Source organism: Narcine bancroftii, chromosome 8 (assembly GCF_036971445.1).
Source record: "Narcine bancroftii isolate sNarBan1 chromosome 8, sNarBan1.hap1, whole genome shotgun sequence".
NCBI classification, from domain to species: Eukaryota; Metazoa; Chordata; class Chondrichthyes; order Torpediniformes; family Narcinidae; genus Narcine; species Narcine bancroftii.
Window position 1 is genome coordinate 111,550,964 of NC_091476.1, and position 71,830 is coordinate 111,622,793.

Consider the following 71,830-nt stretch of genomic DNA (forward strand, 5'->3'; position numbering starts at 1 on the left):
GAATCAGAGGCGGGGAATCAGAGCTGGCGAATCAGAGGCGGGGAATCAGAGGTGGGCAATCAGAGCCGGGGAATCAGATATGGGGAATCAGAGGCGGGGAATCAGAGGCGGGGAAACAGAGGCGGGGAATGAGATATGGGGAATCAGAGGTGGGGAATCAGAGGTTGTAAATCAGAGATGGGGAATCAAGGCGGGGAATCAGAGGCAGGGAATCAGACGCGGGGAATCAGAGGCGGGGATTCAGAGCTGGGGAATCAGAGGCGGGGAATCAGAGTTGGGGAATCAGAGGCAGGGAATCAGATATGGGGAATCAGAGGCGGGGAATCAGAGGCGGGGAAACAGAGGCGGGGAATCAGATATGGGGAATCAGAAGGGGGAATCAGGGGCAGGGAATCAGTGGCAGGGAATCAGAGGCGGGGAATCAGAGGCGGGGAATCAGAGGCAGGGAATCAGACACGGGGAATCAGAGGCGGGGAATCAGAGATGGGGAATCAGAGGCGGGGAATCAGAGGCAGGGAATCGGACGCCAGGAATCAGAGGCGGGGAATCAGAGCTGGGGAATCAGAGGCGGGGAATCAGAGTTGGGGAATCAGAGGTGGGGAATCAGATATGGGGAAGTAGAGGCGGGGAATCAGATATGGGGAATGAAAGGTGTGGAATCAGAGGTTGGGAATCAGAGGCAGGGAATCAGAGGCGGGGAAACAGAGGCGGGGAATCAGATATGGGGAATCAGAGGTGGCGAATCAAAGGCTGTGAAACAGAGATGGGGAATCAGGGCAGGGAATCAGAGGCAGGGAATCAGAGCTGGGGAAACAGAGGCGGGGAATCAGATATGGGGAATCAGAGGTGGGGAATCAGGGGCGGGGAATCAGTGGCAGGGAATCAGATCTGGGGAATCAGAGGTGGGGAATCAGAGCTGGGGAAACAGAGGCGGGGAATCAGATATGGGGAATCAGAGGTGGGGAATCAGGGGCGGGGAATCAGTGGCAGGGAATCAGAGGCCGGGAATAAAAGGCGGGGAATCAGAGCTGTGGAATCAGAGGCCGGGAATCAGAGGCAGGGAAACAGAGGCGGGGAATCAGATATGGGGAATCAGAGGTGGGGAATTAGAGGTTGCGAATCAGAGGCAGGGAATCAGAGGCGGGGAATCAGGAGCGGGGAATCAGAGGCAGGGAATCGGATGTGCGGAATCAGAGATGGGGAATCAGAGGTGGGGATTCAGAGGTGGTGAATCAGAGAAGGGGAATCAGAGGCAGGGAATCAGACGCAGGGAATCAGAGGCGGGGAATCATAGCTGGCGAATTAGAGGAGGGGAATCAAAGTTGGGGAATCAGAGGCGGGGAATCAGATATGGGGAAACAGAGGCGGGGAATCAGAGTCGGGGAAACAGAGGCGGGGAATCATAGGCGGGGAATCAGAGATGGGGAATGAGAGGCGGGGAATCAGAGGCAGGGAATCGGATGCCGGAAATCAGAGGCGGGAAATCAGAGCTGGGGAATCAGAGGCGGGGAATCAGAGTTGGGGAATCAGAGGCGGCAAAGCAGATATGGGGAAAATGAGGCGGGGAATCAGATATGGGGAATCAGAGGCGGGGAATCAGATATGGGGAATCAGAGGCTGGGAATCAGAGCGGGGGAAACAGAGGCGGGGAATAAGATATGGGGAATTAGAGGTGGGGAATCAGTGGTGGGGAATCAGTGGCAGGGAATCAGAGGCGGGGAATCAGAGGCGGGGATTCAGAGGCAGGGAATCAGACACGGGGAATCAGAGGTGGGGAATCAGAGATGGGGAATCAGAGGCGGGGAATCAGAGGCAGGGAATCAGACGCGGGGAATCAGAGGCGGGGAATCAGAGCTGGGGAATCAGAGGTGGGGAATCAGCGTCGGGGAATCAGAGGCAGGGAATCGGATGTGCGGAATCAGAGATGGGGAATCAGAGGTGGGGAATCAGAGGCGGTGAATCAGAGATGGGGAATCAGAGGCGGGGAATCAGAGGCAGGAAATCAGACACGGGGATTCAGAGGCTGGGAATCAGACGGGGGGAATCAAAGGCGGGGAATCAGAGCTGGTGAATCAGAGGCAGGGAATCAGAGTTGGGGATTCAGAGGCGGGGAATCAGATATGGGGAAACAGAGGCGGGGAATCAGAGGCGGGCAAACAGAGGCGGGGAATTAGATATGGGGAATCAGAGGTGGGGAATCAGAGGTGGTGAATCAGAGATGGGGAATCACAGGCGGGGAATCAGAGGCAGGGAATAGAACGCGGGGAATCAGAGGCAGGGAATCAGAGCTGGGGAATCAGAGGCGGGGAATCAGATATGGGGAAACAGAGGCGGGGAATCAGAGGCGGGGAAAAAGAGCAGGGAATCAGACGCGTGGAATCAGAGCCCGGGATTCAGAGCTGGGGAATCAGAGGCGGGGAATCAGAGTTGGGGAATCAGAGGCGGGGAATCAGATATGGGGAATCAGAGGCAGGGAATCAGAGGCGGGAAAACAGAGGCGGGGAATCAGATATGGGGAATCAGAGGTGGGGAATCAGGGGCAGGGAATCAGTGGCAGGGAATCAGACGCGGGGAATCAGAGGCGGGGAATCAGAGGCAGGGAATCAGACACGGGGAATCAGAGGCGGGGAATCAGAGATGGGGAATCAGAGGCGGGGAATCAGAGGCAGGGAATCGGATGCCGGGAATCAGAGGCGGGAAATCAGAGCTGGGGAATCAGAGGCGGGGAATCAGAGTTGGGGAATCAGAGGCGGCGAAGCAGATATGGGGAAATAGAGGCGGGGAATCAGATATGGGGAATCAGAGGCAGGGAATCAGATATGGGGAATCAGAGGCTGGGAATCAGAGGGGGGGAAACAGAGGCGGGGAATAAGATATGGGGAATCAGAGGTGGGGAATCAGGGGCGGGGAATCAGTGGCAGGGAATCAGAGGCGGGGAATCAGAGGCGGGGAATCAGAGGCAGGGAATCAGACACGGGGAATCAGAGGTGGGGAATCAGAGATGGGGAATCAGAGGCGGGGAATCAGAGGCAGGGAATCAGACACGGGGAATCAGAGGCGGGGAATAAGAGCTGGGGAATCAGAGGTGGGGAATCAGAGTCGGGGAATCAGAGGCAGGGAATCGGATGTGCGGAATCAGAAATGGGGAATCAGAGGTGGGGAATCAGAGGCGGTGAATCAGAGATGGGGAATCAGAGGCGTGGAATCAGAGGCAGGAATTCAGACACGGGGATTCAGAGGCTGGGAATCAGACGGGGGGAATCAAAGGCGGGGAATCAGAGCTGGTGAATCAGAGGCAGGGAATCAGAGTTGGGGATTCAGAGGCGGGGAATCAGATATGGGGAAACAGAGGCGGGGAATCAGAGGCGGGCAAACAGAGGCGGGGAATTAGATATGGGGAATCAGAGGTGGGGAATCAGAGGTGGTGAATCAGAGATGGGGAATCACAGGCGGGGAATCAGAGGCAGGGAATGGAATGCGGGGAATCAGAGGCAGGGAATCAGAGCTGGGGAATCAGAGGCGGGGAATCAGATATGGGGAAACAGAGGCGGGGAATCAGAGGCGGGGAAACAGAGGCGGGGAATCAGACATGGGGAATCGGATGCAGGGAATCAGAGGTGGGGAATCAGAGCTGGGGAATCAGAGGCGGGGAATCAGAGTTGGGGCATCAGAGGTGGGGAATTAGATATGGGGAAACAGAGGCGGGGAATCAGAGGCGGGGAAACAGAGGCGGGGAATCAGATATGGGGAATCAGAGGTGGGGAATCAGAGGCAGGGAATCAGATGTGCGGAATCAGAGATGGGGAATCAGAGGCAGGGAATCAGAATCAGAAGCGGGGAATCAGATGCCGGGAATCAGAGGCCGGGAATCAAATGCTGGGAATAAGAGGCCGGGAATCAGAGGTGGGGAATCAGAGTCCGGGAATCAGAGATGGGGAATCAGAGGTGGCGAATCAAAGGCGGTGAATCAGAGATGGGGAATCAGAGGCGGGGAATCAGAGGCAGGGAATCAGATGCGGGGAATCAGAGGCGGGGAATCAGAGCTGGCGAATCAGAGGCGGGGAATCAGAGGTGGGCAATCAGAGCCGGGGAATCAGATATGGGGAATCAGAGGCGGGGAATCAGAGGCTGGGAAACAGAGGCGGGGAATCAGATATGGGGAATCAGAGGTGGGGAATCAGAGGTTGTAAATCAGAGATGGGGAATCAAAGCGGGGAATCAGAGGCAGGGAATCAGACGCGGGGAATCAGAGGCGGGGATTCAGAGCTGGGGAATCAGAGGTGGGGAATCAGAGTTGGGGAATCAGAGGCAGGGAATCAGATATGGGGAATCAGAGGCGGGGAATCAGAGGCGGGGAAACAGAGGCGGGGAATCAGATATGGGGAATCAGAAGTGGGGAATCAGGGGCAGGGAATCAGTGGCAGGGAATCAGAGGCGGGGAATCAGAGGCGGGGAATCAGAGGCAGGGAATCAGACACGGGGAATCAGAGGCGGGGAATCAGAGATGGGGAATCAGAGGCGGGGAATCAGAGGCAGGGAATCGGACGCCGGGAATCAGAGGCGGGGAATCAGAGCTGGGGAATCAGAGGCGGGGAATCAGAGTTGGGGAATCAGAGGCGGGGAATCAGATATGGGGAAATAGAGGCGGGGAATCAGATATGGGGAATGAGAGGTGTGGAATCAGATATGGGGAATCAGAGGTGGCGAATCAAAGGCGGTGAAACAGAGATGGGGAATCAGGGCAGGGAATCAGAGGAAGGGAATCAGAGCTGGGGAAACAGAGGCAGGGAATCAGATATGGGGAATCAGATGTGGGGAATCAGGGGCGGGGAATCAGTGGCAGGGAATCAGAGCTGGGGAATCAGAGGTGGGGAATCAGAGCTGGGGAAACAGAGGCGGGGAATTAGATATGGGGTATCAGAGGTGGGGAATCAGGGGCGGGGAATCAGTGGCAGGGAATCAGAGGCCGGGAATAAAAGGCGGGGAATCAGAGCTGGGGAATCAGAGGCCGGGAATCAGAGGCAGGGAAACAGAGGCGGGGAATCAGATATGGGGAATCAGAGGTGGGGAATTAGAGGTTGCGAATCAGAGGCAGGGAATCAGAGGCGGGGAATCAGAGGCAGGGAATCGGATGTGCGGAATCAGAGATGGGGAATCAGAGGTGGGGATTCAGAGGTGGTGAATCAGAGAAGGGGAATCAGAGGAAGGGAATCAGAAGCAGGGAATCAGAGGCGGGGAATCATAGCTGGCGAATTAGAGGAGGGGAATCAAAGTTGGGGAATCAGAGGCGGGGAATCAGATATGGGGAAACAGAGGCGGGGAATCAGAGGCGGGGAAACAGAGGCGGGGAATCATAGGCGGGGAATCAGAGATGGGGAATCAGAGGCGGGGAATCAGAGGCAGGGAATCGGATGCTGGAAATCAGAGGCGGGAAATCAGAGCTGGGGAATCAGAGGCGGGGAATCAGAGTTGGGGAAACAGAGGCGGCGAAGCAGATATGCGGAAAATGAGGCGGGGAATCAGATATGGGGAATCAGAGGCGGGGAATCAGATATGGGGAATCAGAGGCTGGGAATCAGAGCGGGGGAAACAGAGGCGGGGAATAAGATATGGGGAATCAGAGGTGGGGAATCAGTGGTGGGGAATCAGTGGCAGGGAATCAGAGGCGGGGAATCAGAGGCGGGGATTCAGAGGCAGGGAATCAGACACGGGGAATCAGAGGTTGGGAATCAGAGATGGGGAATCAGAGGCGGGGAATCAGAGGCAGGGAATCAGACGCGGGGAATCAGAGGCGGGGAATCAGAGCTGGGGAATCAGAGGTGGGGAATCAGAGTCGGGGAATCAGAGGCAGGGAATCGGATGTGCGGAATCACAGATGGGTAATCAGAGGTGGGGAATCAGAGGCGGTGAATCAGAGATGGGGAATCAGAGGCGGGGAATCAGAGGCAGGAAATCAGACACGGGGATTCAGAGGCTGGGAATCAGACGGGGGGAATCAAAGGCGGGGAATCAGAGCTGGTGAATCAGAGGCAGGGAATCAGAGTTGGGGATTCAGAGGCGGGGAATCAGATATGGGGAAACAGAGGCGGGGAATCAGAGGCGGGCAAACAGAGGCGGGGAATTAGATATGGGGAATCAGAGGTGGGGAATCAGAGGTGGTGAATCAGAGATGGGGAATCACAGGCGGGGAATCAGAGGCAGGGAATAGAACGCGGGGAATCAGAGGCAGGGAATCAGAGCTGGGGAATCAGAGGCGGGGAATCAGATATGGGGAAAGAGAGGCGGGGAATCAGAGGCGGGGAAACAGAGGCAGGGAATCAGACATGGGGAATCGGATGCGGGGAATCAGAGGTGGGGAATCAGAGGCAGGGAATCAGATGTGCGGAATCAGAGATTGGGAATCAGAGGCAGGGAATCAGAATCAGAAGCGGGGAATTAGAGGCCGGGAATCAGAGGCCGGGAATCAGATGCTGGGAATAAGAGGCCAGGAATCAGAGGTGGGGAATTAGAGGTTGCGAATCAGAGGCGGGGAATCAGAGGCGGGGAATCAGAGGCAGGGAATCGGATGTGCGGAATCAGAGATGGGGAATCAGAGGTGGGGAATCAGAGATGGGGAATCAGAGGCGGGGAATCAGAGGCAGGGAATCGGACGCCGGGAATCAGAGGCGGGGAATCAGAGCTGGGGAATCAGAGGCGGGGAATCAGAGTTGGGGAATCAGAGGCGGGGAATCAGATATGGGGAAATAGAGGCGGGGAATCAGATATGGGGAATGAGAGGTGTGGAATCAGATATGGGGAATCAGAGGTGGCGAATCAAAGGCGGTGAAACAGAGATGGGGAATCAGGGCAGGGAATCAGAGGAAGGGAATCAGAGCTGGGGAAACAGAGGCAGGGAATCAGATATGGGGAATCAGATGTGGGGAATCAGGGGCGGGGAATCAGTGGCAGGGAATCAGAGCTGGGGAATCAGAGGTGGGGAATCAGAGCTGGGGAAACAGAGGCGGGGAATTAGATATGGGGTATCAGAGGTGGGGAATCAGGGGCGGGGAATCAGTGGCAGGGAATCAGAGGCCGGGAATAAAAGGCGGGGAATCAGAGCTGGGGAATCAGAGGCCGGGAATCAGAGGCAAGGAAACAGAGGCGGGGAATCAGATATGGGGAATCAGAGGTGGGGAATTAGAGGTTGCGAATCAGAGGCAGGGAATCAGAGGCGGGGAATCAGAGGCAGGGAATCGGATGTGCGGAATCAGAGATGGGGAATCAGAGGTGGGGATTCAGAGGTGGTGAATCAGAGAAGGGGAATCAGAGGAAGGGAATCAGAAGCAGGGAATCAGAGGCGGGGAATCATAGCTGGCGAATTAGAGGAGGGGAATCAAAGTTGGGGAATCAGAGGCGGGGAATCAGATATGGGGAAACAGAGGCGGGGAATCAGAGGCGGGGAAACAGAGGCGGGGAATCATAGGCGGGGAATCAGAGATGGGGAATCAGAGGCGGGGAATCAGAGGCAGGGAATCGGATGCCGGAAATCAGAGGCGGGAAATCAGAGCTGGGGAATCAGAGGCGGGGAATCAGAGTTGGGGAATCAGAGGCGGCGAAGCAGATATGCGGAAAATGAGGCGGGGAATCAGATATGGGGAATCAGAGGCGGGGAATCAGATATGGGGAATCAGAGGCTGGGAATCAGAGCGGGGGAAACAGAGGCGGGGAATAAGATATGGGGAATCAGAGGTGGGGAATCAGTGGTGGGGAATCAGTGGCAGGGAATCAGAGGCGGGGAATCAGAGGCGGGGATTCAGAGGCAGGGAATCAGACACGGGGAATCAGAGGTTGGGAATCAGAGATGGGGAATCAGAGGCGGGGAATCAGAGGCAGGGAATCAGACGCGGGGAATCAGAGGCGGGGAATCAGAGCTGGGGAATCAGAGGTGGGGAATCAGAGTCGGGGAATCAGAGGCAGGGAATCGGATGTGCGGAATCACAGATGGGGAATCAGAGGTGGGGAATCAGAGGCGGTGAATCAGAGATGGGGAATCAGAGGCGGGGAATCAGAGGCAGGAAATCAGACACGGGGATTCAGAGGCTGGGAATCAGACGGGGGGAATCAAAGGCGGGGAATCAGAGCTGGTGAATCAGAGGCAGGGAATCAGAGTTGGGGATTCAGAGGCGGGGAATCAGATATGGGGAAACAGAGGCGGGGAATCAGAGGCGGGCAAACAGAGGCGGGGAATTAGATATGGGGAATCAGAGGTGGGGAATCAGAGGTGGTGAATCAGAGATGGGGAATCACAGGCGGGGAATCAGAGGCAGGGAATAGAACGCGGGGAATCAGAGGCAGGGAATCAGAGCTGGGGAATCAGAGGCGGGGAATCAGATATGGGGAAACAGAGGCGGGGAATCAGAGGCGGGGAAAAAGAGCAGGGAATCAGACGCGTGGAATCAGAGCCCGGGATTCAGAGCTGGGGAATCAGAGGCGGGGAATCAGAGTTGGGGAATCAGAGGCGGGGAATCAGATATGGGGAATCAGAGGCAGGGAATCAGAGGCGGGAAAACAGAGGCGGGGAATCAGATATGGGGAATCAGAGGTGGGGAATCAGGGGCAGGGAATCAGTGGCAGGGAATCAGACGCGGGGAATCAGAGGCGGGGAATCAGAGGCAGGGAATCAGACACGGGGAATCAGAGGCGGGGAATCAGAGATGGGGAATCAGAGGCGGGGAATCAGAGGCAGGGAATCGGATGCCGGGAATCAGAGGCGGGAAATCAGAGCTGGGGAATCAGAGGCGGGGAATCAGAGTTGGGGAATCAGAGGCGGCGAAGCAGATATGGGGAAATAGAGGCGGGGAATCAGATATGGGGAATCAGAGGCAGGGAATCAGATATGGGGAATCAGAGGCTGGGAATCAGAGGGGGGGAAACAGAGGCGGGGAATAAGATATGGGGAATCAGAGGTGGGGAATCAGGGGCGGGGAATCAGTGGCAGGGAATCAGAGGCGGGGAATCAGAGGCGGGGAATCAGAGGCAGGGAATCAGACACGGGGAATCAGAGGTGGGGAATCAGAGATGGGGAATCAGAGGCGGGGAATCAGAGGCAGGGAATCAGACACGGGGAATCAGAGGCGGGGAATAAGAGCTGGGGAATCAGAGGTGGGGAATCAGAGTCGGGGAATCAGAGGCAGGGAATCGGATGTGCGGAATCAGAAATGGGGAATCAGAGGTGGGGAATCAGAGGCGGTGAATCAGAGATGGGGAATCAGAGGCGTGGAATCAGAGGCAGGAATTCAGACACGGGGATTCAGAGGCTGGGAATCAGACGGGGGGAATCAAAGGCGGGGAATCAGAGCTGGTGAATCAGAGGCAGGGAATCAGAGTTGGGGATTCAGAGGCGGGGAATCAGATATGGGGAAACAGAGGCGGGGAATCAGAGGCGGGCAAACAGAGGCGGGGAATTAGATATGGGGAATCAGAGGTGGGGAATCAGAGGTGGTGAATCAGAGATGGGGAATCACAGGCGGGGAATCAGAGGCAGGGAATGGAATGCGGGGAATCAGAGGCAGGGAATCAGAGGCAGGGAATCAGACACGGGGAATCAGAGGTGGGGAATCAGAGATGGGGAATCAGAGGCGGGGAATCAGAGGCAGGGAATCAGACACGGGGAATCAGAGGCGGGGAATAAGAGCTGGGGAATCAGAGGTGGGGAATCAGAGTCGGGGAATCAGAGGCAGGGAATCGGATGTGCGGAATCAGAAATGGGGAATCAGAGGTGGGGAATCAGAGGCGGTGAATCAGAGATGGGGAATCAGAGGCGTGGAATCAGAGGCAGGAATTCAGACACGGGGATTCAGAGGCTGGGAATCAGACGGGGGGAATCAAAGGCGGGGAATCAGAGCTGGTGAATCAGAGGCAGGGAATCAGAGTTGGGGATTCAGAGGCGGGGAATCAGATATGGGGAAACAGAGGCGGGGAATCAGAGGCGGGCAAACAGAGGCGGGGAATTAGATATGGGGAATCAGAGGTGGGGAATCAGAGGTGGTGAATCAGAGATGGGGAATCACAGGCGGGGAATCAGAGGCAGGGAATGGAATGCGGGGAATCAGAGGCTGGGAATCAGAGCTGGGGAATCAGAGGCGGGGAATCAGATATGGGGAAACAGAGGCGGGGAATCAGAGGCGGGGAAACAGAGGCGGGGAATCAGACATGGGGAATCGGATGCAGGGAATCAGAGGTGGGGAATCAGAGCTGGGGAATCAGAGGCGGGGAATCAGAGTTGGGGCATCAGAGGTGGGGAATTAGATATGGGGAAACAGAGGCGGGGAATCAGAGGCGGGGAAACAGAGGCGGGGAATCAGATATGGGGAATCAGAGGTGGGGAATCAGAGGCAGGGAATCAGATGTGCGGAATCAGAGATGGGGAATCAGAGGCAGGGAATCAGAATCAGAAGCGGGGAATCAGATGCCGGGAATCAGAGGCCGGGAATCAAATGCTGGGAATAAGAGGCCGGGAATCAGAGGTGGGGAATCAGAGTCCGGGAATCAGAGATGGGGAATCAGAGGTGGCGAATCAAAGGCGGTGAATCAGAGATGGGGAATCAGAGGCGGGGAATCAGAGGCAGGGAATCAGATGCGGGGAATCAGAGGCGGGGAATCAGAGCTGGCGAATCAGAGGCGGGGAATCAGAGGTGGGCAATCAGAGCCGGGGAATCAGATATGGGGAATCAGAGGCGGGGAATCAGAGGCTGGGAAACAGAGGCGGGGAATCAGATATGGGGAATCAGAGGTGGGGAATCAGAGGTTGTAAATCAGAGATGGGGAATCAAAGCGGGGAATCAGAGGCAGGGAATCAGACGCGGGGAATCAGAGGCGGGGATTCAGAGCTGGGGAATCAGAGGTGGGGAATCAGAGTTGGGGAATCAGAGGCAGGGAATCAGATATGGGGAATCAGAGGCGGGGAATCAGAGGCGGGGAAACAGAGGCGGGGAATCAGATATGGGGAATCAGAAGTGGGGAATCAGGGGCAGGGAATCAGTGGCAGGGAATCAGAGGCGGGGAATCAGAGGCGGGGAATCAGAGGCAGGGAATCAGACACGGGGAATCAGAGGCGGGGAATCAGAGATGGGGAATCAGAGGCGGGGAATCAGAGGCAGGGAATCGGACGCCGGGAATCAGAGGCGGGGAATCAGAGCTGGGGAATCAGAGGCGGGGAATCAGAGTTGGGGAATCAGAGGCGGGGAATCAGATATGGGGAAATAGAGGCGGGGAATCAGATATGGGGAATGAGAGGTGTGGAATCAGATATGGGGAATCAGAGGTGGCGAATCAAAGGCGGTGAAACAGAGATGGGGAATCAGGGCAGGGAATCAGAGGAAGGGAATCAGAGCTGGGGAAACAGAGGCAGGGAATCAGATATGGGGAATCAGATGTGGGGAATCAGGGGCGGGGAATCAGTGGCAGGGAATCAGAGCTGGGGAATCAGAGGTGGGGAATCAGAGCTGGGGAAACAGAGGCGGGGAATTAGATATGGGGTATCAGAGGTGGGGAATCAGGGGCGGGGAATCAGTGGCAGGGAATCAGAGGCCGGGAATAAAAGGCGGGGAATCAGAGCTGGGGAATCAGAGGCCGGGAATCAGAGGCAGGGAAACAGAGGCGGGGAATCAGATATGGGGAATCAGAGGTGGGGAATTAGAGGTTGCGAATCAGAGGCAGGGAATCAGAGGCGGGGAATCAGAGGCAGGGAATCGGATGTGCGGAATCAGAGATGGGGAATCAGAGGTGGGGATTCAGAGGTGGTGAATCAGAGAAGGGGAATCAGAGGAAGGGAATCAGAAGCAGGGAATCAGAGGCGGGGAATCATAGCTGGCGAATTAGAGGAGGGGAATCAAAGTTGGGGAATCAGAGGCGGGGAATCAGATATGGGGAAACAGAGGCGGGGAATCAGAGGCGGGGAAACAGAGGCGGGGAATCATAGGCGGGGAATCAGAGATGGGGAATCAGAGGCGGGGAATCAGAGGCAGGGAATCGGATGCTGGAAATCAGAGGCGGGAAATCAGAGCTGGGGAATCAGAGGCGGGGAATCAGAGTTGGGGAAACAGAGGCGGCGAAGCAGATATGCGGAAAATGAGGCGGGGAATCAGATATGGGGAATCAGAGGCGGGGAATCAGATATGGGGAATCAGAGGCTGGGAATCAGAGCGGGGGAAACAGAGGCGGGGAATAAGATATGGGGAATCAGAGGTGGGGAATCAGTGGTGGGGAATCAGTGGCAGGGAATCAGAGGCGGGGAATCAGAGGCGGGGATTCAGAGGCAGGGAATCAGACACGGGGAATCAGAGGTTGGGAATCAGAGATGGGGAATCAGAGGCGGGGAATCAGAGGCAGGGAATCAGACGCGGGGAATCAGAGGCGGGGAATCAGAGCTGGGGAATCAGAGGTGGGGAATCAGAGTCGGGGAATCAGAGGCAGGGAATCGGAAGTGCGGAATCACAGATGGGTAATCAGAGGTGGGGAATCAGAGGCGGTGAATCAGAGATGGGGAATCAGAGGCGGGGAATCAGAGGCAGGAAATCAGACACGGGGATTCAGAGGCTGGGAATCAGACGGGGGGAATCAAAGGCGGGGAATCAGAGCTGGTGAATCAGAGGCAGGGAATCAGAGTTGGGGATTCAGAGGCGGGGAATCAGATATGGGGAAACAGAGGCGGGGAATCAGAGGCGGGCAAACAGAGGCGGGGAATTAGATATGGGGAATCAGAGGTGGGGAATCAGAGGTGGTGAATCAGAGATGGGGAATCACAGGCGGGGAATCAGAGGCAGGGAATAGAACGCGGGGAATCAGAGGCAGGGAATCAGAGCTGGGGAATCAGAGGCGGGGAATCAGATATGGGGAAAGAGAGGCGGGGAATCAGAGGCGGGGAAACAGAGGCAGGGAATCAGACATGGGGAATCGGATGCGGGGAATCAGAGGTGGGGAATCAGAGGCAGGGAATCAGATGTGCGGAATCAGAGATTGGGAATCAGAGGCAGGGAATCAGAATCAGAAGCGGGGAATTAGAGGCCGGGAATCAGAGGCCGGGAATCAGATGCTGGGAATAAGAGGCCAGGAATCAGAGGTGGGGAATTAGAGGTTGCGAATCAGAGGCGGGGAATCAGAGGCGGGGAATCAGAGGCAGGGAATCGGATGTGCGGAATCAGAGATGGGGAATCAGAGGTGGGGAATCAGAGATGGGGAATCAGAGGCGGGGAATCAGAGGCAGGGAATCGGACGCCGGGAATCAGAGGCGGGGAATCAGAGCTGGGGAATCAGAGGCGGGGAATCAGAGTTGGGGAATCAGAGGCGGGGAATCAGATATGGGGAAATAGAGGCGGGGAATCAGATATGGGGAATGAGAGGTGTGGAATCAGATATGGGGAATCAGAGGTGGCGAATCAAAGGCGGTGAAACAGAGATGGGGAATCAGGGCAGGGAATCAGAGGAAGGGAATCAGAGCTGGGGAAACAGAGGCAGGGAATCAGATATGGGGAATCAGATGTGGGGAATCAGGGGCGGGGAATCAGTGGCAGGGAATCAGAGCTGGGGAATCAGAGGTGGGGAATCAGAGCTGGGGAAACAGAGGCGGGGAATTAGATATGGGGTATCAGAGGTGGGGAATCAGGGGCGGGGAATCAGTGGCAGGGAATCAGAGGCCGGGAATAAAAGGCGGGGAATCAGAGCTGGGGAATCAGAGGCCGGGAATCAGAGGCAGGGAAACAGAGGCGGGGAATCAGATATGGGGAATCAGAGGTGGGGAATTAGAGGTTGCGAATCAGAGGCAGGGAATCAGAGGCGGGGAATCAGAGGCAGGGAATCGGATGTGCGGAATCAGAGATGGGGAATCAGAGGTGGGGATTCAGAGGTGGTGAATCAGAGAAGGGGAATCAGAGGAAGGGAATCAGAAGCAGGGAATCAGAGGCGGGGAATCATAGCTGGCGAATTAGAGGAGGGGAATCAAAGTTGGGGAATCAGAGGCGGGGAATCAGATATGGGGAAACAGAGGCGGGGAATCAGAGGCGGGGAAACAGAGGCGGGGAATCATAGGCGGGGAATCAGAGATGGGGAATCAGAGGCGGGGAATCAGAGGCAGGGAATCGGATGCCGGAAATCAGAGGCGGGAAATCAGAGCTGGGGAATCAGAGGCGGGGAATCAGAGTTGGGGAATCAGAGGCGGCGAAGCAGATATGCGGAAAATGAGGCGGGGAATCAGATATGGGGAATCAGAGGCGGGGAATCAGATATGGGGAATCAGAGGCTGGGAATCAGAGCGGGGGAAACAGAGGCGGGGAATAAGATATGGGGAATCAGAGGTGGGGAATCAGTGGTGGGGAATCAGTGGCAGGGAATCAGAGGCGGGGAATCAGAGGCGGGGATTCAGAGGCAGGGAATCAGACACGGGGAATCAGAGGTTGGGAATCAGAGATGGGGAATCAGAGGCGGGGAATCAGAGGCAGGGAATCAGACGCGGGGAATCAGAGGCGGGGAATCAGAGCTGGGGAATCAGAGGTGGGGAATCAGAGTCGGGGAATCAGAGGCAGGGAATCGGATGTGCGGAATCACAGATGGGGAATCAGAGGTGGGGAATCAGAGGCGGTGAATCAGAGATGGGGAAACAGAGGCGGGGAATCAGAGGCGGGCAAACAGAGGCGGGGAATTAGATATGGGGAATCAGAGGTGGGGAATCAGAGGTGGTGAATCAGAGATGGGGAATCACAGGCGGGGAATCAGAGGCAGGGAATAGAACGCGGGGAATCAGAGGCAGGGAATCAGAGCTGGGGAATCAGAGGCGGGGAATCAGATATGGGGAAACAGAGGCGGGGAATCAGAGGCGGGGAAAAAGAGCAGGGAATCAGACGCGTGGAATCAGAGCCCGGGATTCAGAGCTGGGGAATCAGAGGCGGGGAATCAGAGTTGGGGAATCAGAGGCGGGGAATCAGATATGGGGAATCAGAGGCAGGGAATCAGAGGCGGGAAAACAGAGGCGGGGAATCAGATATGGGGAATCAGAGGTGGGGAATCAGGGGCAGGGAATCAGTGGCAGGGAATCAGACGCGGGGAATCAGAGGCGGGGAATCAGAGGCAGGGAATCAGACACGGGGAATCAGAGGCGGGGAATCAGAGATGGGGAATCAGAGACGGGGAATCAGAGGCAGGGAATCGGATGCCGGGAATCAGAGGCGGGAAATCAGAGCTGGGGAATCAGAGGCGGGGAATCAGAGTTGGGGAATCAGAGGCGGCGAAGCAGATATGGGGAAATAGAGGCGGGGAATCAGATATGGGGAATCAGAGGCAGGGAATCAGATATGGGGAATCAGAGGCTGGGAATCAGAGGGGGGGAAACAGAGGCGGGGAATAAGATATGGGGAATCAGAGGTGGGGAATCAGGGGCGGGGAATCAGTGGCAGGGAATCAGAGGCGGGGAATCAGAGGCGGGGAATCAGAGGCAGGGAATCAGACACGGGGAATCAGAGGTGGGGAATCAGAGATGGGGAATCAGAGGCGGGGAATCAGAGGCAGGGAATCAGACACGGGGAATCAGAGGCGGGGAATAAGAGCTGGGGAATCAGAGGTGGGGAATCAGAGTCGGGGAATCAGAGGCAGGGAATCGGATGTGCGGAATCAGAAATGGGGAATCAGAGGTGGGGAATCAGAGGCGGTGAATCAGAGATGGGGAATCAGAGGCGTGGAATCAGAGGCAGGAATTCAGACACGGGGATTCAGAGGCTGGGAATCAGACGGGGGGAATCAAAGGCGGGGAATCAGAGCTGGTGAATCAGAGGCAGGGAATCAGAGTTGGGGATTCAGAGGCGGGGAATCAGATATGGGGAAACAGAGGCGGGGAATCAGAGGCGGGCAAACAGAGGCGGGGAATTAGATATGGGGAATCAGAGGTGGGGAATCAGAGGTGGTGAATCAGAGATGGGGAATCACAGGCGGGGAATCAGAGGCAGGGAATGGAATGCGGGGAATCAGAGGCAGGGAATCAGAGCTGGGGAATCAGAGGCGGGGAATCAGATATGGGGAAACAGAGGCGGGGAATCAGAGGCGGGGAAACAGAGGCGGGGAATCAGACATGGGGAATCGGATGCAGGGAATCAGAGGTGGGGAATCAGAGCTGGGGAATCAGAGGCGGGGAATCAGAGTTGGGGCATCAGAGGTGGGGAATTAGATATGGGGAAACAGAGGCGGGGAATCAGAGGCGGGGAAACAGAGGCGGGGAATCAGATATGGGGAATCAGAGGTGGGGAATCAGAGGCAGGGAATCAGATGTGCGGAATCAGAGATGGGGAATCAGAGGCAGGGAATCAGAATCAGAAGCGGGGAATCAGATGCCGGGAATCAGAGGCCGGGAATCAAATGCTGGGAATAAGAGGCCGGGAATCAGAGGTGGGGAATCAGAGTCCGGGAATCAGAGATGGGGAATCAGAGGTGGCGAATCAAAGGCGGTGAATCAGAGATGGGGAATCAGAGGCGGGGAATCAGAGGCAGGGAATCAGATGCGGGGAATCAGAGGCGGGGAATCAGAGCTGGCGAATCAGAGGCGGGGAATCAGAGGTGGGCAATCAGAGCCGGGGAATCAGATATGGGGAATCAGAGGCGGGGAATCAGAGGCTGGGAAACAGAGGCGGGGAATCAGATATGGGGAATCAGAGGTGGGGAATCAGAGGTTGTAAATCAGAGATGGGGAATCAAAGCGGGGAATCAGAGGCAGGGAATCAGACGCGGGGAATCAGAGGCGGGGATTCAGAGCTGGGGAATCAGAGGTGGGGAATCAGAGTTGGGGAATCAGAGGCAGGGAATCAGATATGGGGAATCAGAGGCGGGGAATCAGAGGCGGGGAAACAGAGGCGGGGAATCAGATATGGGGAATCAGAAGTGGGGAATCTGGGGCAGGGAATCAGAGGCGGGAAAACAGAGGCGGGGAATCAGATATGGGGAATCAGAGGTGGGGAATCAGGGGCAGGGAATCAGTGGCAGGGAATCAGACGCGGGGAATCAGAGGCGGGGAATCAGAGGCAGGGAATCAGACACGGGGAATCAGAGGCGGGGAATCAGAGATGGGGAATCAGAGGCGGGGAATCAGAGGCAGGGAATCGGATGCCGGGAATCAGAGGCGGGAAATCAGAGCTGGGGAATCAGAGGCGGGGAATCAGAGTTGGGGAATCAGAGGCGGCGAAGCAGATATGGGGAAATAGAGGCGGGGAATCAGATATGGGGAATCAGAGGCAGGGAATCAGATATGGGGAATCAGAGGCTGGGAATCAGAGGGGGGGAAACAGAGGCGGGGAATAAGATATGGGGAATCAGAGGTGGGGAATCAGGGGCGGGGAATCAGTGGCAGGGAATCAGAGGCGGGGAATCAGAGGCGGGGAATCAGAGGCAGGGAATCAGACACGGGGAATCAGAGGTGGGGAATCAGAGATGGGGAATCAGAGGCGGGGAATCAGAGGCAGGGAATCAGACACGGGGAATCAGAGGCGGGGAATAAGAGCTGGGGAATCAGAGGTGGGGAATCAGAGTCGGGGAATCAGAGGCAGGGAATCGGATGTGCGGAATCAGAAATGGGGAATCAGAGGTGGGGAATCAGAGGCGGTGAATCAGAGATGGGGAATCAGAGGCGTGGAATCAGAGGCAGGAATTCAGACACGGGGATTCAGAGGCTGGGAATCAGACGGGGGGAATCAAAGGCGGGGAATCAGAGCTGGTGAATCAGAGGCAGGGAATCAGAGTTGGGGATTCAGAGGCGGGGAATCAGATATGGGGAAACAGAGGCGGGGAATCAGAGGCGGGCAAACAGAGGCGGGGAATCAGAGGCGGGCAAACAGAGGCGGGGAATTAGATATGGGGAATCAGAGGTGGGGAATCAGAGGTGGTGAATCAGAGATGGGGAATCAAAGGCGGGGAATCAGAGGCAGGGAATGGAATGCGGGGAATCAGAGGCAGGGAATCAGAGCTGGGGAATCAGAGGCGGGGAATCAGATATGGGGAAACAGAGGCGGGGAATCAGAGGCGGGGAAACAGAGGCGGGGAATCAGACATGGGGAATCGGATGCAGGGAATCAGAGGTGGGGAATCAGAGCTGGGGAATCAGAGGCGGGGAATCAGAGTTGGGGCATCAGAGGTGGGGAATTAGATATGGGGAAACAGAGGCGGGGAATCAGAGGCGGGGAAACAGAGGCGGGGAATCAGATATGGGGAATCAGAGGTGGGGAATCAGAGGCAGGGAATCAGATGTGCGGAATCAGAGATGGGGAATCAGAGGCAGGGAATCAGAATCAGAAGCGGGGAATCAGATGCCGGGAATCAGAGGCCGGGAATCAAATGCTGGGAATAAGAGGCCGGGAATCAGAGGTGGGGAATCAGAGTCCGGGAATCAGAGATGGGGAATCAGAGGTGGCGAATCAAAGGCGGTGAATCAGAGATGGGGAATCAGAGGCGGGGAATCAGAGGCAGGGAATCAGATGCGGCTAATCAGAGGCGGGGAATCAGAGCTGGCGAATCAGAGGCGGGGAATCAGAGGTGGGCAATCAGAGCCGGGGAATCAGATATGGGGAATCAGAGGCGGGGAATCAGAGGCTGGGAAACAGAGGCGGGGAATCAGATATGGGGAATCAGAGGTGGGGAATCAGAGGTTGTAAATCAGAGATGGGGAATCAAAGCGGGGAATCAGAGGCAGGGAATCAGACGCGGGGAATCAGAGGCGGGGATTCAGAGCTGGGGAATCAGAGGTGGGGAATCAGAGTTGGGGAATCAGAGGCAGGGAATCAGATATGGGGAATCAGAGGCGGGGAATCAGAGGCGGGGAAACAGAGGCGGGGAATCAGATATGGGGAATCAGAAGTGGGGAATCAGGGGCAGGGAATCAGTGGCAGGGAATCAGAGGCGGGGAATCAGAGGCGGGGAATCAGAGGCAGGGAATCAGACACGGGGAATCAGAGGCGGGGAATCAGAGATGGGGAATCAGAGGCGGGGAATCAGAGGCAGGGAATCGGACGCCGGGAATCAGAGGCGGGGAATCAGAGCTGGGGAATCAGAGGCGGGGAATCAGAGTTGGGGAATCAGAGGCGGGGAATCAGATATGGGGAAATAGAGGCGGGGAATCAGATATGGGGAATGAGAGGTGTGGAATCAGATATGGGGAATCAGAGGTGGCGAATCAAAGGCGGTGAAACAGAGATGGGGAATAAGGGCAGGGAATCAGAGGAAGGGAATCAGAGCTGGGGAAACAGAGGCAGGGAATCAGATATGGGGAATCAGATGTGGGGAATCAGGGGCGGGGAATCAGTGGCAGGGAATCAGAGCTGGGGAATCAGAGGTGGGGAATCAGAGCTGGGGAAACAGAGGCGGGGAATTAGATATGGGGTATCAGAGGTGGGGAATCAGGGGCGGGGAATCAGTGGCAGGGAATCAGAGGCCGGGAATAAAAGGCGGGGAATCAGAGCTGGGGAATCAGAGGCCGGGAATCAGAGGCAGGGAAACAGAGGCGGGGAATCAGATATGGGGAATCAGAGGTGGGGAATTAGAGGTTGCGAATCAGAGGCAGGGAATCAGAGGCGGGGAATCAGAGGCAGGGAATCGGATGTGCGGAATCAGAGATGGGGAATCAGAGGTGGGGATTCAGAGGTGGTGAATCAGAGAAGGGGAATCAGAGGAAGGGAATCAGAAGCAGGGAATCAGAGGCGGGGAATCATAGCTGGCGAATTAGAGGAGGGGAATCAAAGTTGGGGAATCAGAGGCGGGGAATCAGATATGGGGAAACAGAGGCGGGGAATCAGAGGCGGGGAAACAGAGGCGGGGAATCATAGGCGGGGAATCAGAGATGGGGAATCAGAGGCGGGGAATCAGAGGCAGGGAATCGGATGCTGGAAATCAGAGGCGGGAAATCAGAGCTGGGGAATCAGAGGCGGGGAATCAGAGTTGGGGAAACAGAGGCGGCGAAGCAGATATGCGGAAAATGAGGCGGGGAATCAGATATGGGGAATCAGAGGCGGGGAATCAGATATGGGGAATCAGAGGCTGGGAATCAGAGCGGGGGAAACAGAGGCGGGGAATAAGATATGGGGAATCAGAGGTGGGGAATCAGTGGTGGGGAATCAGTGGCAGGGAATCAGAGGCGGGGAATCAGAGGCGGGGATTCAGAGGCAGGGAATCAGACACGGGGAATCAGAGGTTGGGAATCAGAGATGGGGAATCAGAGGCGGGGAATCAGAGGCAGGGAATCAGACGCGGGGAATCAGAGGCGGGGAATCAGAGCTGGGGAATCAGAGGTGGGGAATCAGAGTCGGGGAATCAGAGGCAGGGAATCGGATGTGCGGAATCACAGATGGGGAATCAGAGGTGGGGAATCAGAGGCGGTGAATCAGAGATGGGGAATCAGAGGCGGGGAATCAGAGGCAGGAAATCAGACACGGGGATTCAGAGGCTGGGAATCAGACGGGGGGAATCAAAGGCGGGGAATCAGAGCTGGTGAATCAGAGGCAGGGAATCAGAGTTGGGGATTCAGAGGCGGGGAATCAGATATGGGGAAACAGAGGCGGGGAATCAGAGGCGGGCAAACAGAGGCGGGGAATTAGATATGGGGAATCAGAGGTGGGGAATCAGAGGTGGTGAATCAGAGATGGGGAATCACAGGCGGGGAATCAGAGGCAGGGAATAGAACGCGGGGAATCAGAGGCAGGGAATCAGAGCTGGGGAATCAGAGGCGGGGAATCAGATATGGGGAAAGAGAGGCGGGGAATCAGAGGCGGGGAAACAGAGGCAGGGAATCAGACATGGGGAATCGGATGCGGGGAATCAGAGGTGGGGAATCAGAGGCAGGGAATCAGATGTGCGGAATCAGAGATTGGGAATCAGAGGCAGGGAATCAGAATCAGAAGCGGGGAATTAGAGGCCGGGAATCAGAGGCCGGGAATCAGATGCTGGGAATAAGAGGCCAGGAATCAGAGGTGGGGAATTAGAGGTTGCGAATCAGAGGCGGGGAATCAGAGGCGGGGAATCAGAGGCAGGGAATCGGATGTGCGGAATCAGAGATGGGGAATCAGAGGTGGGGAATCAGAGATGGGGAATCAGAGGCGGGGAATCAGAGGCAGGGAATCGGACGCCGGGAATCAGAGGCGGGGAATCAGAGCTGGGGAATCAGAGGCGGGGAATCAGAGTTGGGGAATCAGAGGCGGGGAATCAGATATGGGGAAATAGAGGCGGGGAATCAGATATGGGGAATGAGAGGTGTGGAATCAGATATGGGGAATCAGAGGTGGCGAATCAAAGGCGGTGAAACAGAGATGGGGAATCAGGGCAGGGAATCAGAGGAAGGGAATCAGAGCTGGGGAAACAGAGGCAGGGAATCAGATATGGGGAATCAGATGTGGGGAATCAGGGGCGGGGAATCAGTGGCAGGGAATCAGAGCTGGGGAATCAGAGGTGGGGAATCAGAGCTGGGGAAACAGAGGCGGGGAATTAGATATGGGGTATCAGAGGTGGGGAATCAGGGGCGGGGAATCAGTGGCAGGGAATCAGAGGCCGGGAATAAAAGGCGGGGAATCAGAGCTGGGGAATCAGAGGCCGGGAATCAGAGGCAGGGAAACAGAGGCGGGGAATCAGATATGGGGAATCAGAGGTGGGGAATTAGAGGTTGCGAATCAGAGGCAGGGAATCAGAGGCGGGGAATCAGAGGCAGGGAATCGGATGTGCGGAATCAGAGATGGGGAATCAGAGGTGGGGATTCAGAGGTGGTGAATCAGAGAAGGGGAATCAGAGGAAGGGAATCAGAAGCAGGGAATCAGAGGCGGGGAATCATAGCTGGCGAATTAGAGGAGGGGAATCAAAGTTGAGGAATCAGAGGCGGGGAATCAGATATGGGGAAACAGAGGCGGGGAATCAGAGGCGGGGAAACAGAGGCGGGGAATCATAGGCGGGGAATCAGAGATGGGGAATCAGAGGCGGGGAATCAGAGGCAGGGAATCGGATGCCGGAAATCAGAGGCGGGAAATCAGAGCTGGGGAATCAGAGGCGGGGAATCAGAGCTGGGGAATCAGAGGTGGGGAATCAGAGTCGGGGAATCAGAGGCAGGGAATCGGATGTGCGGAATCACAGATGGGGAATCAGAGGTGGGGAATCAGAGGCGGTGAATCAGAGATGGGGAATCAGAGGCGGGGAATCAGAGGCAGGAAATCAGACACGGGGATTCAGAGGCTGGGAATCAGACGGGGGGAATCAAAGGCGGGGAATCAGAGCTGGTGAATCAGAGGCAGGGAATCAGAGTTGGGGATTCAGAGGCGGGGAATCAGATATGGGGAAACAGAGGCGGGGAATCAGAGGCGGGCAAACAGAGGCGGGGAATTAGATATGGGGAATCAGAGATGGGGAATCAGAGGCGGTGAATCAGAGGCAGGGAATCAGACACGGGGAATCAGAGGCGGGGAATAAGAGCTGGGGAATCAGAGGTGGGGAATCAGAGTCGGGGAATCAGAGGCAGGGAATCGGATGTGCGGAATCAGAAATGGGGAATCAGAGGTGGGGAATCAGAGGCGGTGAATCAGAGATGGGGAATCAGAGGCGTGGAATCAGAGGCAGGAATTCAGACACGGGGATTCAGAGGCTGGGAATCAGACGGGGGGAATCAAAGGCGGGGAATCAGAGCTGGTGAATCAGAGGCAGGGAATCAGAGTTGGGGATTCAGAGGCGGGGAATCAGATATGGGGAAACAGAGGCGGGGAATCAGAGGCGGGCAAACAGAGGCGGGGAATTAGATATGGGGAATCAGAGGTGGGGAATCAGAGGTGGTGAATCAGAGATGGGGAATCACAGGCGGGGAATCAGAGGCAGGGAATGGAATGCGGGGAATCAGAGGCAGGGAATCAGAGCTGGGGAATCAGAGGCGGGGAATCAGATATGGGGAAACAGAGGCGGGGAATCAGAGGCGGGGAAACAGAGGCGGGGAATCAGACATGGGGAATCGGATGCAGGGAATCAGAGGTGGGGAATCAGAGCTGGGGAATCAGAGGCGGGGAATCAGAGTTGGGGCATCAGAGGTGGGGAATTAGATATGGGGAAACAGAGGCGGGGAATCAGAGGCGGGGAAACAGAGGCGGGGAATCAGATATGGGGAATCAGAGGTGGGGAATCAGAGGCAGGGAATCAGATGTGCGGAATCAGAGATGGGGAATCAGAGGCAGGGAATCAGAATCAGAAGCGGGGAATCAGATGCCGGGAATCAGAGGCCGGGAATCAAATGCTGGGAATAAGAGGCCGGGAATCAGAGGTGGGGAATCAGAGTCCGGGAATCAGAGATGGGGAATCAGAGGTGGCGAATCAAAGGCGGTGAATCAGAGATGGGGAATCAGAGGCGGGGAATCAGAGGCAGGGAATCAGATGCGGGGAATCAGAGGCGGGGAATCAGAGCTGGCGAATCAGAGGCGGGGAATCAGAGGTGGGCAATCAGAGCCGGGGAATCAGATATGGGGAATCAGAGGCGGGGAATCAGAGGCTGGGAAACAGAGGCGGGGAATCAGATATGGGGAATCAGAGGTGGGGAATCAGAGGTTGTAAATCAGAGATGGGGAATCAAAGCGGGGAATCAGAGGCAGGGAATCAGACGCGGGGAATCAGAGGCGGGGATTCAGAGCTGGGGAATCAGAGGTGGGGAATCAGAGTTGGGGAATCAGAGGCAGGGAATCAGATATGGGGAATCAGAGGCGGGGAATCAGAGGCGGGGAAACAGAGGCGGGGAATCAGATATGGGGAATCAGAAGTGGGGAATCAGGGGCAGGGAATCAGTGGCAGGGAATCAGAGGCGGGGAATCAGAGGCGGGGAATCAGAGGCAGGGAATCAGACACGGGGAATCAGAGGCGGGGAATCAGAGATGGGGAATCAGAGGCGGGGAATCAGAGGCAGGGAATCGGACGCCGGGAATCAGAGGCGGGGAATCAGAGCTGGGGAATCAGAGGCGGGGAATCAGAGTTGGGGAATCAGAGGCGGGGAATCAGATATGGGGAAATAGAGGCGGGGAATCAGATATGGGGAATGAGAGGTGTGGAATCAGATATGGGGAATCAGAGGTGGCGAATCAAAGGCGGTGAAACAGAGATGGGGAATCAGGGCAGGGAATCAGAGGAAGGGAATCAGAGCTGGGGAAACAGAGGCAGGGAATCAGATATGGGGTATCAGAGGTGGGGAATCAGGGGCGGGGAATCAGTGGCAGGGAATCAGAGGCCGGGAATAAAAGGCGAGGAATCAGAGCTGGGGAATCAGAGGCCGGGAATCAGAGGCAGGGAAACAGAGGCGGGGAATCAGATATGGGGAATCAGAGGTGGGGAATTAGAGGTTGCGAATCAGAGGCAGGGAATCAGAGGCGGGGAATCAGAGGCAGGGAATCGGATGTGCGGAATCAGAGATGGGGAATCAGAGGTGGGGATTCAGAGGTGGTGAATCAGAGAAGGGGAATCAGAGGAAGGGAATCAGAAGCAGGGAATCAGAGGCGGGGAATCATAGCTGGCGAATTAGAGGAGGGGAATCAAAGTTGGGGAATCAGAGGCGGGGAATCAGATATGGGGAAACAGAGGCGGGGAATCAGAGGCGGGGAAACAGAGGCGGGGAATCATAGGCGGGGAATCAGAGATGGGGAATCAGAGGCGGGGAATCAGAGGCAGGGAATCGGATGCCGGAAATCAGAGGCGGGAAATCAGAGCTGGGGAATCAGAGGCGGGGAATCAGAGTTGGGGAATCAGAGGCGGCGAAGCAGATATGCGGAAAATGAGGCGGGGAATCAGATATGGGGAATCAGAGGCGGGGAATCAGATATGGGGAATCAGAGGCTGGGAATCAGAGCGGGGGAAACAGAGGCGGGGAATAAGATATGGGGAATCAGAGGTGGGGAATCAGTGGTGGGGAATCAGTGGCAGGGAATCAGAGGCGGGGAATCAGAGGCGGGGATTCAGAGGCAGGGAATCAGACACGGGGAATCAGAGGTTGGGAATCAGAGATGGGGAATCAGAGGCGGGGAATCAGAGGCAGGGAATCAGACGCGGGGAATCAGAGGCGGGGAATCAGAGCTGGGGAATCAGAGGTGGGGAATCAGAGTCGGGGAATCAGAGGCAGGGAATCGGATGTGCGGAATCACAGATGGGGAATCAGAGGTGGGGAATCAGAGGCGGTGAATCAGAGATGGGGAATCAGAGGCGGGGAATCAGAGGCAGGAAATCAGACACGGGGATTCAGAGGCTGGGAATCAGACGGGGGGAATCAAAGGCGGGGAATCAGAGCTGGTGAATCAGAGGCAGGGAATCAGAGTTGGGGATTCAGAGGCGGGGAATCAGATATGGGGAAACAGAGGCGGGGAATCAGAGGCGGGCAAACAGAGGCGGGGAATTAGATATGGGGAATCAGAGGTGGGGAATCAGAGGTGGTGAATCAGAGATGGGGAATCACAGGCGGGGAATCAGAGGCAGGGAATAGAACGCGGGGAATCAGAGGCAGGGAATCAGAGCTGGGGAATCAGAGGCGGGGAATCAGATATGGGGAAAGAGAGGCGGGGAATCAGAGGCGGGGAAACAGAGGCAGGGAATCAGACATGGGGAATCGGATGCGGGGAATCAGAGGTGGGGAATCAGAGGCAGGGAATCAGATGTGCGGAATCAGAGATTGGGAATCAGAGGCAGGGAATCAGAATCAGAAGCGGGGAATTAGAGGCCGGGAATCAGAGGCCGGGAATCAGATGCTGGGAATAAGAGGCCAGGAATCAGAGGTGGGGAATTAGAGGTTGCGAATCAGAGGCGGGGAATCAGAGGCGGGGAATCAGAGGCAGGGAATCGGATGTGCGGAATCAGAGATGGGGAATCAGAGGTGGGGAATCAGAGATGGGGAATCAGAGGCGGGGAATCAGAGGCAGGGAATCGGACGCCGGGAATCAGAGGCGGGGAATCAGAGCTGGGGAATCAGAGGCGGGGAATCAGAGTTGGGGAATCAGAGGCGGGGAATCAGATATGGGGAAATAGAGGCGGGGAATCAGATATGGGGAATGAGAGGTGTGGAATCAGATATGGGGAATCAGAGGTGGCGAATCAAAGGCGGTGAAACAGAGATGGGGAATCAGGGCAGGGAATCAGAGGAAGGGAATCAGAGCTGGGGAAACAGAGGCAGGGAATCAGATATAGGGAATCAGATGTGGGGAATCAGGGGCGGGGAATCAGTGGCAGGGAATCAGAGCTGGGGAATCAGAGGTGGGGAATCAGAGCTGGGGAAACAGAGGCGGGGAATTAGATATGGGGTATCAGAGGTGGGGAATCAGGGGCGGGGAATCAGTGGCAGGGAATCAGAGGCCGGGAATAAAAGGCGGGGAATCAGAGCTGGGGAATCAGAGGCCGGGAATCAGAGGCAGGGAAACAGAGGCGGGGAATCAGATATGGGGAATCAGAGGTGGGGAATTAGAGGTTGCGAATCAGAGGCAGGGAATCAGAGGCGGGGAATCAGAGGCAGGGAATCGGATGTGCGGAATCAGAGATGGGGAATCAGAGGAGGGGATTCAGAGGTGGTGAATCAGAGAAGGGGAATCAGAGGAAGGGAATCAGAAGCAGGGAATCACAGGCGGGGAATCATAGCTGGCGAATTAGAAGAGGGGAATCAAAGTTGGGGAATCAGAGGCGGGGAATCAGATATGGGGAAACAGAGGCGGGGAATCAGAGGCGGGGAAACAGAGGCGGGGAATCATAGGCGGGGAATCAGAGATGGGGAATCAGAGGCGGGGAATCAGAGGCAGGGAATCGGATGCCGGAAATCAGAGGCGGGAAATCAGAGCTGGGGAATCAGAGGCGGGGAATCAGAGTTGGGGAATCAGAGGCGTCGAAGCAGATATGCGGAAAATGAGGCGGGGAATCAGATATGGGGAATCAGAGGCGGAGAATCAGATATGGGGAATCAGAGGCTGGGAATCAGAGCGGGGGAAACAGAGGCGGGGAATAAGATATGGGGAATCAGAGGTGGGGAATCAGTGGTGGGGAATCAGTGGCAGGGAATCAGAGGCGGGGAATCAGAGGCGGGGATTCAGAGGCAGGGAATCAGACACGGGGAATCAGAGGTTGGGAATCAGAGATGGGGAATCAGAGGCGGGGAATCAGAGGCAGGGAATCAGACGCGGGGAATCAGAGGCGGGGAATCAGAGCTGGGGAATCAGAGGTGGGGAATCAGAGTCGGGGAATCAGAGGCAGGGAATCGGATGTGCGGAATCACAGATGGGGAATCAGAGGTGGGGAATCAGAGGCGGTGAATCAGAGATGGGGAATCAGAGGCGGGGAATCAGAGGCAGGAAATCAGACACGGGGATTCAGAGGCTGGGAATCAGACGGGGGGAATCAAAGGCGGGGAATCAGAGCTGGTGAATCAGAGGCAGGGAATCAGAGTTGGGGATTCAGAGGCGGGGAATCAGATATGGGGAAACAGAGGCGGGGAATCAGAGGCGGGCAAACAGAGGCGGGGAATTAGATATGGGGAATCAGAGGTGGGGAATCAGAGGTGGTGAATCAGAGATGGGGAATCACAGGCGGGGAATCAGAGGCAGGGAATAGAACGCGGGGAATCAGAGGCAGGGAATCAGAGCTGGGGAATCAGAGGCGGGGAATCAGATATGTGGAAAGAGAGGCGGGGAATCAGAGGCGGGGAAACAGAGGCAGGGAATCAGACATGGGGAATCGGATGCGGGGAATCAGAGGTGGGGAATCAGAGGCAGGGAATCAGATGTGCGGAATCAGAGATTGGGAATCAGAGGCAGGGAATCAGAATCAGAAGCGGGGAATTAGAGGCCGGGAATCAGAGGCCGGGAATCAGATGCTGGGAATAAGAGGCCAGGAATCAGAGGTGGGGAATTAGAGGTTGCGAATCAGAGGCGGGGAATCAGAGGCGGGGAATCAGAGGCAGGGAATCGGATGTGCGGAATCAGAGATGGGGAATCAGAGGTGGGGATTCAGAGGTGGTGAATCAGAGAAGGGGAATCAGAGGCTGGGAATCAGAGGCAGGGAATCAGACGCAGGGAATCAGAGGCCGGGAATCATAGCTGGCAAATTAGAGGAGGGGAATCAGAGTTGGGGAATCAGAGGCGGGGAATCAGATATGGGGAAACAGAGGCGGGAAATCAGAGGCGGGGAAACAGAGGCGGGGAATCAGATATGGGGAATCAGAGGTGGGGAATCAGGGGCAGGGAATCAGTGGCAGGGAATAAGACCCGGGGAATCAGAGGCGGGGAATCAGAGGCAGGTAATCAGACACGGGGAATCAGAGGCGGGGAATCAGAGATGGGGAATCAGAGGCGGGGAATCAGAGGCAGGGAATCGGATGCCGGAAATCAGAGGCGGGAAATCAGAGCTGGGGAATCAGAGGCGGGGAATCAGAGTTGCGGAATCAGAGGCGGCGAATAAGATATGGGGAAATAGAGGCGGGGAATCAGATATGGGGAATCAGAGGCGGGGAATCAGATATGGGGAATCAGAGGCTGGGAATCAGAGGGGGGGAAACAGAGGCGGGGAATAAGATATGGGGAATCAGAGGTGGGGAATCAGTGGTGGGTAATCAGTGGCAGGGAATCAGAGGCGGGGAATCAGAGGCGGGGATTCAGAGGCAGGGAATCAGACACGGGGAATCAGAGGTGGGGAATCAGAGATGGGGAATCAGTGGCGGGGAATCAGAGGCAGGGAATCAGACGCGGGGAATCAGAGGCGGGGAATCAGAGCTGGGGAATCAGAGGTGGGTAATCAGAGGCGGTGAATCAGAGATGGGGAATCAGAGGCGGGGAATCAGAGGCAGGAAATCAGACACGGGGAATCAGAGGCTGGGAATCAGACGGGGGGAATCAAAGGCGGGGAATCAGAGCTGGTGAATCAGAGGCAGGGAATCAGAGTTGGGGATTCAGAGGCGGGGAATCAGATATGGGGAAACAGAGGCGGGGAATCAGAGGCGGGCAAACAGAGGCGGGGAATTAGATATGGGGAATCAGAGGTGGGGAATCAGAGGTGGTGAATCAGAGATGGGGAATCACAGGCGGGGAATCAGAGGCAGGGAATAGAACGCGGGGAATCAGAGGCAGGGAATCAGAGCTGGGTAATCAGAGGCGGGGAATCAGATATGGGGAAACAGAGGCGGGGAATCAGAGGCGGGGAAACAGAGGCGGGGAATCATACATGGGGAATCGGATGCGGGGAATCAGAGGTGGGGAATCAGAGCTGGGGAATCAGAGGCGGGGAATCAGAGTTGGGGCATCAGAGGTGGGGAATTAGATATGGGGAAACAGAGGCGGGGAATTAGAGGCCGGGAATCAGAGGCCGGGAATCAGATGCTGGGAATAAGAGGCCGGGAATCAGAGGTGGGGAATCAGAGTCCGGGAATCAGAGATGGGGATTCAGAGGCGGGGAATGAGATATGGAGAATCAGAGGCGGGGAATCAGAGGCGGGGAAACAGAGGTGGGGAATCAGATATGGGGAATCAGAGGTGGCGAATCAAAGGCGGTGAATCAGAGATGGGGAAACAGTGGCGGGGAATCAGAGGCGGGTAAACAGAGGTGGGGAATCACATATGGGGAATCAGAGGCGGGGAAACAGAGGCAGGGAATCCGATATGGTGAATCAGAGGCGGGGAATCAGAGGTGGGGAATCATAGGCAGGGAATCGGATGTGCGGAATCAGAGATGGGGAATCAGAGGCCGGGAATCAGAGGTGGTGAATCAGAGGTGCACAATCAGAGGCGGGGAATCAGATATGGGGAATCAGAGGCGGGGAATCAGAGGCGGGGAAACAGAGGCGGGGAATCAGATATGGGGAATCAGAGGTGGGGCATCAGAGGTTGTGAATCACAGATGGGGAATCAGAGGCGGGGAATCAGAGCAGGGAATCAGACGCGGGGAATCAGAGCCGGGGATTCAGAGCTGGGGAATCAGAGGCGGGGAATCAGAGTTGGGGAATCAGAGGCGGGGAATCAGATATGGGGAATCAGAGGCAGGGAATCAGAGGCGGGAAAACAGAGGCGGGGAATCAGATATGGGGAATCAGAGGTGGGGAATCAGGGGCAGGCAATCAGTGGCAGGGAATCAGACGCGGGGAATCAGAGGCGGGGAATCAGAGGCAGGGAATCAGACACGGGGAATCAGAGGCGGGTAATCAGAGATGGGGAATCAGAGGCGGGGAATCAGAGCTGGGGAATCAGAGGTGGGTAATCAGAGTCGGGGAATCAGAGGCAGGGAATCGGATGTGCGGAATCAGAGATTGGGAATCAGAGGCGGTGAATCAGAGATGGGGAATCAGAGGCGGGGAATCAGAGGCAGGAAATCAGACACGGGGATTCAGAGGCTGGGAATCAGACGGGGGGAATCAAAGGCGGGGAGTCAGAGCTGGTGAATCAGAGGCAGGGAATCAGAGTTGGGGATTCAGAGGCGGGGAATCAGATATGGGGAAACAGAGGCGGGGAATCAGAGGCGGGCAAACAGAGGCGGGGAATTAGATATGGGGAATCAGAGGTGGGGAATCAGAGGTGGTGAATCAGAGATGGGGAATCACAGGCGGGGAATCAGAGGCAGGGAATAGAACGCGGGGAATCAGAGGCAGGGAATCAGAGCTGGGGAATCAGAGGCGGGGAATCAGATATGGGGAAACAGAGGCGGGGAATCAGAGGCGGGGAAACAGAGGCGGGGAATCAGACATGGGGAATCGGATGCGGGGAATCAGAGGTGGGGAATCAGAGCTGGGGAATCAGAGGTGGAGAATCAGAGTTGGGGCATCAGAGGTGGGGAATTAGATATGGGGAAACAGAGGCGGGGAATTAGAGGCCGGGAATCAGAGGCCGGGAATCAGATGCTGGGAATAAGAGGCCGGGAATCAGAGGTGGGGAATCAGAGTCCGGGAATCAGAGATGGGGATTCAGAGGCGGGGAATGAGATATGGAGAATCAGAGGCGGGGAGTCAGAGGCGGGGAAAAAGATGTGGGGAATCAGATATGGGGAATCAGAGGTGGCGAATCAAAGGCGGTGAATCAAAGATGGGGAATCAGAGGCGGGGAATCAGAGGCGGGTAAACAGAGGTGGGGAATTAGATATGGGGAATCAGAGGTGGGGAAACAGAGGCTGGGAATCCGATATGGGGAATCAGAGGCGGGGAATCAGAGGTGGGGAATCATAGGCAGGGAATCGGATGTGCGGAATCAGAGATGGGGAATCAGAGGCCGGGAATCAGAGGTGGTGAATCAGAGATGGGGAATCAGAGGCGGTGAATCAGAGGTGCACAATCAGAGGCGGGGAATCAGATATGGGGAATCAGAGGCGGAAAATCAGAGGCGGGGAAACAGAGGCGGGGAATCAGATATGGGGAATCAGAGGTGGGGCATCAGAGGTTGTGAATCACAGATGGGGAATCAGAGGCGGGGAATCAGAGCAGGGAATCAGATGCGGGGAATCAGAGCCGGGGATTCAGAGCTGGGGAATCAGAGGCGGGGAATCAGAGTTGGGGAATCAGAGGCGGGGAATCAGATATGGGGAGTCAGAGGCAGGGAATCAGAGGCGGGAAAACAGAGGCAGGGAATCAGATATGGGGAATCAGAGGTGGGGAATCAGGGGCAGGGAATCAGTGGCAGGGAATCAGACGCGGGGAATCAGAGGCGGGGAATCAGAGGCAGGGAATCAGACACGGGGAATCAGAGGCGGGGAATCAGAGATGGGGAATCAGAGGCGGGGAATCAGAGGCAGGGAATCGGATGCCGGGAATCAGAGGCGGGAAATCAGAGCTGCGGAATCAGAGGCGGGGAATCTGAGTTGGGGAATCAGAGGCGGCGAAGCAGATATGGGGAAATAGAGGCGGGGAATCAGATATGGGGAATCAGAGGCAGGGAATCAGATATGGGGAATCAGAGGCTGGGAATCAGAGGGGGGGAAACAGAGGCGGGGAATAAGATATGGGGAATCAGAGGTGGGGAATCAGGGGCCGGGAATCAGTGGCAGGGAATCAGAGGCGGGGAATCAGAGGCGGGGAATCAGAGGCAGGGAATCAGACACGGGGAATCAGAGGTGGGGAATCAGAGATGGGGAATCAGAGGCGGGGAATCAGAGTCAGGGAATCAGACACGGGGAATCAGAGGCGGGGAATAAGAGCTGGGGAATCAGAGGTGGGGAATCAGAGTCGGGGAATCAGAGGCAGGGAATCGGATGTGCGGAATCAGAAATGGGGAATCAGAGGTGGGGAATCAGAGGCGGTGAATCAGAGATGGGGAATCAGAGGCGGGGAATCAGAGGCAGGAATTCAGACACTGGGATTCAGAGTCTGGGAATCAGACGGGGGGAATCAAAGGCGGGGAATCAGAGCTGGTGAATAAGAGGCGGGGAATCAGAGTTGGGGATTCAGAGGCGGGGAATCAGATATGGGGAAACAGAGGCGGGGAATCAGAGGCGGGCAAACAGAGGCGGGGAATTAGATATGGGGAATCAGAGGTGGGGAATCAGAGGTGGTGAATCAGAGATGGGGAATCACAGGCGGGGAATCAGAGGCAGGGAATGGAACGCGGGGAATCAGAGGCAGGGAATCAGAGCTGGGGAATCAGAGGCGGGGAATCAGATATGGGGAAACAGAGGCGGGGAATCAGAGGCGGGGAAACAGAGGCGGGGAATCAGACATGGGGAATCGGATGCAGGGAATCAGAGGTGGGGAATCAGAGCTGGGGAATCAGAGGCGTGGAATCAGAGTTGGGGCATCGGAGGTGGGGAATTAGATATGGGGAAACAGAGGCGGGGAATCAGAGGCGGGGAAACAGAGGCGGGGAATCAGATATGGGGAATCAGATGTGGGGAATCAGAGGCAGGGAATCAGATGTGCGGAATCAGAGATGGGGAATCAGAGGCAGGGAATCAGAATCAGAAGCGGGGAATCAGAGGCCGGGAATCAGAGGCCGGGAATCAAATGCTGGGAATAAGAGGCCGGGAATCAGAGGTGGGGAATCAGAGTCCGGGAATCAGAGATGCGGATTCAGAGGCGGGGAATGAGATATGGAGAATCAGAGGCGGGGAATCAGAGGCGGGGAAACAGAGGTGGGGAATCAGATATGGGGAATCAGAGGTGGCGAATCAAAGGCGGTGAACAGAGATGGGGAATCAGAGGCGGGGAATCAGAGGCAGGGAATCAGATGCGGGGAATCAGAGGCGGGGAATCAGAGCTGGCGAATCAGAGGCGGGGAATCAGAGGTGGGCAATCAGAGCCGGGGAATCAGATATGGGGAATCAGAGGCGGGGAATCAGAGGCGGGGAAACAGAGGCGGGGAATCAGATATGGGGAATCAGAGGTGGGGAATCAGAGGTTGTAAATCAGAGATGGGGAATCAAGGCGGGGAATCAGAGGCAGGGAATCAGACGCGGGGAATCAGAGGCGGGGATTCAGAGCTGGGGAATCAGAGGCGGGGAATCAGAGTTGGGGAATCAGAGGCAGGGAATCAGATATGGGGAATCAGAGGCGGGGAATCAGAGGCGGGGAAACAGAGGCGGGGAATCAGATATGGGGAATCAGAAGGGGGAATCAGGGGCAGGGAATCAGTGGCAGGGAATCAGAGGCGGGGAATCAGAGGCGGGGAATCAGAGGCAGGGAATCAGACACGGGGAATCAGAGGCGGGGAATCAGAGATGGGGAATCAGAGGCGGGGAATCAGAGGCAGGGAATCGGACGCCAGGAATCAGAGGCGGGGAATCAGAGCTGGGGAATCAGAGGCGGGGAATCAGAGTTGGGGAATCAGAGGCGGGGAATCAGATATGGGGAAGTAGAGGCGGGGAATCAGATATGGGGAATGAAAGGTGTGGAATCAGAGGTTGGGAATCAGAGGCAGGGAATGAGAGGCGGGGAAACAGAGGCGGGGAATCAGATATGGGGAATCAGAGGTGGCGAATCAAAGGCGGTGAAACAGAGATGGGGAATCAGGGCAGGGAATCAGAGGCAGGGAATCAGAGCTGGGGAAACAGAGGCGGGGAATCAGATATGGGGAATCAGAGGTGGGGAATCAGGGGCGGGGAATCAGTGGCAGGGAATCAGATCTGGGGAATCAGAGGTGGGGAATCAGAGCTGGGGAAACAGAGGCGGGGAATCAGATATGGGGAATCAGAGGTGGGGAATCAGGGGCGGGGAATCAGTGGCAGGGAATCAGAGGCCGGGAATAAAAGGTGGGGAATCAGAGCTGTGGAATCAGAGGCCGGGAATCAGAGGCAGGGAAACAGAGGCGGGGAATCAGATATGGGGAATCAGAGGTGGGGAATTAGAGGTTGCGAATCAGAGGCAGGGAATCAGAGGCGGGGAATCAGAGGCGGGGAATCAGAGGCAGGGAATCGGATGTGCGGAATCAGAGATTGGGAATCAGAGGTGGGGATTCAGAGGTGGTGAATCAGAGAAGGGGAATCAGAGGCAGGGAATCAGACGCAGGGAATCAGAGGCGGGGAATCATAGCTGGCGAATTAGAGGAGGGGAATCAAAGTTGGGGAATCAGAGGCGGGGAATCAGATATGGGGAAACAGAGGCGGGGAATCAGAGTCGGGGAAACAGAGGCGGGGAATCATAGGCGGGGAATCAGAGATGGGGAATGAGAGGCGGGGAATCAGAGGCAGGGAATCGGATGCCGGAAATCAGAGGCGGGAAATCAGAGCTGGGGAATCAGAGGCGGGGAATCAGAGTTGGGGAATCAGAGGCGGCAAAGCAGATATGGGGAAAATGAGGCGGGGAATCAGATATGGGGAATCAGAGGCGGGGAATCAGATATGGGGAATCAGAGGCTGGGAATCAGAGCGGGGGAAACAGAGGCGGGGAATAAGATATGGGGAATCAGAGGTGGGGAATCAGAGGTGGTGAATCAGAGATGGGGAATCACAGGCGGGGAATCAGAGGCAGGGAATAGAATGCGGGGAATCAGAGGCAGGGAATCAGAGCTGGGGAATCAGAGGCGGGGAATCAGATATGGGGAAACAGAGGCGGGGAATCAGAGGCGGGGAAACAGAGGCGGGGAATCAGACATGGGGAATCGGATGCGGGGAATCAGAGGTGGGGAATCAGAGCTGGGGAATCAGAGGCGGGGAATCAGAGTTGGGGCATCAGAGGTGGGGAATTAGATATGGGGAAACAGAGGCGGGGAATTAGAGGCCGGGAATCAGAGGCAGGGAATCAGATGCTGGGAATAAGAGGCCGGGAATGAGAGGTGGGGAATCAGAGTCCGGGAATCAGAGATGGGGATTCAGAGGCGGGGAATGAGATATGGAGAATCAGAGGCGGGGAATCAGAGGCGGGGAAACAGAGGTGGGGAATCAGATATGGGGAATCAGAGGTTGCGAATCAAAGGCGGTGAATCAGAGATGGGGAAACAGTGGCGGGGAATCAGAGGCGGGTAAACAGAGGTGGGGAATCACATATGGGGAATCAGAGGCGGGGAAACAGAGGCAGGGAATCCGATATGGGGAATCAGAGGCGCGGAATCAGAGGTGGGGAATCATAGGCAGGGAATCGGATGTGCGGAATCAGAGATGGGGAATCAGAGGCCGGGAATCAGAGGTGGTGAATCAGAGGTGCACAATCAGAGGCGGGGAATCAGATATGGGGAATCAGAGGCGGGGAATCAGAGGCGGGGAAACAGAGGCGGGGAATCAGATATGGGGAATCAGAGGTGGGGCATCAGAGGTTGTGAATCACAGATGGGGAATCAGAGGCGGGGAATCAGAGCAGGGAATCAGACGCGGGGAATCAGAGCCGGGGATTCAGAGCTGGGGAATCAGAGGCGGGGAATCAGAGATGGGGAATCAGAGGCGGGGAATCAGATATGGGGAATCAGAGGCAGGGAATCAGAGGCGGGAAAACAGAGGCGGGGAATCAGATATGGGGAATCAGAGGTGGGGAATCAGGGGCAGGGAATCAGTGGCAGGGAATCAGACGCAGGGAATCAGAGGCGGGGAATCAGAGGCAGGGAATCAGACACGGGGAATCAGAGGCGGGGAATCAGAGATGGGGAATCAGAGGCGGGGAATCAGAGGCAGGGAATCGGATGCCGGGAATCAGAGGCGGGAAATCAGAGCTGGGGAATCAGAGGCGGGGAATCAGAGTTGGGGAATCAGAGGCGGCGAAGCAGATATGGGGAAATAGAGGCGGGGAATCAGATATGGGGAATCAGAGGCAGGGAATCAGATATGGGGAATCAGAGGCTGGGAATCAGAGGGGGGGAAACAGAGGCGGGGAATAAGATATGGGGAATCAGTGGTGGGGAATCAGGGGCGGGGAATCAGTGGCAGGGAATCAGAGGCGGGGAATCAGAGGCGGGGAATCAGAGGCAGGGAATCAGACACGGGGAATCAGAGGTGGGGAATCAGAGATGGGGAATCAGAGGCGGGGAATCAGAGGCAGGGAATCAGACACGGGGAATCAGAGGCGGGGAATAAGAGCTGGGGAATCAGAGGTGGGGAATCAGAGTCGGGGAATCAGAGGCAGGGAATCGGATGTGCAGAATCAGAAATGGGGAATCAGAGGTGGGGAATCAGAGGCAGTGAATCAGAGATGGGGAATCAGAGGCGGGGAATCAGAGGCAGGAATTCAGACACGGGGATTCAGAGGCTGGGAATCAGACGGGGGGAATCAAAGGCGGGGAATCAGAGCTGGTGAATAAGAGGCAGGGAATCAGAGTTGGGGATTCAGAGGCGGGGAATCAGATATGGGGAAACAGAGGCGGGGAATCAGAGGCGGGCAAACAGAGGCGGGGAATTAGATATGGGGAATCAGAGGTGGGGAATCAGAGGTGGTGAATCAGAGATGGGGAATCACAGGCGGGGAATCAGAGGCAGGGAATGGAACGCGGGGAATCAGAGGCAGGGAAACAGAGGCGGGGAATCAGAGGCGGGGAAACATAGGCGGGGAATCAGACATGGGGAATCGGATGCAGGGAATCAGAGGTGGGGAATCAGAGCTGGGGAATCAGAGGCGGGGAATCAGAGGTGGGGAATTAGATATGGGGAAACAGAGGCGGGGAATCAGAGGCGGGGAAACAGAGGCGGGGAATCAGATATGGGGAATCAGAGGTGGGGAATCAGAGGCAGGGAATCAGATGTGCGGAATCAGAGATGGGGAATCAGAGGCAGGGAATCAGAATCAGAAGCGGGGAATCAGAGGCCGGGAATCAGAGGCCGGGAATCAAATGCTGGGAATAAGAGGCCGGGAATCAGAGGTGGGGAATCAGAGTCCGGGAATCAGAGATGGGAATTCAGAGGCGGGGAATGAGATATGGAGAATCAGAGGCGGGGAATCAGAGGCGGGGAAACAGAGGTGGGGAATCAGATATGGGGAATCAGAGGTGGCGAATCAAAGGCAGTGAATCAGAGATGGGGAATCAGAGGCGGGGAATCAGAGGCAGGGAATCAGATGCGGGGAATCAGAGGCGGGGAATCAGAGCTGGCAAATCAGAGGCGGGGAATCAGAGGTGGGCAATCAGAGCCGGGGAATCAGCTATGGGGAATCAGAGGCGGGCAATCAGAGGCGGGGAAACAGAGGCGGGGAATCAGATATGGGGAATCAGAGGTGGGGAATCAGAGGTTGTAAATCAGAGATGGGGAATCAAGGCGGGGAATCAGAGGCAGGGAATCAGACGCGGGGAATCAGAGGCGGGGATTCAGAGCTGGGGAATCAGAGGCGGGGAATCAGAGTTGGGGAATCAGAGGCAGGGAATCAGATATGGGGAATCAGAGGCGGGGAAACAGAGGCGGGGAATCAGAGGCAGGGAATCAGACACGGGGAATCAGAGGCGGGGAATCAGAGATGGGGAATCAGAGGCGGGGAATCAGAGGCAGGGAATCGGACGCCGGGAATCAGAGGCGGGGAATCAGAGCTGGGGAATCAGAGGCGGGGAATCAGAGTTGGGGAATCAGAGGCGGGGAATCAGATATGGGGAAATAGAGGCGGGGAATCAGATATGGGGAATGAGAGGTGTGGAATCAGAGGCAGGGAATCAGAGGCGGGGAAACAGAGGCGGGGAATCAGATATGGGGAATCAGAGGTGGCGAATCAAAGGCGGTGAAACAGAGATGGGGAATCAGGGCAGGGAATCAGAGGCAGGGAATCAGAGCTGGGGAAACAGAGGCGGGGAATCAGATATGGGGAATCAGAGGTGGGGAATCAGGGGCGGGGAATCAGTGGCAGGGAATCAGAGCTGGGGAATCAGAGGTGGGGAATCAGAGCTGGGGAAACAGAGGCGGGGAATCAGATATGGGGAATCAGAGGTGGGGAATCAGGGGCGGGGAATCAGTGGCAGGGAATCAGAGGCCGGGAATAAAAGGCGGGGAATCAGAGCTGTGGAATCAGAGGCCGGGAATCAGATGCAGGGAAACAGAGGCGGGGAATCAGATATGGGGAATCAGAGGTGGGGAATTAGAGGTTGCGAATCAGAGGCAGGGAATCAGAGGCGGGGAATCAGAGGCGGGGAATCAGAGGCAGGGAATCGGATGTGCGGAATCAGAGATGGGGAATCAGAGGTGGGGATTCAGAGGTGGTGAATCAGAGAAGGGGAATCAGAGGCAGGGAATCAGACGCAGGGAATCAGAGGCGGGGAATCATAGCTGGCGAATTAGAGGAGGGGAATCAAAGTTGGGGAATCAGAGGCGGGGAATCATATATGGGGAAACAGAGGCGGGGAATCAGAGGCGGGGAAACAGAGGCGGGGAATCATAGGCGGGGAATCAGAGATGGGGAAACAGTGGCGGGGAATCAGAGGCGGGTAAACAGAGGTGGGGAATCACATATGGGGAATCAGAGGCGGGGAAACAGAGGCAGGGAATCCGATATGGTGAATCAGAGGCGGGGAATCAGAGGTGGGGAATCATAGGCAGGGAATCGGATGTGCGGAATCAGAGATGGGGAATCAGAGGCCGGGAATCAGAGGTGGTGAATCAGAGGTGCACAATCAGAGGCGGGGAATCAGATATGGGGAATCAGAGGCGGGGAATCAGAGGCGGGGAAACAGAGGCGGGGAATCAGATATGGGGAATCAGAGGTGGGGCATCAGAGGTTGTGAATCACAGATGGGGAATCAGAGGCGGGGAATCAGAGCAGGGAATCAGACGCGGGGAATCAGAGCCGGTGATTCAGAGCTGGGGAATCAGAGGCGGGGAATCAGAGTTGGGGAATCAGAGGCGGGGAATCAGATATGGGGAATCAGAGGCAGGGAATCAGAGGCGGGAAAACAGAGGCGGGGAATCAGATATGGGGAATCAGAGGTGGGGAATCAGGGGCAGGCAATCAGTGGCAGGGAATCAGACGCGGGGAATCAGAGGCGGGGAATCAGAGGCAGGGAATCAGACACGGGGAATCAGAGGCGGGTAATCAGAGATGGGGAATCAGAGGCGGGGAATCAGAGGCAGGGAATCGGATGCCGGGAATCAGAGGCGGGAAATCAGAGCTGGGGAATCAGAGGCGGGGAATCAGAGTTGGGGAATCAGAGGCGGCGAAGCAGATATGGGGAAATAGAGGCGGGGAATCAGATATGGGGAATCAGAGGCAGGGAATCAGATATGGGGAATCAGAGGCTGGGAATCAGAGGGGGGGAAACAGAGGCGGGGAATAAGATATGGGGAATCAGAGGTGGGGAATCAGGGGCGGGGAATCAGTGGCAGGGAATCAGAGGCGGGGAATCAGAGGCGGGGAATCAGAGGCAGGAAATCAGACACGGGGAATCAGAGGTGGGGAATCAGAGATGGGGAATCAGAGGCGGGGAATCAGAGGCAGGGAATCAGACACGGGGAATCAGAGGCGGGGAATAAGAGCTGGGGAATCAGAGGTGGGGAATCAGAGTCAGGGAATCAGAGGCAGGGAATCGGATGTGCGGAATCAGAAATGGGGAATCAGAGGTGGGGAATCAGAGGCGGTGAATCAGAGATGGGGAATCAGAGGCGGGGAATCAGAGGCAGGAATTCAGACACGGGGATTCAGAGGCTGGGAATCAGACGGGGGGAATCAAAGGCGGGGAATCAGAGCTGGTGAATAAGAGGCAGGGAATCAGAGTTGGGGATTCAGAGGCGGGGAATCAGATATGGGGAAACAGAGGCGGGGAATCAGAGGCGGGCAAACAGAGGCGGGGAATTAGATATGGGGAATCAGAGGTGGGGAATCAGAGGTGGTGAATCAGAGATGGGGAATCACAGGCGGGGAATCAGAGGCAGGGAATGGAACACGGGGAATCAGAGGCAGGGAATCAGAGCTGGGGAATCAGAGGCGGGGAATCAGATATGGGGAAACAGAGGCGGGGAATCAGATGCGGGGAAACAGAGGCGGGGAATCAGATATGGGGAATCAGAGGTGGGGAATCAGGGGCAGGGAATCAGTGGCAGGGAATCAGACCCGGGGAATCAGAGGCGGGGAATCAGAGGCAGGTAATCAGACACGGGGAATCAGAGGCGGAGAATAAGAGATGGGGAATCAGAGGCGGGGAATCAGAGGCAGGGAATCGGATGCCGGAAATCAGAGGCGGGAAATCAGAGCTGGGGAATCAGAGGCGGGGAATCAGAGTTGGGGAATCAGAGGCGGCGAATAAGATATGGGGAAATAGAGGCGGGGAATCAGATATGGGGAATCAGAGGCGGGGAATCAGATATGGGGAATCAGAGGCTGGGAATCAGAGGGGGGGAAACAGAGGCGGGGAATAAGATATGGGGAATCAGAGGTGGGGAATCAGGGGTGGGTAATCAGTGGCAGGGAATCAGAGGCGGGGAATCAGAGGCGGGGATTCAGAGGCAGGGAATCAGACACGGGGAATCAGAGGTGGGGAATCAGAGATGGGGAATCAGAGGCGGGGAATCAGAGGCAGGGAATCAGACGCGGGGAATCAGAGGCGGGGAATCAGAGCTGGGGAATCAGAGGTGGGTAATCAGAGTCGGGGAATCAGAGGCAGGGAATCGGATGTGCGGAATCAGAGATGGGGAATCAGAGGCGGTGAATCTGAGATGGGGAATCAGAGGCGGGGAATCAGAGGCAGGAAATCAGACACGGGGATTCAGAGGCTGGGAATCAGACGGGGGGAATCAAAGGCGGGGAATCAGAGCTGGTGAATCAGAGGCAGGGAATCAGAGTTGGGGATTCAGAGGCGGGGAATCAGATATGGGGAAACAGAGGCGGGGAATCAGAGGCGGGCAAACAGAGGCGGGGAATTAGATATGGGGAATCAGAGGTGGGGAATCAGAGGTGGTGAATCAGAGATGGGGAATCACAGGCGGGGAATCAGAGGCAGGGAATAGAATGCGGGGAATCAGAGGCAGGGAATCAGAGCTGGGGAATCAGAGGCGGGGAATCAGATATGGGGAAACAGAGGCGGGGAATCAGAGGCGGGGAAACAGAGGCGGGGAATCAGACATGGGGAATCGGATGCGGGGAATCAGAGGTGGGGAATGAGAGGTGTGGAATCAGATATGGGGAATCAGAGGTGGCGAATCAAAGGCGGTGAAACAGAGATGGGGAATCAGGGCAGGGAATCAGAGGAAGGGAATCAGAGCTGGGGAAACAGAGGCAGGGAATCAGATATAGGGAATCAGATGTGGGGAATCAGGGGCGGGGAATCAGTGGCAGGGAATCAGAGCTGGGGAATCAGAGGTGGGGAATCAGAGCTGGGGAAACAGAGGCGGGGAATTAGATATGGGGTATCAGAGGTGGGGAATCAGGGGCGGGGAATCAGTGGCAGGGAATCAGAGGCCGGGAATAAAAGGCGGGGAATCAGAGCTGGGGAATCAGAGGCCGGGAATCAGAGGCAGGGAAACAGAGGCGGGGAATCAGATATGGGGAATCAGAGGTGGGGAATTAGAGGTTGCGAATCAGAGGCAGGGAATCAGAGGCGGGGAATCAGAGGCAGGGAATCGGATGTGCGGAATCAGAGATGGGGAATCAGAGGAGGGGATTCAGAGGTGGTGAATCAGAGAAGGGGAATCAGAGGAAGGGAATCAGAAGCAGGGAATCACAGGCGGGGAATCATAGCTGGCGAATTAGAAGAGGGGAATCAAAGTTGGGGAATCAGAGGCGGGGAATCAGATATGGGGAAACAGAGGCGGGGAATCAGAGGCGGGGAAACAGAGGCGGGGAATCATAGGCGGGGAATCAGAGATGGGGAATCAGAGGCGGGGAATCAGAGGCAGGGAATCGGATGCCGGAAATCAGAGGCGGGAAATCAGAGCTGGGGAATCAGAGGCGGGGAATCAGAGTTGGGGAATCAGAGGCGTCGAAGCAGATATGCGGAAAATGAGGCGGGGAATCAGATATGGGGAATCAGAGGCGGAGAATCAGATATGGGGAATCAGAGGCTGGGAATCAGAGCGGGGGAAACAGAGGCGGGGAATAAGATATGGGGAATCAGAGGTGGGGAATCAGTGGTGGGGAATCAGTGGCAGGGAATCAGAGGCGGGGAATCAGAGGCGGGGATTCAGAGGCAGGGAATCAGACACGGGGAATCAGAGGTTGGGAATCAGAGATGGGGAATCAGAGGCGGGGAATCAGAGGCAGGGAATCAGACGCGGGGAATCAGAGGCGGGGAATCAGAGCTGGGGAATCAGAGGTGGGGAATCAGAGTCGGGGAATCAGAGGCAGGGAATCGGATGTGCGGAATCACAGATGGGGAATCAGAGGTGGGGAATCAGAGGCGGTGAATCAGAGATGGGGAATCAGAGGCGGGGAATCAGAGGCAGGAAATCAGACACGGGGATTCAGAGGCTGGGAATCAGACGGGGGGAATCAAAGGCGGGGAATCAGAGCTGGTGAATCAGAGGCAGGGAATCAGAGTTGGGGATTCAGAGGCGGGGAATCAGATATGGGGAAACAGAGGCGGGGAATCAGAGGCGGGCAAACAGAGGCGGGGAATTAGATATGGGGAATCAGAGGTGGGGAATCAGAGGTGGTGAATCAGAGATGGGGAATCACAGGCGGGGAATCAGAGGCAGGGAATAGAACGCGGGGAATCAGAGGCAGGGAATCAGAGCTGGGGAATCAGAGGCGGGGAATCAGATATGTGGAAAGAGAGGCGGGGAATCAGAGGCGGGGAAACAGAGGCAGGGAATCAGACATGGGGAATCGGATGCGGGGAATCAGAGGTGGGGAATCAGAGGCAGGGAATCAGATGTGCGGAATCAGAGATTGGGAATCAGAGGCAGGGAATCAGAATCAGAAGCGGGGAATTAGAGGCCGGGAATCAGAGGCCGGGAATCAGATGCTGGGAATAAGAGGCCAGGAATCAGAGGTGGGGAATTAGAGGTTGCGAATCAGAGGCGGGGAATCAGAGGCGGGGAATCAGAGGCAGGGAATCGGATGTGCGGAATCAGAGATGGGGAATCAGAGGTGGGGATTCAGAGGTGGTGAATCAGAGAAGGGGAATCAGAGGCTGGGAATCAGAGGCAGGGAATCAGACGCAGGGAATCAGAGGCCGGGAATCATAGCTGGCAAATTAGAGGAGGGGAATCAGAGTTGGGGAATCAGAGGCGGGGAATCAGATATGGGGAAACAGAGGCGGGAAATCAGAGGCGGGGAAACAGAGGCGGGGAATCAGATATGGGGAATCAGAGGTGGGGAATCAGGGGCAGGGAATCAGTGGCAGGGAATAAGACCCGGGGAATCAGAGGCGGGGAATCAGAGGCAGGTAATCAGACACGGGGAATCAGAGGCGGGGAATCAGAGATGGGGAATCAGAGGCGGGGAATCAGAGGCAGGGAATCGGATGCCGGAAATCAGAGGCGGGAAATCAGAGCTGGGGAATCAGAGGCGGGGAATCAGAGTTGCGGAATCAGAGGCGGCGAATAAGATATGGGGAAATAGAGGCGGGGAATCAGATATGGGGAATCAGAGGCGGGGAATCAGATATGGGGAATCAGAGGCTGGGAATCAGAGGGGGGGAAACAGAGGCGGGGAATAAGATATGGGGAATCAGAGGTGGGGAATCAGTGGTGGGTAATCAGTGGCAGGGAATCAGAGGCGGGGAATCAGAGGCGGGGATTCAGAGGCAGGGAATCAGACACGGGGAATCAGAGGTGGGGAATCAGAGATGGGGAATCAGTGGCGGGGAATCAGAGGCAGGGAATCAGACGCGGGGAATCAGAGGCGGGGAATCAGAGCTGGGGAATCAGAGGTGGGTAATCAGAGGCGGTGAATCAGAGATGGGGAATCAGAGGCGGGGAATCAGAGGCAGGAAATCAGACACGGGGAATCAGAGGCTGGGAATCAGACGGGGGGAATCAAAGGCGGGGAATCAGAGCTGGTGAATCAGAGGCAGGGAATCAGAGTTGGGGATTCAGAGGCGGGGAATCAGATATGGGGAAACAGAGGCGGGGAATCAGAGGCGGGCAAACAGAGGCGGGGAATTAGATATGGGGAATCAGAGGTGGGGAATCAGAGGTGGTGAATCAGAGATGGGGAATCACAGGCGGGGAATCAGAGGCAGGGAATAGAACGCGGGGAATCAGAGGCAGGGAATCAGAGCTGGGTAATCAGAGGCGGGGAATCAGATATGGGGAAACAGAGGCGGGGAATCAGAGGCGGGGAAACAGAGGCGGGGAATCATACATGGGGAATCGGATGCGGGGAATCAGAGGTGGGGAATCAGAGCTGGGGAATCAGAGGCGGGGAATCAGAGTTGGGGCATCAGAGGTGGGGAATTAGATATGGGGAAACAGAGGCGGGGAATTAGAGGCCGGGAATCAGAGGCCGGGAATCAGATGCTGGGAATAAGAGGCCGGGAATCAGAGGTGGGGAATCAGAGTCCGGGAATCAGAGATGGGGATTCAGAGGCGGGGAATGAGATATGGAGAATCAGAGGCGGGGAATCAGAGGCGGGGAAACAGAGGTGGGGAATCAGATATGGGGAATCAGAGGTGGCGAATCAAAGGCGGTGAATCAGAGATGGGGAAACAGTGGCGGGGAATCAGAGGCGGGTAAACAGAGGTGGGGAATCACATATGGGGAATCAGAGGCGGGGAAACAGAGGCAGGGAATCCGATATGGTGAATCAGAGGCGGGGAATCAGAGGTGGGGAATCATAGGCAGGGAATCGGATGTGCGGAATCAGAGATGGGGAATCAGAGGCCGGGAATCAGAGGTGGTGAATCAGAGGTGCACAATCAGAGGCGGGGAATCAGATATGGGGAATCAGAGGCGGGGAATCAGAGGCGGGGAAACAGAGGCGGGGAATCAGATATGGGGAATCAGAGGTGGGGCATCAGAGGTTGTGAATCACAGATGGGGAATCAGAGGCGGGGAATCAGAGCAGGGAATCAGACGCGGGGAATCAGAGCCGGGGATTCAGAGCTGGGGAATCAGAGGCGGGGAATCAGAGTTGGGGAATCAGAGGCGGGGAATCAGATATGGGGAATCAGAGGCAGGGAATCAGAGGCGGGAAAACAGAGGCGGGGAATCAGATATGGGGAATCAGAGGTGGGGAATCAGGGGCAGGCAATCAGTGGCAGGGAATCAGACGCGGGGAATCAGAGGCGGGGAATCAGAGGCAGGGAATCAGACACGGGGAATCAGAGGCGGGTAATCAGAGATGGGGAATCAGAGGCGGGGAATCAGAGCTGGGGAATCAGAGGTGGGTAATCAGAGTCGGGGAATCAGAGGCAGGGAATCGGATGTGCGGAATCAGAGATTGGGAATCAGAGGCGGTGAATCAGAGATGGGGAATCAGAGGCGGGGAATCAGAGGCAGGAAATCAGACACGGGGATTCAGAGGCTGGGAATCAGACGGGGGGAATCAAAGGCGGGGAGTCAGAGCTGGTGAATCAGAGGCAGGGAATCAGAGTTGGGGATTCAGAGGCGGGGAATCAGATATGGGGAAACAGAGGCGGGGAATCAGAGGCGGGCAAACAGAGGCGGGGAATTAGATATGGGGAATCAGAGGTGGGGAATCAGAGGTGGTGAATCAGAGATGGGGAATCACAGGCGGGGAATCAGAGGCAGGGAATAGAACGCGGGGAATCAGAGGCAGGGAATCAGAGCTGGGGAATCAGAGGCGGGGAATCAGATATGGGGAAACAGAGGCGGGGAATCAGAGGCGGGGAAACAGAGGCGGGGAATCAGACATGGGGAATCGGATGCGGGGAATCAGAGGTGGGGAATCAGAGCTGGGGAATCAGAGGTGGAGAATCAGAGTTGGGGCATCAGAGGTGGGGAATTAGATATGGGGAAACAGAGGCGGGGAATTAGAGGCCGGGAATCAGAGGCCGGGAATCAGATGCTGGGAATAAGAGGCCGGGAATCAGAGGTGGGGAATCAGAGTCCGGGAATCAGAGATGGGGATTCAGAGGCGGGGAATGAGATATGGAGAATCAGAGGCGGGGAGTCAGAGGCGGGGAAAAAGATGTGGGGAATCAGATATGGGGAATCAGAGGTGGCGAATCAAAGGCGGTGAATCAAAGATGGGGAATCAGAGGCGGGGAATCAGAGGCGGGTAAACAGAGGTGGGGAATTAGATATGGGGAATCAGAGGTGGGGAAACAGAGGCTGGGAATCCGATATGGGGAATCAGAGGCGGGGAATCAGAGGTGGGGAATCATAGGCAGGGAATCGGATGTGCGGAATCAGAGATGGGGAATCAGAGGCCGGGAATCAGAGGTGGTGAATCAGAGATGGGGAATCAGAGGCGGTGAATCAGAGGTGCACAATCAGAGGCGGGGAATCAGATATGGGGAATCAGAGGCGGAAAATCAGAGGCGGGGAAACAGAGGCGGGGAATCAGATATGGGGAATCAGAGGTGGGGCATCAGAGGTTGTGAATCACAGATGGGGAATCAGAGGCGGGGAATCAGAGCAGGGAATCAGATGCGGGGAATCAGAGCCGGGGATTCAGAGCTGGGGAATCAGAGGCGGGGAATCAGAGTTGGGGAATCAGAGGCGGGGAATCAGATATGGGGAGTCAGAGGCAGGGAATCAGAGGCGGGAAAACAGAGGCAGGGAATCAGATATGGGGAATCAGAGGTGGGGAATCAGGGGCAGGGAATCAGTGGCAGGGAATCAGACGCGGGGAATCAGAGGCGGGGAATCAGAGGCAGGGAATCAGACACGGGGAATCAGAGGCGGGGAATCAGAGATGGGGAATCAGAGGCGGGGAATCAGAGGCAGGGAATCGGATGCCGGGAATCAGAGGCGGGAAATCAGAGCTGCGGAATCAGAGGCGGGGAATCTGAGTTGGGGAATCAGAGGCGGCGAAGCAGATATGGGGAAATAGAGGCGGGGAATCAGATATGGGGAATCAGAGGCAGGGAATCAGATATGGGGAATCAGAGGCTGGGAATCAGAGGGGGGGAAACAGAGGCGGGGAATAAGATATGGGGAATCAGAGGTGGGGAATCAGGGGCCGGGAATCAGTGGCAGGGAATCAGAGGCGGGGAATCAGAGGCGGGGAATCAGAGGCAGGGAATCAGACACGGGGAATCAGAGGTGGGGAATCAGAGATGGGGAATCAGAGGCGGGGAATCAGAGTCAGGGAATCAGACACGGGGAATCAGAGGCGGGGAATAAGAGCTGGGGAATCAGAGGTGGGGAATCAGAGTCGGGGAATCAGAGGCAGGGAATCGGATGTGCGGAATCAGAAATGGGGAATCAGAGGTGGGGAATCAGAGGCGGTGAATCAGAGATGGGGAATCAGAGGCGGGGAATCAGAGGCAGGAATTCAGACACTGGGATTCAGAGTCTGGGAATCAGACGGGGGGAATCAAAGGCGGGGAATCAGAGCTGGTGAATAAGAGGCGGGGAATCAGAGTTGGGGATTCAGAGGCGGGGAATCAGATATGGGGAAACAGAGGCGGGGAATCAGAGGCGGGCAAACAGAGGCGGGGAATTAGATATGGGGAATCAGAGGTGGGGAATCAGAGGTGGTGAATCAGAGATGGGGAATCACAGGCGGGGAATCAGAGGCAGGGAATGGAACGCGGGGAATCAGAGGCAGGGAATCAGAGCTGGGGAATCAGAGGCGGGGAATCAGATATGGGGAAACAGAGGCGGGGAATCAGAGGCGGGGAAACAGAGGCGGGGAATCAGACATGGGGAATCGGATGCAGGGAATCAGAGGTGGGGAATCAGAGCTGGGGAATCAGAGGCGTGGAATCAGAGTTGGGGCATCGGAGGTGGGGAATTAGATATGGGGAAACAGAGGCGGGGAATCAGAGGCGGGGAAACAGAGGCGGGGAATCAGATATGGGGAATCAGATGTGGGGAATCAGAGGCAGGGAATCAGATGTGCGGAATCAGAGATGGGGAATCAGAGGCAGGGAATCAGAATCAGAAGCGGGGAATCAGAGGCCGGGAATCAGAGGCCGGGAATCAAATGCTGGGAATAAGAGGCCGGGAATCAGAGGTGGGGAATCAGAGTCCGGGAATCAGAGATGCGGATTCAGAGGCGGGGAATGAGATATGGAGAATCAGAGGCGGGGAATCAGAGGCGGGGAAACAGAGGTGGGGAATCAGATATGGGGAATCAGAGGTGGCGAATCAAAGGCGGTGAACAGAGATGGGGAATCAGAGGCGGGGAATCAGAGGCAGGGAATCAGATGCGGGGAATCAGAGGCGGGGAATCAGAGCTGGCGAATCAGAGGCGGGGAATCAGAGGTGGGCAATCAGAGCCGGGGAATCAGATATGGGGAATCAGAGGCGGGGAATCAGAGGCGGGGAAACAGAGGCGGGGAATCAGATATGGGGAATCAGAGGTGGGGAATCAGAGGTTGTAAATCAGAGATGGGGAATCAAGGCGGGGAATCAGAGGCAGGGAATCAGACGCGGGGAATCAGAGGCGGGGATTCAGAGCTGGGGAATCAGAGGCGGGGAATCAGAGTTGGGGAATCAGAGGCAGGGAATCAGATATGGGGAATCAGAGGCGGGGAATCAGAGGCGGGGAAACAGAGGCGGGGAATCAGATATGGGGAATCAGAAGGGGGAATCAGGGGCAGGGAATCAGTGGCAGGGAATCAGAGGCGGGGAATCAGAGGCGGGGAATCAGAGGCAGGGAATCAGACACGGGGAATCAGAGGCGGGGAATCAGAGATGGGGAATCAGAGGCGGGGAATCAGAGGCAGGGAATCGGACGCCAGGAATCAGAGGCGGGGAATCAGAGCTGGGGAATCAGAGGCGGGGAATCAGAGTTGGGGAATCAGAGGCGGGGAATCAGATATGGGGAAGTAGAGGCGGGGAATCAGATATGGGGAATGAAAGGTGTGGAATCAGAGGTTGGGAATCAGAGGCAGGGAATGAGAGGCGGGGAAACAGAGGCGGGGAATCAGATATGGGGAATCAGAGGTGGCGAATCAAAGGCGGTGAAACAGAGATGGGGAATCAGGGCAGGGAATCAGAGGCAGGGAATCAGAGCTGGGGAAACAGAGGCGGGGAATCAGATATGGGGAATCAGAGGTGGGGAATCAGGGGCGGGGAATCAGTGGCAGGGAATCAGATCTGGGGAATCAGAGGTGGGGAATCAGAGCTGGGGAAACAGAGGCGGGGAATCAGATATGGGGAATCAGAGGTGGGGAATCAGGGGCGGGGAATCAGTGGCAGGGAATCAGAGGCCGGGAATAAAAGGTGGGGAATCAGAGCTGTGGAATCAGAGGCCGGGAATCAGAGGCAGGGAAACAGAGGCGGGGAATCAGATATGGGGAATCAGAGGTGGGGAATTAGAGGTTGCGAATCAGAGGCAGGGAATCAGAGGCGGGGAATCAGAGGCGGGGAATCAGAGGCAGGGAATCGGATGTGCGGAATCAGAGATTGGGAATCAGAGGTGGGGATTCAGAGGTGGTGAATCAGAGAAGGGGAATCAGAGGCAGGGAATCAGACGCAGGGAATCAGAGGCGGGGAATCATAGCTGGCGAATTAGAGGAGGGGAATCAAAGTTGGGGAATCAGAGGCGGGGAATCAGATATGGGGAAACAGAGGCGGGGAATCAGAGTCGGGGAAACAGAGGCGGGGAATCATAGGCGGGGAATCAGAGATGGGGAATGAGAGGCGGGGAATCAGAGGCAGGGAATCGGATGCCGGAAATCAGAGGCGGGAAATCAGAGCTGGGGAATCAGAGGCGGGGAATCAGAGTTGGGGAATCAGAGGCGGCAAAGCAGATATGGGGAAAATGAGGCGGGGAATCAGATATGGGGAATCAGAGGCGGGGAATCAGATATGGGGAATCAGAGGCTGGGAATCAGAGCGGGGGAAACAGAGGCGGGGAATAAGATATGGGGAATCAGAGGTGGGGAATCAGAGGTGGTGAATCAGAGATGGGGAATCACAGGCGGGGAATCAGAGGCAGGGAATAGAATGCGGGGAATCAGAGGCAGGGAATCAGAGCTGGGGAATCAGAGGCGGGGAATCAGATATGGGGAAACAGAGGCGGGGAATCAGAGGCGGGGAAACAGAGGCGGGGAATCAGACATGGGGAATCGGATGCGGGGAATCAGAGGTGGGGAATCAGAGCTGGGGAATCAGAGGCGGGGAATCAGAGTTGGGGCATCAGAGGTGGGGAATTAGATATGGGGAAACAGAGGCGGGGAATTAGAGGCCGGGAATCAGAGGCAGGGAATCAGATGCTGGGAATAAGAGGCCGGGAATGAGAGGTGGGGAATCAGAGTCCGGGAATCAGAGATGGGGATTCAGAGGCGGGGAATGAGATATGGAGAATCAGAGGCGGGGAATCAGAGGCGGGGAAACAGAGGTGGGGAATCAGATATGGGGAATCAGAGGTTGCGAATCAAAGGCGGTGAATCAGAGATGGGGAAACAGTGGCGGGGAATCAGAGGCGGGTAAACAGAGGTGGGGAATCACATATGGGGAATCAGAGGCGGGGAAACAGAGGCAGGGAATCCGATATGGGGAATCAGAGGCGCGGAATCAGAGGTGGGGAATCATAGGCAGGGAATCGGATGTGCGGAATCAGAGATGGGGAATCAGAGGCCGGGAATCAGAGGTGGTGAATCAGAGGTGCACAATCAGAGGCGGGGAATCAGATATGGGGAATCAGAGGCGGGGAATCAGAGGCGGGGAAACAGAGGCGGGGAATCAGATATGGGGAATCAGAGGTGGGGCATCAGAGGTTGTGAATCACAGATGGGGAATCAGAGGCGGGGAATCAGAGCAGGGAATCAGACGCGGGGAATCAGAGCCGGGGATTCAGAGCTGGGGAATCAGAGGCGGGGAATCAGAGATGGGGAATCAGAGGCGGGGAATCAGATATGGGGAATCAGAGGCAGGGAATCAGAGGCGGGAAAACAGAGGCGGGGAATCAGATATGGGGAATCAGAGGTGGGGAATCAGGGGCAGGGAATCAGTGGCAGGGAATCAGACGCAGGGAATCAGAGGCGGGGAATCAGAGGCAGGGAATCAGACACGGGGAATCAGAGGCGGGGAATCAGAGATGGGGAATCAGAGGCGGGGAATCAGAGGCAGGGAATCGGATGCCGGGAATCAGAGGCGGGAAATCAGAGCTGGGGAATCAGAGGCGGGGAATCAGAGTTGGGGAATCAGAGGCGGCGAAGCAGATATGGGGAAATAGAGGCGGGGAATCAGATATGGGGAATCAGAGGCAGGGAATCAGATATGGGGAATCAGAGGCTGGGAATCAGAGGGGGGGAAACAGAGGCGGGGAATAAGATATGGGGAATCAGTGGTGGGGAATCAGGGGCGGGGAATCAGTGGCAGGGAATCAGAGGCGGGGAATCAGAGGCGGGGAATCAGAGGCAGGGAATCAGACACGGGGAATCAGAGGTGGGGAATCAGAGATGGGGAATCAGAGGCGGGGAATCAGAGGCAGGGAATCAGACACGGGGAATCAGAGGCGGGGAATAAGAGCTGGGGAATCAGAGGTGGGGAATCAGAGTCGGGGAATCAGAGGCAGGGAATCGGATGTGCAGAATCAGAAATGGGGAATCAGAGGTGGGGAATCAGAGGCAGTGAATCAGAGATGGGGAATCAGAGGCGGGGAATCAGAGGCAGGAATTCAGACACGGGGATTCAGAGGCTGGGAATCAGACGGGGGGAATCAAAGGCGGGGAATCAGAGCTGGTGAATAAGAGGCAGGGAATCAGAGTTGGGGATTCAGAGGCGGGGAATCAGATATGGGGAAACAGAGGCGGGGAATCAGAGGCGGGCAAACAGAGGCGGGGAATTAGATATGGGGAATCAGAGGTGGGGAATCAGAGGTGGTGAATCAGAGATGGGGAATCACAGGCGGGGAATCAGAGGCAGGGAATGGAACGCGGGGAATCAGAGGCAGGGAAACAGAGGCGGGGAATCAGAGGCGGGGAAACATAGGCGGGGAATCAGACATGGGGAATCGGATGCAGGGAATCAGAGGTGGGGAATCAGAGCTGGGGAATCAGAGGCGGGGAATCAGAGGTGGGGAATTAGATATGGGGAAACAGAGGCGGGGAATCAGAGGCGGGGAAACAGAGGCGGGGAATCAGATATGGGGAATCAGAGGTGGGGAATCAGAGGCAGGGAATCAGATGTGCGGAATCAGAGATGGGGAATCAGAGGCAGGGAATCAGAATCAGAAGCGGGGAATCAGAGGCCGGGAATCAGAGGCCGGGAATCAAATGCTGGGAATAAGAGGCCGGGAATCAGAGGTGGGGAATCAGAGTCCGGGAATCAGAGATGGGAATTCAGAGGCGGGGAATGAGATATGGAGAATCAGAGGCGGGGAATCAGAGGCGGGGAAACAGAGGTGGGGAATCAGATATGGGGAATCAGAGGTGGCGAATCAAAGGCAGTGAATCAGAGATGGGGAATCAGAGGCGGGGAATCAGAGGCAGGGAATCAGATGCGGGGAATCAGAGGCGGGGAATCAGAGCTGGCAAATCAGAGGCGGGGAATCAGAGGTGGGCAATCAGAGCCGGGGAATCAGCTATGGGGAATCAGAGGCGGGCAATCAGAGGCGGGGAAACAGAGGCGGGGAATCAGATATGGGGAATCAGAGGTGGGGAATCAGAGGTTGTAAATCAGAGATGGGGAATCAAGGCGGGGAATCAGAGGCAGGGAATCAGACGCGGGGAATCAGAGGCGGGGATTCAGAGCTGGGGAATCAGAGGCGGGGAATCAGAGTTGGGGAATCAGAGGCAGGGAATCAGATATGGGGAATCAGAGGCGGGGAAACAGAGGCGGGGAATCAGAGGCAGGGAATCAGACACGGGGAATCAGAGGCGGGGAATCAGAGATGGGGAATCAGAGGCGGGGAATCAGAGGCAGGGAATCGGACGCCGGGAATCAGAGGCGGGGAATCAGAGCTGGGGAATCAGAGGCGGGGAATCAGAGTTGGGGAATCAGAGGCGGGGAATCAGATATGGGGAAATAGAGGCGGGGAATCAGATATGGGGAATGAGAGGTGTGGAATCAGAGGCAGGGAATCAGAGGCGGGGAAACAGAGGCGGGGAATCAGATATGGGGAATCAGAGGTGGCGAATCAAAGGCGGTGAAACAGAGATGGGGAATCAGGGCAGGGAATCAGAGGCAGGGAATCAGAGCTGGGGAAACAGAGGCGGGGAATCAGATATGGGGAATCAGAGGTGGGGAATCAGGGGCGGGGAATCAGTGGCAGGGAATCAGAGCTGGGGAATCAGAGGTGGGGAATCAGAGCTGGGGAAACAGAGGCGGGGAATCAGATATGGGGAATCAGAGGTGGGGAATCAGGGGCGGGGAATCAGTGGCAGGGAATCAGAGGCCGGGAATAAAAGGCGGGGAATCAGAGCTGTGGAATCAGAGGCCGGGAATCAGATGCAGGGAAACAGAGGCGGGGAATCAGATATGGGGAATCAGAGGTGGGGAATTAGAGGTTGCGAATCAGAGGCAGGGAATCAGAGGCGGGGAATCAGAGGCGGGGAATCAGAGGCAGGGAATCGGATGTGCGGAATCAGAGATGGGGAATCAGAGGTGGGGATTCAGAGGTGGTGAATCAGAGAAGGGGAATCAGAGGCAGGGAATCAGACGCAGGGAATCAGAGGCGGGGAATCATAGCTGGCGAATTAGAGGAGGGGAATCAAAGTTGGGGAATCAGAGGCGGGGAATCATATATGGGGAAACAGAGGCGGGGAATCAGAGGCGGGGAAACAGAGGCGGGGAATCATAGGCGGGGAATCAGAGATGGGGAAACAGTGGCGGGGAATCAGAGGCGGGTAAACAGAGGTGGGGAATCACATATGGGGAATCAGAGGCGGGGAAACAGAGGCAGGGAATCCGATATGGTGAATCAGAGGCGGGGAATCAGAGGTGGGGAATCATAGGCAGGGAATCGGATGTGCGGAATCAGAGATGGGGAATCAGAGGCCGGGAATCAGAGGTGGTGAATCAGAGGTGCACAATCAGAGGCGGGGAATCAGATATGGGGAATCAGAGGCGGGGAATCAGAGGCGGGGAAACAGAGGCGGGGAATCAGATATGGGGAATCAGAGGTGGGGCATCAGAGGTTGTGAATCACAGATGGGGAATCAGAGGCGGGGAATCAGAGCAGGGAATCAGACGCGGGGAATCAGAGCCGGTGATTCAGAGCTGGGGAATCAGAGGCGGGGAATCAGAGTTGGGGAATCAGAGGCGGGGAATCAGATATGGGGAATCAGAGGCAGGGAATCAGAGGCGGGAAAACAGAGGCGGGGAATCAGATATGGGGAATCAGAGGTGGGGAATCAGGGGCAGGCAATCAGTGGCAGGGAATCAGACGCGGGGAATCAGAGGCGGGGAATCAGAGGCAGGGAATCAGACACGGGGAATCAGAGGCGGGTAATCAGAGATGGGGAATCAGAGGCGGGGAATCAGAGGCAGGGAATCGGATGCCGGGAATCAGAGGCGGGAAATCAGAGCTGGGGAATCAGAGGCGGGGAATCAGAGTTGGGGAATCAGAGGCGGCGAAGCAGATATGGGGAAATAGAGGCGGGGAATCAGATATGGGGAATCAGAGGCAGGGAATCAGATATGGGGAATCAGAGGCTGGGAATCAGAGGGGGGGAAACAGAGGCGGGGAATAAGATATGGGGAATCAGAGGTGGGGAATCAGGGGCGGGGAATCAGTGGCAGGGAATCAGAGGCGGGGAATCAGAGGCGGGGAATCAGAGGCAGGAAATCAGACACGGGGAATCAGAGGTGGGGAATCAGAGATGGGGAATCAGAGGCGGGGAATCAGAGGCAGGGAATCAGACACGGGGAATCAGAGGCGGGGAATAAGAGCTGGGGAATCAGAGGTGGGGAATCAGAGTCAGGGAATCAGAGGCAGGGAATCGGATGTGCGGAATCAGAAATGGGGAATCAGAGGTGGGGAATCAGAGGCGGTGAATCAGAGATGGGGAATCAGAGGCGGGGAATCAGAGGCAGGAATTCAGACACGGGGATTCAGAGGCTGGGAATCAGACGGGGGGAATCAAAGGCGGGGAATCAGAGCTGGTGAATAAGAGGCAGGGAATCAGAGTTGGGGATTCAGAGGCGGGGAATCAGATATGGGGAAACAGAGGCGGGGAATCAGAGGCGGGCAAACAGAGGCGGGGAATTAGATATGGGGAATCAGAGGTGGGGAATCAGAGGTGGTGAATCAGAGATGGGGAATCACAGGCGGGGAATCAGAGGCAGGGAATGGAACACGGGGAATCAGAGGCAGGGAATCAGAGCTGGGGAATCAGAGGCGGGGAATCAGATATGGGGAAACAGAGGCGGGGAATCAGATGCGGGGAAACAGAGGCGGGGAATCAGATATGGGGAATCAGAGGTGGGGAATCAGGGGCAGGGAATCAGTGGCAGGGAATCAGACCCGGGGAATCAGAGGCGGGGAATCAGAGGCAGGTAATCAGACACGGGGAATCAGAGGCGGAGAATAAGAGATGGGGAATCAGAGGCGGGGAATCAGAGGCAGGGAATCGGATGCCGGAAATCAGAGGCGGGAAATCAGAGCTGGGGAATCAGAGGCGGGGAATCAGAGTTGGGGAATCAGAGGCGGCGAATAAGATATGGGGAAATAGAGGCGGGGAATCAGATATGGGGAATCAGAGGCGGGGAATCAGATATGGGGAATCAGAGGCTGGGAATCAGAGGGGGGGAAACAGAGGCGGGGAATAAGATATGGGGAATCAGAGGTGGGGAATCAGGGGTGGGTAATCAGTGGCAGGGAATCAGAGGCGGGGAATCAGAGGCGGGGATTCAGAGGCAGGGAATCAGACACGGGGAATCAGAGGTGGGGAATCAGAGATGGGGAATCAGAGGCGGGGAATCAGAGGCAGGGAATCAGACGCGGGGAATCAGAGGCGGGGAATCAGAGCTGGGGAATCAGAGGTGGGTAATCAGAGTCGGGGAATCAGAGGCAGGGAATCGGATGTGCGGAATCAGAGATGGGGAATCAGAGGCGGTGAATCTGAGATGGGGAATCAGAGGCGGGGAATCAGAGGCAGGAAATCAGACACGGGGATTCAGAGGCTGGGAATCAGACGGGGGGAATCAAAGGCGGGGAATCAGAGCTGGTGAATCAGAGGCAGGGAATCAGAGTTGGGGATTCAGAGGCGGGGAATCAGATATGGGGAAACAGAGGCGGGGAATCAGAGGCGGGCAAACAGAGGCGGGGAATTAGATATGGGGAATCAGAGGTGGGGAATCAGAGGTGGTGAATCAGAGATGGGGAATCACAGGCGGGGAATCAGAGGCAGGGAATAGAATGCGGGGAATCAGAGGCAGGGAATCAGAGCTGGGGAATCAGAGGCGGGGAATCAGATATGGGGAAACAGAGGCGGGGAATCAGAGGCGGGGAAACAGAGGCGGGGAATCAGACATGGGGAATCGGATGCGGGGAATCAGAGGTGGGGAATCAGAGCTGGGGAATCAGAGGCGGGGAATCAGAGTTGGGGCATCAGAGGTGGGGAATTAGATATGGGGAAACAGAGGCGGGGAATTAGAGGCCGGGAATCAGAGGCCGGGAATCAGATGCTGGGAATAAGAGGCCGGGAATGAGAGGTGGGGAATCAGAGTCCGGGAATCAGAGATGGGGATTCAGAGGCGGGGAATGAGATATGGAGAATCAGAGGCGGGGAATCAGAGGCGGGGAAACAGAGGTGGGGAATCAGATATGGGGAATCAGAGGTTGCGAATCAAAGGCGGTGAATCAGAGATGGGGAAACAGTGGCGGGGAATCAGAGGCGGGTAAACAGAGGTGGGGAATCACATATGGGGAATCAGAGGCGGGGAAACAGAGGCAGGGAATCCGATATGGGGAATCAGAGGCGGGGAATCAGAGGTGGGGAATCATAGGCAGGGAATCGGATGTGCGGAATCAGAGATGGGGAATCAGAGGCCGGGAATCAGAGGTGGTGAATCAGAGGTGCACAATCAGAGGCGGGGAATCAGATATGGGGAATCAGAGGCGGGGAATCAGAGGCGGGGAAACAGAGGCGGGGAATCAGATATGGGGAATCAGAGGTGGGGCATCAGAGGTTGTGAATCACAGATGGGGAATTCGAGGCGGGGAATCAGAGCAGGGAATCAGACGCGGGGAATCAGAGCCGGGGATTCAGAGCTGGGGAATCAGAGGCGGGGAATCAGAGTTGGGGAATCAGAGGCGGGGAATCAGATATGGGGATTCAGAGGCAGGGAATCAGAGGCGGGAAAACAGAGGCGGGGAATCAGATATGGGGAATCAGAGGTGGGGAATCAGGGGCAGGGAATCAGTGGCAGGGAATCAGACGCAGGGAATCAGAGGCGGGGAATCAGAGGCAGGGAATCAGACACGGGGAATCAGAGGCGGGGAATCAGAGATGGGGAATCAGAGGCGGGGAATCAGAGGCAGGGAATCGGATGCCGGGAATCAGAGGCGGGAAATCAGAGCTGGGGAATCAGAGGCGGGGAATCAGAGTTGGGGAATCAGAGGCGGCGAAGCAGATATGGGGAAATAGAGGCGGGGAATCAGATATGGGGAATCAGAGGCAGGGAATCAGATATGGGGAATCAGAGGCTGGGAATCAGAGGGGGGGAAACAGAGGCGGGGAATAAGATATGGGGAATCAGTGGTGGGGAATCAGGGGCGGGGAATCAGTGGCAGGGAATCAGAGGCGGGGAATCAGAGGCGGGGAATCTGAGGCAGGGAATCAGACACGGGGAATCAGAGGTGGGGAATCAGAGATGGGGAATCAGAGGCGGGGAATCAGAGGCAGGGAATCAGACACGGGGAATCAGAGGCGGGGAATAAGAGCTGGGGAATCAGAGGTGGGGAATCAGATTCGGGGAATCAGAGGCAGGGAATCGGATGTGCGGAATCAGAAATGGGGAATCAGAGGTGGGGAATCAGAGGCGGTGAATCAGAGATGGGGAATCAGAGGCGGGGAATCAGAGGCAGGAATTCAGACACGGGGATTCAGAGGCTGGGAATCAGACGGGGGGAATCAAAGGCGGGGAATCAGAGCTGGTGAATAAGAGGCAGGGAATCAGAGTTGGGGATTCAGAGGCGGGGAATCAGATATGGGAAAACAGAGGCGGGGAATCAGAGGCGGGCAAACAGAGGCGGGGAATTAGATATGGGGAATCAGAGGTGGGGAATCAGAGGTGGTGAATCAGAGATGGGGAATCACAGGCGGGGAATCAGAGGCAGGGAATGGAACGCGGGGAATCAGAGGCAGGGAATCAGAGCTGGGGAATCAGAGGCGGGGAATCAGATATGGGGAAACAGAGGCGGGGAATCAGAGGCGGGGAAACATAGGCGGGGAATCAGACATGGGGAATCGGATGCAGGGAATCAGAGGTGGGGAATCAGAGCTGGGGAATCAGAGGCGGGGAATCAGAGGTGGGGAATTAGATATGGGGAAAAAGAGGCGGGGAATCAGAGGCGGGGAAACAGAGGCGGGGAATCAGATATGGGGAATCAGAGGTGGGGAATCAGAGGCAGGGAATCAGATGTGCGGAATCAGAGATGGGGAATCAGAGGCAGGGAATCAGAATCAGAAGCGGGGAATCAGAGGCCGGGAATCAGAGGCCGGGAATCAAATGCTGGGAATAAGAGGCCGGGAATCAGAGGTGGGGAATCAGAGTCCGGGAATCAGAGATGGGAATTCAGAGGCGGGGAATGAGATATGGAGAATCAGAGGCGGGGAATCAGAGGCGGGGAAACAGAGGTGGGGAATCAGATATGGGGAATCAGAGGTGGCGAATCAAAGGCAGTGAATCAGAGATGGGGAATCAGAGGCGGGGAATCAGAGGCAGGGAATCAGATGCGGGGAATCAGAGGCGGGGAATCAGAGCTGGCGAATCAGAAGCGGGGAATCAGAGGTGGGCAATCAGAGCCGGGGAATCAGCTATGGGGAATCAGAGGCGGGCAATCAGAGGCGGGGAAACAGAGGCGGGGAATCAGATATGGGGAATCAGAGGTGGGGAATCAGAGGTTGTAAATCAGAGATGGGGAATCAAGGCGGGGAATCAGAGGCAGGGAATCAGACGCGGGGAATCAGAGGCGGGGATTCAGAGCTGGGGAATCAGAGGCGGGGAATCAGAGTTGGGGAATCAGAGGCAGGGAATCAGATATGGGGAATCAGAGGCGGGGAATCAGAGGCGGGGAAACAGAGGCGGGGAATCAGATATGGGGAATCAGAAGTGGGGAATCAGGGGCAGGGAATCAGTGGCAGGGAATCAGAGGCGGGGAATCAGAGGCGGGGAATCAGAGGCAGGGAATCAGACACGGGGAATCAGAGGCGGGGAATCAGAGATGGGGAATCAGAGGCGGGGAATCAGAGGCAGGGAATCGGACGCCGGGAATCAGAGGCGGGGAATCAGAGCTGGGGAATCAGAGGCGGGGAATCAGAGTTGGGGAATCAGAGGCGGGGAATCAGATATGGGGAAATAGAGGCGGGGAATCAGATATGGGGAATGAGAGGTGTGGAATCAGAGGTTGGGAATCAGAGGCAGGGAATCAGAGGCGGGGAAACAGAGGCGGGGAATCAGATATGGGGAATCAGAGGTGGCGAATCAAAGGCGGTGAAACAGAGATGGGGAATCAGGGCAGGGAATCAGAGGCAGGGAATCAGAGCTGGGGAAACAGAGGCGGGGAATCAGATATGGGGAATCAGAGGTGGGGAATCAGGGGCGGGGAATCAGTGGCAGGGAATCAGAGCTGGGGAATCAGAGGTGGGGAATCAGAGCTGGGGAAACAGAGGCGGGGAATCAGATATGGGGAATCAGAGGTGGGGAATCAGGGGCGGGGAATCAGTGGCAGGGAATCAGAGGCCGGGAATAAAAGGCGGGGAATCAGAGCTGTGGAATCAGAGGCCGGGAATCAGAGGCAGGGAAACAGAGGCGGGGAATCAGATATGGGGAATCAGAGGTGGGGAATTAGAGGTTGCGAATCAGAGGCAGGGAATCAGAGGCGGGGAATCAGAGGCGGGGAATCAGAGGCAGGGAATCGGATGTGCGGAATCAGAGATGGGGAATCAGAGGTGGGGATTCAGAGGTGGTGAATCAGAGAAGGGGAATCAGAGGCAGGGAATCAGACGCAGGGAATCAGAGGCGGGGAATCATAGCTGGCGAATTAGAGGAGGGGAATCAAAGTTGGGGAATCAGAGGCGGGGAATCATATATGGGGAAACAGAGGCGGGGAATCAGAGGCGGGGAAACAGAGGCGGGGAATCATAGGCGGGGAATCAGAGATGGAGAATCAGAGGCGGGGAATCAGAGGCAGGGAATCGGATGCCGGAAATCAGAGGCGGGAAATCAGAGCTCGGGAATCAGAGGCGGGGAATCAGAGTTGGGGAATCAGAGGCGGCAAAGCAGATATGGGGAAAATGAGGCGGGGAATCAGATATGGGGAATCAGAGGCGGGGAATCAGATATGGGGAATCAGAGGCTGGGAATCAGAGCGGGGGAAACAGAGGCGGGGAATAAGATATGGGGAATTAGAGGTGGGGAATCAGTGGTGGGGAATCAGTGGCAGGGAATCAGAGGCGGGGAATCAGAGGCGGGGATTCAGAGGCAGGGAATCAGACACGGGGAATCAGAGGTGGGGAATCAGAGATGGGGAATCAGAGGCGGGGAATCAGAGGCAGGGAATCAGACGCGGGGAATCAGAGGCGGGGAATCAGAGCTGGGGAATCAGAGGTGGGGAATCAGAGTCGGGGAATCAGAGGCAGGGAATCGGATGTGCGGAATCAGAGATGGGGAATCAGAGGTGGGGAATCAGAGGCGGTGAAGCAGAGATGGGGAATCAGAGGCGGGGAATCAGAGGCAGGAAATCAGACACGGGGATTCAGAGGCTGGGAATCAGACGGGGGGAATCAAAGGCGGGGAATCAGAGCTGGTGAATCAGAGGCAGGGAATCAGAGTTGGGGATTCAGAGGCGGGGAATCAGATATGGGGAAACAGAGGCGGGGAATCAGAGGCGGGCAAACAGAGGCGGGGAATTAGATATGGGGAATCAGAGGTGGGGAATCAGAGGTGGTGAATCAGAGATGGGGAATCACAGGCGGGGAATCAGAGGCAGAGAACAGAACGCGGGGAATCAGAGGCAGGGAATCAGAGCTGGGGAATCAGAGGCGGGGAATCAGATATGGGGAAACAGAGGTGGGGAATCAGGGGCAGGCAATCAGTGGCAGGGAATCAGACGCGGGGAATCAGAGGCGGGGAATCAGAGGCAGGGAATCAGACACGGGGAATCAGAGGCGGGTAATCAGAGATGGGGAATCAGAGGCGGGGAATCAGAGGCAGGGAATCGGATGCCGGGAATCAGAGGCGGGAAATCAGAGCTGGGGAATCAGAGGCGGGGAATCAGAGTTGGGGAATCAGAGGCGGCGAAGCAGATATGGGGAAATAGAGGCGGGGAATCAGATATGGGGAATCAGAGGCAGGGAATCAGATATGGGGAATCAGAGGCTGGGAATCAGAGGGGGGGAAACAGAGGCGGGGAATAAGATATGGGGAATCAGAGGTGGGGAATCAGGGTCGGGGAATCAGTGGCAGGGAATCAGAGGCGGGGAATCAGAGGCGGGGAATCAGAGGCAGGGAATCAGACACGGGGAATCAGAGGTGGGGAATCAGAGATGGGGAATCAGAGGCGGGGAATCAGAGGCAGGGAATCAGACACGGGGAATCAGAGGCGGGGAATAAGAGCTGGGGAATCAGAGGTGGGGAATCAGAGTCGGGGAATCAGAGGCAGGGAATCGGATGTGCGGAATCAGAAATGGGGAATCAGAGGTGGGGAATCTGAGGCGGTGAATCAGAGATGGGGAATCAGAGGCGGGGAATCAGAGGCAGGAATTCAGACACGGGGATTCAGAGGCTGGGAATCAGACGGGGGGATTCAAAGGCGGGGAATCAGAGCTGGTGAATAAGAGGCAGGGAATCAGAGTTGGGGATTCAGAGGCGGGGAATCAGATATGGGGAAACAGAGGCGGGGAATCAGAGGCAGGCAAACAGAGGCGGGGAATTAGATATGGGGAATCAGAGGTGGGGAATCAGAGGTGGTGAATCAGAGATGGGGAATCACAGGCGGGGAATCAGAGGCAGGGAATGGAACACGGGGAATCAGAGGCAGGGAATCAGAGCTGGGGAATCAGAGGCGGGGAATCAGATATGGGGAAACAGAGGCGGGGAATCAGAGGCGGGGAAACAGAGGCGGGGAATCAGATATGGGGAATCAGAGGTGGGGAATCAGGGGCAGGGAATCAGTGGCAGGGAATCAGACCCGGGGAATCAGAGGCGGGGAATCAGAGGCAGGTAATCAGACACGGGGAATCAGAGGCGGAGAATCAGAGATGGGGAATCAGAGGCGGGGAATCAGAGGCAGGGAATCGGATGCCGGAAATCAGAGGCGGGAAATCAGAGCTGGGGAATCAGAGGCGGGGAATCAGAGTTGGGGAATCAGAGGCGGCGAATAAGATATGGGGAAATAGAGGCGGGGAATCAGATATGGGGAATCAGAGGCGGGGTATCAGATATGGGGAATCAGAGGCTGGGAATCAGAGGGGGGGAAACAGAGGCGGGGAATAAGATATGGGGAATCAGAGGTGGGGAATCAGGGGTGGGTAATCAGTGGCAGGGAATCAGAGGCGGGGAATCAGAGGCGGGGATTCAGAGGCAGGGAATCAGACACGGGGAATCAGAGGTGGGGAATCAGAGATGGGGAATCAGAGGCGGGGAATCAGAGGCAGGGAATCAGACGAGGGGAATCAGAGGCGGGGAATCAGAGCTGGGGAATCAGAGGTGGGTAATCAGAGTCGGGGAATCAGAGGCAGGGAATCGGATGTGCGGAATCAGAGATGGGGAATCAGAGGCGGTGAATCAGAGATGGGGAATCAGAGGCGGGGAATCAGAGGCAGGAAATCAGACACGGGGATTCAGAGGCTGGGAATCAGACGGGGGGAATCAAAGGCGGGGAATCAGAGCTGGTGAATCAGAGGCAGGGAATCAGAGTTGGGGATTCAGAGGCGGGGAATCAGATATGGGGAAACAGAGGCGGGGAATCAGAGGCGGGCAAACAGATGCGGGGAATTAGATATGGGGAATCAGAGGTGGGGAATCAGAGGTGGTGAATCAGAGATGGGGAATCACAGGCGGGGAATCAGAGGCAGGGAATAGAATGCGGGGAATCAGAGGCAGGGAATCAGAGCTGGGGAATCAGAGGCGGGGAATCAGATATGGGGAAACAGAGGCGGGGAATCAGAGGCGGGGAAACAGAGGCGGGGAATCAGACATGGGGAATCGGATGCGGGGAATCAGAGGTGGGGAATCAGAGATGGGGAATCAGAGGCGGGGAATCAGAGTTGGGGCATCAGAGGTGGGGAATTAGATATGGGGAAACAGAGGCGGGGAATTAGAGGCCGGGAATCAGAGGCCGGGAATCAGATGCTGGGAATAAGAGGCCGGGAATCAGAGGTGGGGAATCAGAGTCCGGGAATCAGAGATGGGGATTCAGAGGCGGGGAATGAGATATGGAGAATCAGAGGCGGGGAATCAGAGGCGGGGAAACAGAGGTGGGGAATCAGATATGGGGAATCAGAGGTTGCGAATCAAAGGCGGTGAATCAGAGATGGGGAAACAGTGGCGGAGAATCAGAGGCGGGTAAACAGAGGTGGGGAATCACATATGGGGAATCAGAGGCAGGGAAACAGAGGCAGGGAATCCGATATGGGGAATCAGAGGCGGGGAATCAGAGGTGGGGAATCATAGGCAGGGAATCGGATGTGCGGAATCAGAGATGGGGAATCAGAGGCCGGGAATCAGAGGTGGTGAATCAGAGGTGCACAATCAGAGGCGGGGAATCAGATATGGGGAATCAGAGGCGGGGAATCAGAGGCGGGGAAACAGAGGCGGGGAATCAGATATGGGGAATCAGAGGTGGGGCATCAGAGGTTGTGAATCACAGATGGGGAATCAGAGGCGGGGAATCAGAGCAGGGAATCAGACGCGGGGAATCAGAGCCGGGGATTCAGAGCTGGGGAATCAGAGGCGGGGAATCAGAGTTGGGGAATCAGAGGCGGGGAATCAGATATGGGGAATCAGAGGCAGGGAATCAGAGGCGGGAAAACAGAGGCGGGGAATCAGATATGGGGAATCAGAGGTGGGGAATCAGGGGCAGGGAATCAGTGGCAGGGAATCAGACGCAGGGAATCAGAGGCGGGGAATCAGAGGCAGGGAATCAGACACGGGGAATCAGAGGCGGGGAATCAGAGATGGGGAATCAGAGGCGGGGAATCAGAGGCAGGGAATCGGATGCCGGGAATCAGAGGCGGGAAATCAGAGCTGGGGAATCAGAGGCGGGGAATCAGAGTTGGGGAATCAGAGGCGGCGAAGCAGATATGGGGAAAGAGAGGCGGGGAATCAGATATGGGGAATCAGAGGCAGGGAATCAGATATGGGGAATCAGAGGCTGGGAATCAGAGGGGGGGAAACAGAGGCGGGGAATAAGATATGGGGAATCAGTGGTGGGGAATCAGGGGCGGGGAATCAGTGGCAGGGAATCAGAGGCGGGGAATCAGAGGCGGGGAATCAGAGGCAGGGAATCAGACACGGGGAATCAGAGGTGGGGAATCAGAGATGGGGAATCAGAGGCGGGGAATCAGAGGCAGGGAATCAGACACGGGGAATCAGAGGCGGGGAATAAGAGCTGGGGAATCAGAGGTGGGGAATCAGAGTCGGCGAATCAGAGGCAGGGAATCGGATGTGCGGAATCAGAAATGGGGAATCAGAGGTGGGGAATCAGAGGCGGTGAATCAGAGATGGGGAATCAGAGGCGGGGAATCAGAGGCAGGAATTCAGACACGGGGATTCAGAGGCTGGGAATCAGACGGGGGGAATCAAAGGCGGGGAATCAGAGCTGGTGAATAAGAGGCAGGGAATCAGAGTTGGGGATTCAGAGGCGGGGAATCAGATATGGGGAAACAGAGGCGGGGAATCAGAGGCGGGCAAACAGAGGCGGGGAATTAGATATGGGGAATCAGAGGTGGGGAATCAGAGGTGGTGAATCAGAGATGGGGAATCACAGGCGGGAAATCAGAGGCAGGGAATGGAACGCGGGGAATCAGAGGCAGGGAATCAGAGCTGGGGAATCAGAGGCGGGGAATCAGATATGGGGAAACAGAGGCGGGGAATCAGAGGCGGGGAAACAGAGGCGGGGAATCAGACATGGGGAATCGGATGCAGGGAATCAGAGGTGGGGAATCAGAGCTGGGGAATCAGACATGGGGAATCGGAAACAGGGAATCAGAGGTGGGGAATCAGAGCTGGGGAATCAGAGGCGGGGAATCAGAGGTGGGGAATTAGATATGGGGAAACAGAGGCGGGGAATCAGAGGCGGGGAAACAGAGGCGGGGAATCAGATATGGGGAATCAGAGGTGGGGAATCAGAGGCAGGGAATCAGATGTGCGGAATCAGAGATGGGGAATCAGAGACAGGGAATCAGAATCAGAAGCGGGGAATCAGAGGCCGGGAATCAGAGGCCGGGAATCAAATGCTGGGAATAAGAGGCCGGGAATCAGAGGTGGGGAATCAGAGTCCGGGAATCAGAGATGGGAATTCAGAGGCGGGGAATGAGATATGGAGAATCAGAGGCGGGGAATCAGAGGCGGGGAAACAGAGGTGGGGAATCAGATATGGGGAATCAGAGGTGGCGAATCAAAGGCAGTGAATCAGAGATGGGGAATCAGAGGCGGGGAATCAGAGGCAGGGAATCAGATGCGGGGAATCAGAGGCGGGGAATCAGAGCTGGCGAATCAGAGGCGGGGAATCAGAGGTGGGCAATCAGAGCCGGGGAATCAGCTATGGGGAATCAGAGGCGGACAATCAGAGGCGGGGAAACAGAGGAGGGGAATCAGATATGGGGAATCAGAGGTGGGGAATCAGAGGTTGTAAATCAGAGATGGGGAATCAAGGCGGGGAATCAGAGGCAGGGAATCAGACGCGGGGAATCAGAGGCGGGGATTCAGAGCTGGGGAATCAGAGGCGGGGAATCAGAGTTGGGGAATCAGAGGCAGGGAATCAGATATGGGGAATCAGAGGCGGGGAATCAGAGGCGGGGAAACAGAGGCGGGGAATCAGATATGGGGAATCAGAAGTGGGGAATCAGGGGCAGGGAATCAGTGGCAGGGAATCAGAGGCGTGGAATCAGAGGCGGGGAATCAGAGGCAGGGAATCAGACACGGGGAATCAGAGGCGGGGAATCAGAGATGGGGAATCAGAGGCTGGGAATCAGAGGCAGGGAATCGGACGCCGGGAATCAGAGGCGGGGAATCAGAGCTGGGGAATCAGAGGCGGGGAATCAGAGTTGGGGAATCAGAGGCGGGGAATCAGATATGGGGAAATAGAGGCGGGGAATCAGATATGGGGAATGAGAGGTGTGGAATCAGAGGTTGGGAATCAGAGGCAGGGAATCAGAGGCGGGGAAACAGAGGCGGGGAATCAGATATGGGGAATCAGAGGTGGCGAATCAAAGGCGGTGAAACAGAGATGGGGAATCAGGGCAGGGAATCAGAGGCAGGGAATCAGAGCTGGGGAAACAGAGGCGGGGAATCAGATATGGGGAATCAGAGGTGGGGAATCAGGGGCGGGGAATCAGTGGCAGGGAATCAGAGCTGGGGAATCAGAGGTGGGGAATCAGAGCTGGGGAAACAGAGGCGGGGAATCAGATATGGGGAATCAGAGGTGGGGAATCAGGGGCGGGGAATCAGTGGCAGGGAATCAGAGGCCGGGAATAAAAGGCGGGGAATCAGAGCTGTGGAATCAGAGGCCGGGAATCAGAGGCAGGGAAACAGAGGCGGGGAATCAGATATGGGGAATCAGAGGTGGGGAATTAGAGGTTGCGAATCAGAGGCAGGGAATCAGAGGCGGGGAATCAGAGGCGGGGAATCAGAGGCAGGGAATCGGATGTGCGGAATCAGAGATGGGGAATCAGAAGTGGGGATTCAGAGGTGGTGAATCAGAGAAGGGGAATCAGAGGCAGGGAATCAGACGCAGGGAATCAGAGGCGGGGAATCATAGCTGGCGAATTAGAGGAGGGGAATCAAAGTTGGGGAATCAGAGGCGGGGAATCATATATGGGGAAACAGAGGCGGGGAATCAGAGGCGGGGAAACAGAGGCGGGGAATCATAGGCGGGGAATCAGAGATGGAGAATCAGAGGCGGGGAATCAGAGGCAGTGAATCGGATGCCGGAAATCAGAGGCGGGAAATCAGAGCTGGGGAATCAGAGGCGGGGAATCAGAGTTGGGGAATCAGAGGCGGCAAAGCAGATATGGGGAAAATGAGGCGGGGAATCAGATATGGGGAATCAGAGGCGGGGAATCAGATATGGGGAATCAGAGGCTGGGAATCAGAGCGGGGGAAACAGAGGCGGGGAATAAGATATGGGGAATTAGAGGTGGGGAATCAGTGGTGGGGAATCAGTGGCAGGGAATCAGAGGCGGGAAATCAGAGGCGGGGATTCAGAGGCAGGGAATCAGACACGGGGAATCAGAGGTGGGGAATCAGAGATGGGGAATCAGAGGCGGGGAATCAGAGGCAGGGAATCAGACGTGGTGAATCAGAGGCGGGGAATCAGAGCTGGGGAATCAGAGGTGGGGAATCAGAGTCGGGGAATCAGAGGCAGGGAATCGGATGTGCGGAATCAGAGATGGGGAATCAGAGGTGGGGAATCAGAGGCGTTGAATCAGAGATGGGGAATCAGAGGCGGGGAATCAGAGGCAGGAAATCAGACACGGGGATTCAGAGGCTGGGAATCAGACGGGGGGAATCAAAGGCGGGGAATCAGAGCTGGTGAATCAGAGGTAGGGAATCAGACACGGGGATTCAGAGGCTGGGAATCAGGCGGGGGGAATCAAAGGCGGGGAATCAGAGCTGGTGAATCAGAGGCAGGGAATCAGAGTTGGGGATTCAGAGGCGGGGAATCAGATATGGGGAAACAGAGGCGGGGAATCAGAGGCGGGCAAACAGAGGCGGGGAATTAGATATGGGGAATCAGAGGTGGGGAATCAGAGGTGGTGAATCAGAGATGGGGAATCACAGGCGGGGAATCAGAGGCAGGGAATAGAATGCGGGGAATCAGAGGCAGGGAATCAGAGCTGGGGAATCAGAGGCGGGGAATCAGATATGGGGAAACAGAGGCGGGGAATCAGAGGCGGGGAAACAGAGGCGGGGAATCAGACATGGGGAATCGGATGCGGGGAATCAGAGGTGGGGAATCAGAGATGGGGAATCAGAGGCGGGGAATCAGAGTTGGGGCATCAGAGGTGGGGAATTAGATATGGGGAAACAGAGGCGGGGAATTAGAGGCCGGGAATCAGAGGCCGGGAATCAGATGCTGGGAATAAGAGGCCGGGAATCAGAGGTGGGGAATCAGAGTCCGGGAATCAGAGATGGGGATTCAGAGGCGGGGAATGAGATATGGAGAATCAGAGGCGGGGAATCAGAGGCGGGGAAACAGAGGTGGGGAATCAGATATGGGGAATCAGAGGTTGCGAATCAAAGGCGGTGAATCAGAGATGGGGAAACAGTGGCGGAGAATCAGAGGCGGGTAAACAGAGGTGGGGAATCACATATGGGGAATCAGAGGCAGGGAAACAGAGGCAGGGAATCCGATATGGGGAATCAGAGGCGGGGAATCAGAGGTGGGGAATCATAGGCAGGGAATCGGATGTGCGGAATCAGAGATGGGGAATCAGAGGCCGGGAATCAGAGGTGGTGAATCAGAGGTGCACAATCAGAGGCGGGGAATCAGATATGGGGAATCAGAGGCGGGGAATCAGAGGCGGGGAAACAGAGGCGGGGAATCAGATATGGGGAATCAGAGGTGGGGCATCAGAGGTTGTGAATCACAGATGGGGAATCAGAGGCGGGGAATCAGAGCAGGGAATCAGACGCGGGGAATCAGAGCCGGGGATTCAGAGCTGGGGAATCAGAGGCGGGGAATCAGAGTTGGGGAATCAGAGGCGGGGAATCAGATATGGGGAATCAGAGGCAGGGAATCAGAGGCGGGAAAACAGAGGTGGGGTATCAGATATGGGGAATCAGAGGTGGGGAATCAGGGGCAGGGAATCAGTGGCAGGGAATCAGACGCAGGGAATCAGAGGCGGGGAATCAGAGGCAGGGAATCAGACACGGGGAATCAGAGGCGGGGAATCAGAGATGGGGAATCAGAGGCGGGGAATCAGAGGCAGGGAATCGGATGCCGGGAATCAGAGGCGGGAAATCAGAGCTGGGGAATCAGAGGCGGGGAATCAGAGTTGGGGAATCAGAGGCGGCGAAGCAGATATGGGGAAAGAGAGGCGGGGAATCAGATATGGGGAATCAGAGGCAGGGAATCAGATATGGGGAATCAGAGGCTGGGAATCAGAGGGGGGGAAACAGAGGCGGGGAATAAGATATGGGGAATCAGTGGTGGGGAATCAGGGGCGGGGAATCAGTGGAAGGGAATCAGAGGCGGGGAATCAGAGGCGGGGAATCAGAGGCAGGGAATCAGACACGGGGAATCAGAGGTGGGGAATCAGAGATGGGGAATCAGAGGCGGGGTATCAGAGGCAGGGAATCAGACACGGGGAATCAGAGGCGGGGAATAAGAGCTGGGGAATCAGAGGTGGGGAATCAGAGTCGGCGAATCAGAGGCAGGGAATCGGATGTGCGGAATCAGAAATGGGGAATCAGAGGTGGGGAATCAGAGGCGGTGAATCAGAGATGGGGAATCAGAGGCGGGGAATCAGAGGCAGGAATTCAGACACGGGGATTCAGAGGCTGGGAATCAGACGGGGGGAATCAAAGGCGGGGAATCAGAGCTGGTGAATAAGAGGCAGGGAATCAGAGTTGGGGATTCAGAGGCGGGGAATCAGATATGGGGAAACAGAGGCGGGGAATCAGAGGCGGGCAAACAGAGGCGGGGAATTAGATATGGGGAATCAGAGGTGGGGAATCAGAGGTGGTGAATCAGAGATGGGGAATCACAGGCGGGAAATCAGAGGCAGGGAATGGAACGCGGGGAATCAGAGGCAGGGAATCAGAGCTGGGGAATCAGAGGCGGGGAATCAGATATGGGGAAACAGAGGCGGGGAATCAGAGGCGGGGAAACAGAGGCGGGGAATCAGACATGGGGAATCGGATGCAGGGAATCAGAGGTGGGGAATCAGAGCTGGGGAATCAGACATGGGGAATCGGAAACAGGGAATCAGAGGTGGGGAATCAGAGCTGGGGAATCAGAGGCGGGGAATCAGAGGTGGGGAATTAGATATGGGGAAACAGAGGCGGGGAATCAGAGGCGGGGAAACAGAGGCGGGGAATCAGATATGGGGAATCAGAGGTGGGGAATCAGAGGCAGGGAATCAGATGTGCGGAATCAGAGATGGGGAATCAGAGGCAGGGAATCAGAATCAGAAGCGGGGAATCAGAGGCCGGGAATCAGAGGCCGGGAATCAAATGCTGGGAATAAGAGGCCGGGAATCAGAGGTGGGGAATCAGAGTCCGGGAATCAGAGATGGGAATTCAGAGGCGGGGAATGAGATATGGAGAATCAGAGGCGGGGAATCAGAGGCGGGGAAACAGAGGTGGGGAATCAGATATGGGGAATCAGAGGTGGCGAATCAAAGGCAGTGAATCAGAGATGGGGAATCAGAGGCGGGGAATCAGAGGCAGGGAATCAGATGCGGGGAATCAGAGGCGGGGAATCAGAGCTGGCGAATCAGAGGCGGGGAATCAGAGGTGGGCAATCAGAGCCGGGGAATCAGCTATGGGGAATCAGAGGCGGACAATCAGAGGCGGGGAAACAGAGGAGGGGAATCAGATATGGGGAATCAGAGGTGGGGAATCAGAGGTTGTAAATCAGAGATGGGGAATCAAGGCGGGGAATCAGAGGCAGGGAATCAGACGCGGGGAATCAGAGGCGGGGATTCAGAGCTGGGGAATCAGAGGCGGGGAATCAGAGTTGGGGAATCAGAGGCAGGGAATCAGATATGGGGAATCAGAGGCGGGGAATCAGAGGCGGGGAAACAGAGGCGGGGAATCAGATATGGGGAATCAGAAGTGGGGAATCAGGGGCAGGGAATCAGTGGCAGGGAATCAGAGGCGTGGAATCAGAGGCGGGGAATCAGAGGCAGGGAATCAGACACGGGGAATCAGAGGCGGGGAATCAGAGATGGGGAATCAGAGGCTGGGAATCAGAGGCAGGGAATCGGACGCCGGGAATCAGAGGCGGGGAATCAGAGCTGGGGAATCAGAGGCGGGGAATCAGAGTTGGGGAATCAGAGGCGGGGAATCAGATATGGGGAAATAGAGGCGGGGAATCAGATATGGGGAATGAGAGGTGTGGAATCAGAGGTTGGGAATCAGAGGCAGGGAATCAGAGGCGGGGAAACAGAGGCGGGGAATCAGATATGGGGAATCAGAGGTGGCGAATCA